Genomic DNA, 56,293 nt, shown 5'->3' with positions numbered 1-56,293 from the left:
CTATGCGGGATAAAATGAGAAGGTCGAAAGAGAGACTGCGGTGAGAGAAAGAGGTGAAGAAGGAGGTAAAGAAGGGTGGAAGCTAGAGTGAGGAAGGAAGGAAAGGAGGTAGGAGAGCAAGAAGAGAACTGCTAGCGAAACGAGGGAGAGAGAAAAAGAAAGAGAGAGAAACTACCATGAGAGAGGATGCGTTCGTTCCGTTATCGACCTGCAGCAGGGCGTGTCTCTCCCTCCGTTCGCCGCCGTCCGATCCGCTCTCCGTTCCCCCTCCTACCCTTTCCTCTTTCTCTCCCCCTCTTTCTCTCCTCTCTCTCTCTCTCTCTCTCTCTCTTCCTCTCTTTCTCTCTTATTCGTCGGTGCACGCGCACGGTGGTAGCGGGATCCAACCTTCCATCGCGCACTGTCCTCGCTCGCGAAGCAGAGCAAGAGAAACGAGTCTCGAAGCACTCGCGCTTCGAGGAGGAAGCTCGAAACATTTTCCGTAGCCCGAGTTTCATCAGAGTCTCTATGTAGTATATAATAGGTATATGGCGATATTATGTGAACGACGACGAGTTCGAGCCTGTTAACGTTATATTCGAGTCTCTTTTTTAGTACTGCTAGGTAGCTCTCTTTTCTCTCTCTCTCTCTCTCCTCTCTTTCTCTCTTTTTCTTTCCTCTCTCTCTCTCTCTCTCTTTTTCTTTTACTTTCTCATTGCGTACACGAGAGCCAACGAGCGTAGTAGTACGGTACGGTACGTACGTACGATCGACCGGCCTCGTTGGGCGGAGACAGGAATGGGTGAGTGGGTGGGTGGTTGGTTGGTTTGCTTGCCTGCCTGCCTGCCTGCCTGCCTGCCTTTTGATGAGGACTCGACAAGAGAAAAAGAGAGAGAAAGAGTGCCGCCCATAACCAGCTTAAAGAAATGACTCACCCCGCGATTTTTGAGTGGCGCTATGCTTAACGGTAACGTACAGTCACCACGCTGTGCCGCATATTACATACCCCTAACAAATGGCCGATTTGCGAGATTTTTAAACGATTGTCATTTCATTACCATTTCATTAAAACTGATCGTTTGAGAAAGACGAGAAAAGAAATGAGAAATTTCTTTGAAATCGAAACTCATCATGGCCTTTTCTCCCTCTCTCTCTCTCTCTCTCTCTCTCTCTCTCTCTCTCTCTCTCTCTCTCAAAGTTGAGCTCTTATCACTGCTCTCTCACAGATCTTTCCGTATTATGCGATATTTGCACACTCCTCGTCCCACCGATAACGGGTTCTCGTATCCTGAGAGAGAAATGCCAAGAATACGGGAACACTGTTCAAACAGGCGTGAACGCAGCGAAGAAGAGAAGGAAGAGAAGGAGGAGGAGGAGGAAGAAGAAGAAAATGCGATAAAGGTTAGGAGAGCCGAGAGCGATTCTTGAGATTTCCTACTCTTGATTTTGGAAAGCTTATTGTTAGATGAATGAACGGAACGTGGACGATCCGATAGGAGAGTCATTTTCTTCTATTTTTTTTTTTGTTCTTTTTCCTTTGTTTTCTCCTTTCTGTCTCTATTGTTTTCTTTTTTCCTCTTTGATCTCGTCGCAAAAAAGAAACAGCAAAGAGAGAGAGAGAGAGAGGAAAAGAGAGAAAAATTTCCGTCGATCTCACGGCTTTCTGTTTTTTCGTCGCGAAGAGAGATCAGCAGCCTCTGATACGGGGCTTAGATGTAAACGCGATGATGAGAAATATTGTCCTTCCGTCCGCTGTGACGTGAGAAGAATCGCTATTGTGTTCTTTCTCTTGAATACTTGAAAGAGAAAAAGAGAAAGAAAAACCAGACAGAGAGAGAGAGAGAAATAGAGACATAGAGAAAGAGAGAGATAAAGAGAAAAAAGAGACAGAGAAAGAAAGAACATAGGCATAGAGAAAGAGAGGAATAGAGAAAAAAGAGACAGAGAGAGAGAAAGAGCAAAGCGGAAGAAAGAAGAAGGAAGAGAAAAAAAGAGGGAAAAGAAGGAAGAGGATTTCATCTAAACGTACGAGTTCGGGTATCCGAAGCTCGATGGTCATAGGGAGGGTTGGGTTCGTTACTTCGTCGAATGCGTCTTCTTTTAGCTTCCTCCTAATTATCGTGCCTGGCATACCAACGGAGGAGAGACTGGCCTTTCTGAGTTGCACGCATCGATGTGCGACACGGGGAACAAGGGCTGGAACAATCGTTGAAAGGGAAAGAGGGGAGAACCAAAGGAATCGATAAGAATGCTCACCCTAAACCGAAATCAAAAAGAACGACGATGTCAAGGATGCTGCGACGTATAAGCATAATCTATGTATCTTAAACAACGCTTCTACATGGGTATTCGTATACATGTATCATATACATACATATGATGCGTCATATGTGCGCGCGCGTATATGTGCTGGTCGAAGCTATAAAAAGGCCCGATAATTACTTTGCTCGAGATTATTTGCCCTTGAATTATGAAGCAAAAAAGCCTGCCGTTTATTATTACAAGCTAGGGTACAAATCGTAATAAAGTAATTAGGAGAAGATGAGAAAAAGGAAAAAAGAAAAAGAGAAAAAAAGGAAAAAGAAAAAAGGTGCTTTAATCTTCCAACGTTTTCACTCCCACTTTTCCCGAGCATTGTTACCCGGTATCCACTTTCTCTTGTTGGAGGTACAAAGCTGATATCGAGATAAAAGAGAATATGCAACAAGCGATTTCTTTGAAACACGACTTTTAAACTAGTCGCATATATCTCATATACATACGTACGTAAATATATATATATATATATATATATATATATATATATATGTATTCTTACGGAGGACGTTTCACAGGATTATAGTAGATATACGTACTTCACATACGAGCTCTTATACTTTAATAGCAAGAGGAATCGTCACAAGCCGTCTATTAAAGATAGGTGTGTGTGCATGTGTGTGTGTTGGGTATGTCGTGTATATTTATCGCGTGGCAAAAAATTAGTGCGAATGACCGCAGATAAGTGCGTTTATTGGACCAGCACACGCCTCAAAAACGTCTTCATTTTCTTCCCTTCGTCCTTCCTCTATTAGTCTCTCTGTCTATCTCTCTCCCTCTCTGTTTTCTTCTCTCCTCTTTCTCTCTCTTCCCCTCTTTCTTCATCTTTCTTATTCCCGGTTAGACCGAGGCATATTAAATTTTTTCGTAAATTAAGGAGAGTAGGAGATACGAAGAGACTAATAAAAGAATAATTTTCTTTTTCTTATGTCCAGACAAGATATGGATAATAGAGACCCTCGGCAAATGTAAAGAACGAGTGGTTATCTCTTTTCCTCGTTAGATTTCTATCTATTTATCTTTCTTTCTCTTTTCTCTCACGCTCTTTCCAATACACGTTCATCCAACGTACGCATGGACATGAATGTGAGAGAAGTTATTAATCCGTAAAAGTGTTCGTGATCTTGGCGCGTCTTCTCTCTCCCTCTCTTTCTTCCTCTCTACTCCCCCCTTCTCTCTCTCTCTCTCTCTCTCTCTCTCTCTCTCTCTGTCTATCTTATGCACGTCGAACGGTGCAGCCGTTCGAGTCCCATGCGTCTTATTATTCTTCTAGGATCGCACGCTCTGATCTATACGATCAAGAAACGCGAGTCAATGCACCGGTACAAGGAGAGAATGCAATGCAAAAGAACGAAAATGTAAGGGTAGATCTTCTAGCTCTGTTACATCCTTCTAGCCGACTAGCTGACCAATTTCAACGAATACGATCGATACCAAACCCGGCCAACCGTTTCAAGTGAAATGATCGAGATAGATAAACCTTTTTGTCATCGTTCGACTAACCGAATGATCATCCTTTCTAGGATCGAATATCTTTTTTTTTTCATAACAAATATATTCGCACAAATTTTGAAATTCGATCATTCGAAAAGTATCAACTCGATATTATCTTGCTTAATATTCGATATATCGACGATTAACCATCGTGACAAAATATGAATACATAACCTTAAGAAGGTAAGCACATTTTTGTTGTTCAATTTATTAATGGGTAAGATATATGCATGTATGCATGTATGTATATACGTATGTATGTACGTATGATGTGTGTATATATATGTATGTATGTTTGTATGTACGTATGATGTATGTATATATGGATGCATGCATGCATGTAGTATGTATGGATGGATGGATGGATGGATGGATGGATGGATGGATGCATGCATGCATGTATGTATGTTGTATGTATGTATGTATGGATGCATGCATGTATGTATCTATGTATACGTAAAACAGTATTTAATCTACGGTTATAGCAAAGAAAAATATTATTTTGTTGAATATTAAACAATAGTCAACTCCTTTCACGATTATTACATATGGATACGTTCAACATTTTTTGTTTTTTGAATTAATCACGTAGAGTGCTTGAACGTCATTGATACTTCGCGTTCACAGTAGGCGGCGCTGATGGTAGGTTATATGAGAGTTCGCCCTACGATGAAACCTCGTACTCTGTCTCTTTCCAATATGATCTAGGGTTCTTTGTAATATACGTTGGTGCGAGATTCTTAAAGTTGATTACTAACGCAATCACGTAAACATAGAACAATGATTAAATTCAAGGATAAGCGTTGATCGATAACAAATGAATTGTAAATTCTAGAAAATTTTCGTTCTTTCAGGTTGTTTATTCGTTCACGATTTGACAGTTCACAGAGGACGTTAAACGGGGTATATCTCATCTTAATATTAGTAAGTTTTGGTTTGACAGTACGCGCGTATTTCGCGGTCATTGACGAATTCGTCCGAATGTAACCGATGATCGACGAAGGTTGCAAGTTTCGTGTGTGTTAAATATTCGTTGGTGTTCGGTTGAGGCACCTCGGCTGGGCAAAATCACGTAAAATGGAAACAGAATTTCGTTGTGAGGTTGAGGTTGATCGTTGAAAAGTGTGAACATGGGAAGGTCCAAGTTTCCGGGGAAGCCGCCGAAAACGGTGACCAGGAAACGGATAAAAGTTCTCGGTCAGCCCGAGACTGTCCAAAACGATTCGGTAACCGTCGCCGAGAACATCTACTACGGACTTTCCCTGTTCAACGAAACATTTGGTGACAACGAGAAGGTAAATTTACAGTTTGATCTTGTTCACGATGTATTGTGAACCTCGTATTATCGTTACCGATCTTAAAATTTATCGTATTTGACACTTACCATCATGTTTGCATCGTGAGCGTCCTATGAAACGCATACGGCGTTTATTTGATTGTCGGAAAAATGCCAAGATTCGACTGTGTAATGAAGGTTAATGTTTTAGAAAGGAGTTACGGCCTCGAAGTGGTAGAGTGTTTGTCGCGTTCACTGATATATTGCTATGGTAGAAAGTGTCAATGACTCTGTAAAAGATTCTTCGTCCATACAGTTCACAAATTGTGTTGCACCTTTAAAGTAACTCACCAAAATTTTTATCTCTGTTACGTTATAATTTTTATGATCTTTTTTTTTTTATATAATATATTTATTCGATGTCAAAATACATTGTTTATCTTAATGTAGTATCTTGTTGTATGTACAGTCGATAACTTTGTTGATTCTGTGCACGACTGTATATCATATTTTACTTTTTCGTTGAAAGTATAATTATTTTTGCAGGAACATCCGCCATTCCATGGTTTTAGCACTAAAGAGGCTAATCTTTCTGTGTCTTATATAAAAACACAGCAACATGGTACCGAAACTACAAATAATAAAGCTCCTTCCGTTAAGGTTAAAAATCATGTTTTACAATCTAGCTCTAATAAAGATATTACAAACGTCAAAAATTCTTCCATGGATATGGAAAATAATATAGAAAAATTGTGCGATACTAATTCTGAATCAAATGAAAATGTTAAAAAAGATCTAACTATATCGGATTGTAAAAGGACTTCAAAAATTAATAGACCTAAAACCCGAAGAAATTGTAATAATATCAAATTTTCAAATTTTATGAAAACTCCAGCATTGAAGTCGGTGAATGCTATCCTAGACCAACACCAACGTACTAGACAACTACGCAATAGTACTGCTAAAAGATTGTTACAAAGAGCAAAATCTAATAGCAGCAATGTACGTAATGCTATAGTACAGTCTGGTGATAAATCCAATACTGTAAGAAAATTTATATTACCTATACGCAGTGCGCATTCGTCGAGAGTTATAAAACCTAATAAACGATTCATAGAAGAATTAGAAGATATTTCTGGTACAGAGCATAATGAAAATGATATTAATGTACATGTTAAAAAAGCTAGATTTGCTGTAAACAAATTAAACAATCAAGAATCAAAGTCAAAAGAGGAAACTATTAATTTATTACATACAAAATTAAAAACCGAAGAGATAAAAAATAAGAGTAAAAAAATAGTTCAGCGTACAGCTTCGAATAACCAAATTACAAGTCAACCAACGAAAAATTCTACAAAATTCTCTGATTCAAGACAAGATGTACAAGTGTCTAAGCCTATAGTAAAAGAAGCGAAGAAAAATAATAACACATCCGCTAAAATAAAACTAACCAACAGCTTGTCTAATGAATCGGATGCTAAGCATGATAGCTCAGAGAATACAAGTGGAACTGTACAAAGCCCTAAGTCAACCATTTCCAGAAACAATAAACAGACATCTGTTCCTACAAAAGTTCTTCCTGATATCAATGTTCCAAATTATGAGTCTTCCAGAGTTCAAACAAGATCAGGAACTCAGTGTGAAGTATTCCACGATGCAAATAGTCCAAATAATACACAAAATAATACAAAATTAACAGAAAATAATAGTACAGAAGAACAATGTTGTCTGAACAAAGATGACAAAACAGTCGAAAGTAATTCAGATAATTTTGATACAGAAAGTACTTTGTCTGAAAGTGGAAGTGATCACAGTAATCACACAGAGGATGAACAATCTGAATGGTCGGGAATAAAATTGAACGGGGGTAAAGTTATTTTAAGAAAAGCAAGATTAAAATTGGATAATAAATGTGTGGGTGGAACAGAAGGCCCATTTTCTGTAACAAGTACTAATACTAATTCTAATGGAAGCACAAACCTAGGTATTTAAAGATCATTATCACATTATTAATAATCTAATTAATAAAGCAATTATCACATTATTTTATATGCTTTTACGTATGGTCTGTTTATTCATTTACAGGGTTGACAGGAACTATAAAATGTGGCGTTTGTGGTGCAGTACGGTTTTATAGATTTGTCAAGCAAGCACGAAAGTTTGGAATTCACAGTTGTGAATCTTGTCGTAAATTTATTAGTAAAATGATTAAACGACAAGCTTGTGCTAAGTCGACAAATAGTCCTCTTCCTTTTCTCCAGTGTCACAAAGGCGATGGATTGTGTCTTGTACCACCCGTTGTTAGAAGTCATCAATGGAATCTCATGCGCTGTGTTTATAAGGCTAGATGTCCGGCTTGTTGGTTAAAAATGTGTCTCAAGTGTTATAATATACCTGCTACGTTGAGATCTGGTTTGAATTCCATGTTGCCACCTATGATGCGAGATCCTTTAAGTACATCAGCATTATTAGGTCAAGATGAAAGCGATTGTCAAGGTCAAAAGTCGCCACCATGCAAAATAAGCTGGCCAGCGGAAGATAGTTTGGAAAAAAACTTATTCAAGTCTGCGATGAGTTGGAAGAATATCGAATTAGGTCAAAAAACTGCTTATCAGTGTACAGGTGGTTTTCTTTATACAAAACTTGAGAAATGTAAGGACATGAATTTTTCAATTAAATAATTAATTACGTTCTTTAAATCCGCTTTATGAAACTTCAAATTTATTTATAAACTTATTAATTGCAGTTGATGCTGTAATGAGTACATCGCCAAATAAAAAAAGAAGAAAGCACAATCGAATTAAAGTACGGAAGAAAATCAAAAATCCCATACTTCCTTCGCCACAGATAAATCACCGTCCACAACCTCTTAGGCAGAAACTCGAATTAAAAGGACCAAGAGTAAAGCATGTTTGTCGAAGCGCAAGCGTTGCTCTTGGACAACCAATAGCAACTTTTCCTTCTTTGGATAGTAAAGAGGAATCGGAAAATAATAGCCATAGTCCAAAAGCAGTTACGAAACAACAAGCTAATGTGGTTGATAAGAAAAGCGATAATTCGAAAGATAAGGAAATTTGCAAGGATAACGATGAGAATAATCATAATACAAATGTTAATACTGTACAACAATCCTATTCGAGAAAGGGAAAGTCACAGCAAAATATGGCCCTGTCTAATCTTTCAATGGTAAGTAGATCTTTAAGTCTACTGTTTAAAAAGCCTTGATGCGTATACTAAAGTGAAATATTTTAAATTACAGATTTCAAAAACTAATCTGGAAACGTCACATACAGTGTCTATAGATTTCTGGGAGCAATATGATCCTACAGAAGTTGGGGCAAAAGGTTTTGCTCTCATTGGTTCAGAATTATTTCACGTTCCTGCCATTTGTTTCCTTTGCGGGAGTGCCGGAAAAGAACCGGTGTGTATGAAAAATTCAAGCGATATATGTTATTTAATGTGTACTATATCGCAATGTTTTTTATGTATTAATTTCTTCCAGCTGATTTACTGTCAATGTTGTTGCGAACCATACCACGCTTTTTGTTTGGAACCCAGTGAATGGAGTATTTGTTCACAACCAAATTGGTGCTGTCCAAGGTGTACGATATGTCAATCCTGCCATTTAAGATTTGGTCCAAAATTATCTTGTATTCGTTGTCGTCAATCATTTCATCACACGTGTCTTTTGAAATCTGGTATCAGTTCTAGACTTTATAATCCAGATAGACCTTATGTGTGTCAAAGTTGCATCAAGTGTAAAAGTTGTGGTAGCGAGGGTGTAAACGTTCACGTAGGCAACTTACCTTTATGTTCTATGTGCTTTAAATTGAGGCAACAAGGAAACTATTGCCCGTTATGTCAAAAATGTTACAATGAAAATGATTTTGATACTAAAGTAAGTATTAGAAGAAATAGTTCGCCGTGCGTAGATCGCTAGTTTGTTAAATTATACACGGTTTCAAATATATTTCCAGATGATGGAGTGTAGTGAATGTTCTTGCTGGGTTCACGCTCGTTGCGAGGGTCTCTCGGATGAAAAATATCAGATTCTTAGTTATCTTCCAGATTCCATCGAATTTACCTGCCAACAATGTTCCGACAATCCAAATTCCGTTTGGAGAAATGCCGTTGAAGCAGAACTTAAAGCTGGGCTCATCGGTGTGATCAAATCGTTGAGTAAGAATCGGAAAGTTTGTGCCGCGTTGAAGTGGAGTCCTAAGAAAGAATGCTTCTGTAAGTCAGTTTCAACTGCAAAGAAAATAGACCTTCCCGAGGAGAAAACCGAGATGAATGGTACAAACGGTAAAGAGATTGCCACGTCGGATGAATCTGATGACTTAACTGGAAGTGGAGAACATAGTTCGGTCTCCAGTTTGAAATCTGATCTATCAAACAAATCCGAATTGGAGGAACAACCAACGGAGGGATCAACGAGAAAAGGCTTGCGTCGTCTTCGACAAAAGTTTCACTTGAAAGAATGTACAGTGAGGGTAAAGAATTGTATCCCTAAAGATGCACTGGATGTCGATAAAAAAGATGCGACTCGTAATCAGGAATCCACCAACGAGAAATTGGGTGAACTTTCAGACTGTCATTGTACGGAACAACAAATTATCGCGAGACCATCGCCCACGCTAATGACCGTTAAACAAAAAGTTAACAATAACGAATATAAATCATTGATTCAATTTCATGCAGATATGGAGCACGTAATTAATCGTACTGATGTCAAAGATTTGATGGACGCATATCACGAAACGTTACAAGAAGTATTCCCATGGTTTGTACCGAAAAATTCTAAAGCTGACCATAAGACTGGCGATGCACCCACTTCGACTATAGATGTCGATGAAAATAACGATTCGTCGATACAGAAATCGGACGATTCCGTTGTAGACACGAATAAAGAAGAAACAATAAAAGGTTCCAAAGTTGTTGCAGCGAAACCATTGAATTCGTATAGCGCTAATCAAGAAGATAGCAGGTCATGTTGTTTGTGTAAGGGATTAGGTGATGGCCAAGAAACGAAGGAAGGTAGACTTCTATATTGTGGACAGAATGAATGGGTCCATGCAAATTGTGCATTATGGTCGAACGAAGTATTTGAAGAAATTGATGGTTCCTTGCAGAATGTTCACAGTGCTATCTCAAGAGGACGTTTAATTCGTTGCAGTGAATGTGGTAAAAAAGGAGCGAGCATAGGATGCTGTGCAAAAAATTGCAACAACACTTTCCATTACCCCTGTGCAAGAAATATCGGTCTTGCTTTTAACGATGACAAAACAGTATTTTGCTTTTTGCATTTAAACAGCTCGACGCATAAACCGCTACATAACGAAGCTGATTTTAGTTTAAAGAGGCCAGTGTACGTCGAACTCGACCGTAAGAAGAAAAAGTATGTGGAACCAAATAAAGTCAAAGTGATGATCGGCTCGTTGATAATCGATTGCTTAGGCACGATAGTACCAGAATTTTCTGATACAGTCGAAAAAATAATACCTTGCGATTATAAGTGTTCACGGCTATACTGGTCCACTGTAAATCCATTTAAAATCGTAAGATATTATATTAGAACGTACGTGCGAGTATTTGTGCCAGAAGTATCGGCTGATTTAGAAAATAACATTACCATTGATCATTCCAAAGAGCAAAGGAAGGAAGATCTGTCAACGGATAAGCATAAAGTTGAATATGTAGTTGTAAAACAAACTTTGGATGCATTATTGGATACGGTATGTAGTAAAGAAGTCGATGAAAATTTAGCTGAGCAAAACAATACGGACTTGTTACCTCCTGAATTGGAAGAAGCTATTTTTGAGGATTTACCCCATGATTTGTTGGATGGAATTTCCATGCAAGATATTTTTCCGAAAATGACGATTGAGGACTTTTTAACTATGGATCTGAAGAACGACGGCACTTTCACGAACGATTTATTTAAGGATGATATGCTATCTTCTGAAGTAGCGGAATCATCCAAACCAGCGGAGAGTAAAATTTCAAAAATGGATCCCTCTTTATTAGAATTAGGAACGCATAACGATCTGTGGGTACATTTAGAAACAAAGACTTCTGTTCAAGATTTTATGGATGATTTATTCAATTCCAAAAGCCAAAAGCGTGGTGGTAGAGAATTGAAACGCTCCAAATCAGAAGTAATATCAAATAATTCACTAATAGTAGGAGGCCCGAGGCATCATCAGAGATCTTGCAGTCTTACTTGGAGTTGCAAGTTGGATAACACTTATGGTCCCAGTATAAAAAGGAGAAAATTACCTAGAAACACGGCAGGAAAATCTACCGAAGCTAGTGTAATGGTACTTGATGCCCAAAATGAACATACGTCTATGATACATGAATTGCGAATTCCTGAGAGTATAATGGTTACCGTGGGCAGAGCAAATACTCCTAATATTATATCTGACTCGGTACGTGAAATAAAGTATTGTATCGAGGATTCGAGTGGCATTAATCGTCACGTCTTGCCTTCGAGAGACGACGGAAAGGAACATAAAAGACTCTTTTGGCACGCAAGACAACAGCCTCGTATATTACAAGTGGATGGCTCTGCCGATCCGAGTAGTGCTAGCGAATGTAGTTCTCCCGAATATAATATAGAGGAAAAAACATCTTTGGAAAGATCCGAACACTTATCCATTCCTCAATTGGATGGTATCAACGATGAATCTTCGTGCGATGATAACGAATGGATCTTGTCTAAGGAAAAAGATTTAAATTTGTTTATACACCCTTCAAATGTACAACATTCACGAAGAATTTTCGGTCTTCTCAGGTCACATTTGTCCCACAATGACACGCGAAAAGAAACTGACAAAGATAATCTCTCTCATATCTCGAAGTCTATACAGCATAAATCGAATTTTTTCAAAGGGAAAGATCTCAAATTAAATTTACAAATTCCACAATTAGACGGAGCAGATGACGTTTCTAGTGACGACGAATGTACGTCTCCTAAACATGCTGAGAATGAAATAGCCAATGTCATTCCACATTATGATCCTCCAATCGATCGCACTGAAAAACCTGTAACTTGTGAAAGATGTCGTTGCACATATAGAACACAAGATAGTTATAATAGACATCTAATTAACTGTGATATTATGATTACGAGCGATAGTGATTCTGAAATTATGGATAATAAATTAGCATCCCCAGATTCCAGATTTTCTCCAAATATTGGATCGGTGTCTCCACAATTCATAACTCTTTCTCCGTCAGAAGGACACACGCTTTCATCGGAATATACTGAAATACAAGCTACATCGCCTATAGAAGCCTCTGTACCATCGCCTCATCCAGGAATCCAAATAGAACCAATTGCTCAAGCAATTATTACGCCACAATTACACACTCGTGCTACTGTAGAAACTGTTCATCAAACAGTATTAACGTCTAACGATATGATCGTGCAGACTCAATATACTAGAACGACAGCGACATTACCAAATGCCACAGTATTACCTCAAGAAAGTACCGTTCAGATAACGGAAATAACAGATCCTCCATCGATCTCCAACGACTCTTGCATTACGCAAACTTTGGTGAATATGCCAATAAGCTCTCCAGATAGTACAAGTTCTCAAAGCGTTCCAAGTCCACAAATATCGCCAACATTTTCATCTACTGGCGTACAAACTGCAACAAATGATGCGGCATTGACGAATATTCAAATATCAAGAGTAACAAAATCAAAATCAGCTCGTCCTGCTAGACCTCGTGCAAAAAATATCAAATCGCATGTTATGAAGAATTCCGTGCAATCGCATAATGGGCCTACTAGACTTCAGCCGATGCAAACTAGTACTCCAGTGATTCAGTTACAACAGACTCAAAGGCCCAATGGTCCAACAGTAATCTTGCAACAAGTTCCTTCGCCAAGTATTATGTCTGCGTATGTTGAAACTCTACAACAGCAGTCTGGACAAAATTTGCAGTACATAACTGCTATCAGTGGTCAACATGAAACTGGATTCAAACCACAATTTATAACAACTAATCAGTTAGTTCCAGGTACATACATACAAACGCCATCTGATAATTTACTAGCATTACAAAATGGAGGAATATCAATATTACCAAGCGTACAAATTGCACAGACCCAACCAACAGTCTTGGGAACTATTATACAACAGCAACCAAGTGCGATACAATGCGGTGTAATATCATCGGAACAGTTGTTATTGAGTTCTACTCCAACATTAGAGATGTTTACAGATTCAACAGGAAGTATGTTTGTTTCTAATCAGCCCATGTATTATGGTTTAGAAACAATAGTGAGTAATACCGTAATGTCTTCGAGTCAGTTCATGACTGGAGCAGTGCCGCAAGTCTTAGCAAGCAGTTATCAGACAACAACGCAAGTTTTTCAGGCTTCTAAACTTATGGAACCTATCGTAGACGTTCAATCTGTTTCTGGAGTACCAACTGTAACGGCAGTTGAAGCAGTACAGAGCATACCAGGTGTACCTAATGTAACGGGCTTGCCTACTGTGCCGAGTGTACCTACAGTACCTGCTGTACCCAGCATACCTAGCGTATCTAGTGTACCTAGCGTGCCTAGTGTACCTAGTGTACCTAGTATACCCACCGTACCCAGTGTACTGAGTGCACCTACTGCACCTAGCGTAGCTACTGTACCTAATATACCTAGTGTACCAAATGTATCAAATGTACAAGCCATGGGGAACGTACCGAGCGTATCGGCGGTAACTGGCGTACCTGGCGGTTATGTCGTGGTCAGTCAACATACACCAGTAGTAGACACGGTCGTAACACCACAAATCAATATTCCCGCTAGCATCGAACAAAATTTTGCCTCGATCGCGTGTAATTCTATATCGCCGTCGCCCTGTAGGACAGTGGTAGAAGCACTTGCAGATCCAGTGCAAATACCAGATGTATGTTCGTCCGAAACTTCTATCACGATTACACCAAGAATAACATCGCCTCCTAAACCCTTACAACAAACAATGCCAACTATTCCAAGAGTTGCAGTACGTCCAAGTCCAGCTTCACATCCAGGCATACAATTGAATTGTGGATCATGGAAGATCACTGAACAAAAAGAAACAACTTCTTTCGACACGGAACAGATTATTAGTAACAGTGTCAGACCATATTTTGATTCGAAGCATGTATCAGAAAATACCAGCATGATAAAGGCTAGCATATCATCTAAAATACTGCCCTTACCTAATCATTGCATAACACAAAGGAATATAATTGTAAATAAATTGAATCATGATGTAAATAATGTGCATAATAGTTATAGCGGTAATGTATCAAATTCTAACGGTATCAATGTAAGCACGAATAGTAATCCAGTTATAACTAGTTGTAATGTTCAAAATAAAATAACAATGACTATGAGCAATGTACCAACGAGCAGGCCCATGAATAGGGTTTTGCCAATGCAGGCTGTTACACCGAAACAAGACCTTGTTAAACCTGTAGAAAAAGAAGAAATCGTTATGGAAGAACCAACTAAACCTATTATAAAATCACCCATTGAGCTAACGAATACAGAATCTAAAAGACAGATCATCGATAGTATCGTTCCAATGAAAAAATCTGAAAGCGAAGTTAACGGTATAACGGAAACACGCAAATTGAATACAGAAGCTATGGAAAAAGTTAAGGACAATCTCAAACTGGAACTCGATAAAGAAAAATTGCACGGTACATCGTTGAAGATCGTATTACAAAAGCAATTGCAAGATGGTTCTTACAAAATTAGGCACAATATGAAAGCAATAACGCAAAATAAAAAATCCCCGCAAGTAACATCAGTGGAGATATTACCGACAAAGCAAGTACCGCAAATAACGTCCTTACAACTTTTACCGATTAAAACGTTTACGTTAAAAACAAATAAGATAGAAGAAAAAGTGAAGAATATAGATAACAAAGTGAACGTATTGAAGAAAAATCCTCCAGTTGCTGTAAAAAAACCTAGAATAATTACAAAGTCTATGAAACTTCCTCAGAAAGAAACTTCAAATCCACAAGCGCAGAAAAGTTGTTCGAAAGGGCCAAGTCTAATGTATGAAATCAAATCTCAAGATGGGTTTACGCATACTGCATCTTCGATGTCCGAAGTGTGGGATATGGTTTTCCAAGCTGTGCAAAATGCTCGAAAGGCTCACAATTTGCCTCCTTTACCGCATAATCCTCTTTCTGAAAATCTTGGACTAGAAAATAATGCGACAGTATATCTAGTCGAGCAGTTACCAGGTGTCAATAGATGCACTAAATATAAACCCAAATTTCATAACTTGACACCAACAATATCCAGTGAAACGGAGAATGATCTTCTAGCAGCATGTGATAATGGTGCAGCTCGTGCAGAGCCATTTAAGGCTAGGAAAGTGCATGATATGTTTAGTTGGTTGGCATCGAGGCATAGACAGCAACCAAAAATGATTGCTATCTCAGAAGCAGAATCAAGGTAATGTTTACAAGTTTGCTCAATTTTATTTATGTCAAATTCTTCATAACTCCGTATAATATATGTACAAATTTTTTAAATGTTATGTTTTGTTTATATTTATAGACGGGTAACGAGCACGAATTTACCAATGGCCATGCGCTTTAGGATACTTAAAGAAACATCGAAAGAATCTGTTGGAGTGTACCATTCGCACATACATGGAAGAGGTCTTTTCTGTTTAAGAGATATCGAAGCTGGAGAAATGGTCATTGAGTATGCAGGAGAGGTAAATGAATACAAATGTATATAACATGCTATATATATATATATATGTATGTATGTATGTATGTGTGTATGTATATGTATTGATTTTTTCATATAAATCATGCATATTCAAAGTGATTCATGAATATGAAAATAATTCACTCAGGTAATTCGTGCATCTTTGACGGACAAGCGAGAAAAATACTATGACAGTAAAAATATCGGATGTTACATGTTCAAAATCGACGATCATCTAGTTGTTGATGCCACAATGAAAGGAAATGCAGCGAGATTCATCAATCACTCATGCGAGGTATATATTTTTATCTCATTCTTATGAAGCAAGTCATCTACGTAAACAGAAATGCATGGTTTAATTTAATTAGAAATTTTAACTTGCATGCTCTGAAGTAATAGAGTAGAGAAAGAGAGAGAGAGAGAGAGAGACATACATACATTTCCAAATTTATATTGCAGCCAAATTGTTATTCAAGAGTGGTAGACATCCTAGGTAAAAAACATATTTTAATCTTTGCACTTCGACGCATCGTTCAAGGAGAGGAGTTAACGTACGACTACAAATTTCCATTTGAGGATATCAAGATACCATGTACCTGTGGTTCTCGCAGGTGTCGCAAGTACCTCAACTGAGACTGCGTATAAAAATTTCGCAAACATCCATGAGACAGATAGAAAGAGAGAAAGATAAAGATAAAAAGAGAAAGAAAGAGAAATATGTGCTATAATTACGGGCGCTTTGAATATAGGATTCATTTTATTGAAGGTTATTCATTTGAACGTCAAACTATTTTCAGAGATAGCAGCTTTTTATTACTACAAAGAGAAAGTAGATACGCGCTAAGAGATTGATTAGAGAGCCAGCTACAGAGCGTGAAAAATGGCGTTTATGACAATGTTACTTTAGACAGCTACGTTTGGTAGTTGATTTAAGGACTATACTTATAGCAATAAATGATTCAACGTGTCCCGCTTTCATACCTAAAGGGTCTTGCGTGTTGGAAAACGCTTGAGACTCTTGAAAGTGTTATATTATTCACGCCTGTGCTTTTCTGCACGATTTAGGCTTTACATTGTCTATTATTGAGGCTTAAGTGTACAAGTTGTCGTACACTTTACACTAAATGTAAGTCTTCTTTATCATCATTTTATCGTCTTACGTGTGTTTTTATTACACAGATTTCTAAATGTGATTATACCGATTATTCAAGTATGTAACATTTTTCGATTTTCCTCTAGAATGAATCGGACCAAGCTAAAAAGATAGTATATCATCGATGTACTGTTTGTAGGAGATGCACCATACATTTTTTAACAGCACGACGTACATGACAATTCGAACTTGTTTCCCGAATCAAGAAAGAGATGCGATTAATATATTCGTGTATTATACAGTAACTGCGAGAAGAGGATTGAGGGTAATTTAACAAAGAATTTTAAAGTAACTGTTTTTTAACAACTGACAAATAATCGCTACAAATTGAAATTTAAATGCATATTAAAATAGCGTGAGCGACGTTAACTTTTTCTTTTTTGCTTTGTTTTTAATTTTGTTTAACTTTTTTTTTTTCTTTTGTAAATTTCAATTTAGTGTACAGTGTATGATTAACTTTATGACCTCCCGTGTCTGTTGTAGGGCCGGATTTCAAATATTCTCTTGTAAATTATGTAATTGTAGAGTAGATATCATCTTGATGTAAGTAAAAAAAAAAAGAATCACAAGCCGTTTTAAATGAAATTAGGATCGTAATTATTAAGGAGAGAGAGATACAGAATGGCAAGATAAGACAGTCCCTACCGCGGGGTACTGTTTGGAGATGTACCTACTTTGGCAGACATTGATAATTGATACTTTTAAGTCTTTCTAGTAGTCGAAGAAAGACACGATGATGGAATCTCGTTTTACGAGCTATATTACAGTTTAAATTGCTTCTTTATCATAAGAAAAAAAAAAAAAAAAAACTATTATCTTACGCGCAATATCATTTCGATGTCTTTTCTGCAGAGTTTGAAATAACGCATCTACATGTGTTGTGCTTCCACCTTTTCAACGATATACATATATATTATAAATCCTATTGGTTTATTTTGTGATATATCGATGAACGCAAAGTTAAGATAAATAAGCAGGTAGAAGCAACTTTATTTTACAGAAGCTTAATAGAAGTATTATGATATTTCTAGTATATTTTATAGTAACTTCTGATAGGAAAGTGATTTTACTCACTCAATCAAAGCTTATCCGAACATACAACACAACACACATACACATATATATATATATATATACACATTATACATACATATAATAATTATGTTCGCAATGTATGTACACGATCACGGTGGTTCTTTAATAAGCATTTCTAGAGTACGTCTAGCAAATGTTTCTGCAATGTTTTCCCATAATGGGAAAAAAAGAAGGAGAAAAGAAAGAAAGGAGAAGAAAAAGAGAAAAAATGATAAATGTGTAGTGTCCTTCATGGGAACGTATTTCATATTTTACGGACACTCCATAGAATCACTTCTTATATCGCGAAACGCAATTTTGCCTTACCTTTAACGTACCTACGCTTTAACCCGGTGATACATTTAGATACGTCCCAATTACTCGGATTCAAGCTTTGAGAATCGCAAATGCATTATTATAATGCATCCATTGTGCGTAAAAGAAAGTATTTTAGTGTGCGATCAATCAATTTCTGCCGAGGTGTGGTAGTCCCTTATATTTGGTGCTCTCATGGACACCGTTAAGTGCACTTTTTCATGAAAAAAATGGCCTAGAGTAAGAGATATAGTAGGATGCAGTGGAAGTGTTTGATAATAAATAATAAGAAATGCGTTATATGATGAATACCGATCGCGAATTATTTAATGAAGTAATATAAAGGATAAATGAAACGGCAGGAGCATTATTTCAATCGAACGAATAATGCCAGCCGCGTTAACATTCTAATCGGCCTGGTTTGGTACAAAATGTGTATGCTGAGTTGTAAAAAGTTGATGAAAACAAGGTAAAAATGGGAACTTGTTCTGGTCACGAGAAATTGCCATTTCTTTTTTATTATTTTTTTTCTTTTTTTTTTTTTCTTTTTTTTCTTTTTATTTTATTTTGTTTTAGATATTCTGAATCTTTTTTAATATTGTAATTACCGATAATTAAATAATTATTATTGGGAGATGACGAATATTGTTAATATAATGATAATTAATTTTAATCTGTAAAGAAAAGGTAATACGCCATAAGGAAGGTACATTACTTGAAAATATAATAGCAATGTTAGATATTTTATTGATATTTATTGATTACGCGCTGGAGTGGTTCTAAGGGGGGTGGGGCGGGGAGATTAACGGGAGACGGGTGGGAGGGGCGGGAGGGAGGGAAGGAAGAAAGAAAGAAAAAAAGAAAGAAAGAAAGAAAGAAAGAAAGAGCGAAAAAGTAATAATAACGAAAATATGCAAAATAAATTAATGTCGTGAGATTTTCGAAACGGTGCACATGATGGACTAGGAACTAGCATTCAACGGATTTGCGGATCAATCATTTTACAGGACAAGGAAGATGCGTTTCTCGTTCGAGTAAAGCCTCATTAATCGTTTCTTAAAAATCGTAACCAAAATTAATATATGCGGTATTTTGAAGTACGAAAGCGCAGAGAATTTATAAATAAATAAAGCGTACTTCAAAATTCCTCCTTTTGTGCGTCGCTCTACCCACGGTGATCGTTATAAAATGGACTATGTACTGTCTGGTTATATGGCTACGCATAGATATATAGTCATGTACGAAACATGCTGTATTTTCCAATTATTTTTTTATTTACAATATTTCGTAAGATATATATGCTCCGAAAAGGAAATGAAAACAAAGTAGTTTTAACGGTTGTGCGTCTTTGAATATGAAAAAGAAACAACAACAAGAAGAAAAAAAAAAAGAAACATCATTTTCCTTTACCCCCCGGTGAATTCGATTTATTTACATACATATCTTTTTTTCACAACACACATACTCTGTAACTTTTTAAACTGCTCCTATGTATTTTCTAATCTGTTAGCAGAGTATAGACGTGCTTCTTTAGTAGTATTACACTTATGCTCTCGTTATTATCATTACTATTAATTAATTACCATTACTTATAATTCTATGGATAAAAAGCATAATACATCACCGAGTCACCGATCCTTAGGCACACAAAATGTCGTTCTATTTTTTTATTATTTTATTATTTTTTTCTTTTTTCCTATACCTATTCGGGCGGGCGGCAAATTTGAAATATATACTGTTCGAATTGTATCGAAGAAAAATATGCAAAATTGTGATTGTAAATTTATTGCGTATTATTATTACTCGACGTTGCCGACTTTTGCCCATTTTTGTACTTTTATTTATTTATATTTTATTTCATTTTTTTCCTGCTTTCCTTCTTTAAATAAATTCGGGAAACGTCACATCGAGCTCTCTTTTACAAATAGGAGCTTTCTCTCTTCGCATCTTTTCTGTTAAATATACCTCTGAGGAGTATTTAAGAGACTAAGGAATTCAAATCGAAATATAAAACGCTTCTTGTAAAAAAGAAAAACTATATAATTATTCTAACGTTTAAACGAAATGTAGAGATTTGAACGTCGTACTTGTTTAAGAGAGAGAGAGGGAGAGAGAGAGAGAGAGAGAGAGAGAGAGAGTGAGAGTGAGTAAATAGAGAGAGCGAGAGAGTGAGTAAATAGAGAGAGAGCGAGAGAGTGAGTAGAGAGAGAGAGAGAGAGAGAGAGAGAGAACAGAATAATATTAAGAACGAACTGAAGGTGGAACGAAAGGAAAATTGAAAAAAAAAAAAATTGTCTGTGATTATCAGTCATAATAATCTTTAGGTCAACATATTTTTTAGAGGATATTTTTTAGGAAATTACAAAATTTATAATATACCCCTATTATTGATACGATATTCGATCAGACATGCTACGCATAACTATTAAAGTGAAAATTGAAACTGTAAAAGTTGCTAACTGTTTAATAGAGTTATGGACTAGTTGAGATATCGATGGCTGTTGTAAAATATTCAGTGTTTGGACAAATAATTATTGAAAACTATTTATAGCTACTAATTATCGAGGTATAATGATACTATTATTATATCGCATGTTGTGTAGTAGCATTTTTATCCCTTCATGCGTTTATCATACATTTATTATTCACGAAGAAATATATTAAGGAATCGCAGAAAAAAAAAAAGGAAAGGGAGAACAAAATCGATCACGTCGTATGTAGACTCGCGCAAAATCGATATTCGCAAAAAAGGAGAAGAAAAAAGTAAAGTAAAAAAAAAAAAGCGAAAAAGAAAAAAAACAAAACGAGATACAAATTCAAACGAAGAGAGCCTATGGGAAAGCGAGGCACACGTGACATATCCTTCATCTGCGTATTATAAATCTCTTTTATTATTATTATTATTATTATTATTATTATTATTATTATTATTATTATTATTATTATTATTACGATTATGATTATGATTATTATTATGACTATTATTATTATAAATCCATCTACTCGCCGCAGAAAAGAAAGAAAGAAAAAAAAAATGAAATAAAAATAAAACTAAACTTATGAAATAATCGTAAATAATCTCTACATTTTAACCAGGAACGCTATGCGCGCAAAATGCGCGCATAACGCTCATAGCCGCTTTTGTCACGACACACATACACACCGCGCTCGCGCTAGCGCGCGCACGCACACGTCAAAAGAAGAAGAAGAAGAACATACAGACACGTTTTGTAAAAACTAAATGTTTTGTTAGTATTATATCATAAGAAATTAAGGAAATAAAAGCGCAAAACTTGAAATCTCCTACCGTTTTCTATCCGCGTGTATCAAACAACGATAATAATAGTAATAATAATAGTTATAAAGAAGAAAGAAAAAAATCACCCGGTGACGTAAACACAAATAAGTTAGAATACGCGCGCGTGTTAAAAAGAGAGAGAAAGAAAGAGAGAGGGATGATGCGTCTTTTTTCCCCTCTCCCTCTCTCTCTCTCTCTCTTTCTCTCTGTCTCTCTCTTTCTCACTATCTATCCATCTATCTTTCTCTTTTTCTATTCTTTTTTTGTTCTTTTAGTTTTGTTCCAGAGAACGACGCGCCTAACGTAACCTCCGATGCGTTTCTTTTTTATCTTGCGAGAAATCAGTGCGCCCGCGCCGTGCTCCTTTTTTTCCATTTCTTTTACAAAGAAACAGAGAGAAAGAGAGAGAGAGAGAGAGGCGAAGGAGAATGGACGATGCGCGAAAGAGAAGCGCCGGTGAGGAGAGAGAAGGGTAAAGAAGGGCGGCTGCAAAGTACGTATGTATGTATATATATGTTGTGTATATACATATATATATATCTTGCTTTTAAATATCGCCACCGTCGCCGTGCGCAATTAGTTTAACGTGCAAAGCGTCGATCTTATCTCTTTTGTTCGTTCCCACGAGTGTGAGTGGCTCGTACGCGAACGATGAGCCGACGACGCACGTGTACCTCGCCTATATGCCGCTTCTCTTCTTTTTCATTTTCTTCTTTTTTTCTATATACGCGTGAGAATTTTTATGCAATTTGAATACGTATTCGGTTTCCATATGTGTTATATATCCTATGTATATAGATACGAATGTGTGTACCGAGTGTCGATGATTCACCTCTCATCGTTTTCCTCCTCTTCCTCCTCTTCCTCCTTCTCTTTACCACCTTCGTGATTAGAACGAAAAACCTCGTTTCTTCGAAAGTCGAGTTTCTACGCTTGCTTAACAGGAAACGCGTCTATTACGACGAGCAAGAGTATTCAATAGTTATACGTATGTGTACGTCCATGTGTTCATGTGCGTGCGTGCGTGCGTGCGTGCGTGTGTGTGTGTGTATGCGCGCGTGCTGCTGGTGCTCCAGTATGTATACAAGTAGCGAAAAGCGCGCTTCTTCAACTTTCAAACGAACCGACCAATTTCGCGCGCACCCATTCTCTCTCTCTCTCTCTCTCTCTCTCTCTCTCTCACTCTTTCTGTTCGATGTCAGGTTGCAGCTGCCCATTAGAAAGGACGTAATAATGTTTTTGTGAGAAATTCGACAATAGTATTGCCAACGATAGAATGTTTAGAAAACGATTAATACGTATATAACGCAAGAAATCAACGCAATGTAAGCGTAATCGATCGCATTCGAGTTCTCCGATCGTTACTCGGAAAATCCACTTTCTGAAGCATTTCTTTAACCGTTCAAGATCGACACCTGCTGAATCAATAATCGAGATGCCGTTCGACGAGAAGCAAAGAAAAACCATTACCCTTTAAGAGAATCGATTTAAAACAATGTACGGTGCGATGACCTCTAGGAATTTTCTAATCGAAGAATAATCTTTCGAAATGTCATAATAAGTATCCGATTTTGAAAGTCTCGAATATGCAAAAATGCGTGTTCGATATATCGAATACGTCACGAAATATCGAATAATGTTAATCTTCAGAAATTTCCAAGGAAATGAGGAGTATCGAATGAGATAAATCGTTGGAGAGCGAACGAGACCCGTGCTCGCCTATACAATATTCATTTCATTAAGAGAGTAATGGAAGAGCTCGTAGAAGGGCTACAAGTGTCATTCAAGTGCGGTGGAGGCTGTGCGTGATCGGTACTCTTCTTTCATCGCGCGACGATATTCTCAGCGATTAGCGCGCCATCGATCTCGCGGTAACGAATGCGAACGATGAGAAGAAAGAAAGAGAAAAAGAGGAGGAGAAACAGAGAGAGAGAGAGAGACGCATTAAGATCGCGATTTCAATGCGCTACTCCGTAACTCTCTGACGTTCCACGTCGAGCAACCTTTCCTATTCTCTCTCTTTTCCAGTGTACGGAGGCGTGTTCGTTATCCCCACTAGTTTGTCCTTCCACCCTTTCCTCGTTGCTTGGTGTCCCCTCCTATCTTGCCCGGAGACAAGCATTCCAGGAACCATGGACTCTACACCGCTTTTCTCTTTCGTCTTGTTCCTATGAAGCGCCTGACGAAGGTTTAAAGCACTCTTCCTCTTCTTTCCTTCTTTTCCTCGGAGCTTCTCTCGCTTCTCATCATCGTCGACGTGACGACGTCGTCGTCGTCGTGGTCGTGGTCGTGGTCGTCGTCGGAACGCTCTTCTCCCCAGCAACGAGACTTTTCCTCTCCTCTCTCTCTCTCTCTCTCTTTCTCTATTACCCCTATATTTCTCCTTCTTTCGACTGACGTACACGTATCCCACTCCGTATTTCTCACATAGCCGGTGAACGACGAGGTGTTAGTCACTTCAAGGACGTTGCTGTAATTGGGATAGGTCGGATAGACGCGTCGGTTGGGGAGGAGGGAGGGTTGCACTGGCGGAGAGGTAAGGTACGTCGAGAGAGAAAAAGAAAGACAGAGAGAGCGAGAGAGGGAGAGAGAGAGAGAGAGAGAGAGAAAGAGAGAGAGAGAGAGAGAGAGTGGGAAAGAAAGAGAAGAGGAAAAGAGAGGGAGAGAAAAAGCAAGAGAAAAAGAAAGGCTGTGTGCGTTTCTGTAAATGGCGGCTGGCCGGGCGTCGCGCGTCACAGCTGTTTCTGTCTCTCTTCTTGGTGTCTTTCTCTCGGTCAACCGCGCGCGCGTTAGTCGCAGACGAGCGAGCAAGGTCTCCAGTAGTGCCGAGGAGCGTGGAGATAGTACGCGCGCGCGCGGTGACAGAGAGGCTACGGGAGCTGCCGCCGGTACATTTTTCGGTCAAGTGCTCTCTTTATTGTGTATATGTGTTCTGTGTATGCGTGTACGTGTGTGGGAGAAGAAAGAAAGAAAGGGAGGAGAGAGAGAGAGAGAGAAAGAGAAAAAATCTACGCACGCACGTGCCCTATCATCTCTCTCTTTTCGTTTATTCTTCGTAGTGTTTAGTGCCAATCGTCGATCTTTCTCTCTGCAGAGAATCTCGAGTATCGAGCAACATGGAGGAAGGTGCGGTGGTTCTCCGATAGTGCTCTCAGCGATAGACTAGAGGAGTGAGCGGTGCGACAGCAGCGCCACAGGAGAAGAAGGATCGTCGTGTTAGTCTCTTTCTGTTTGTCCCTCTTTCTCTCTCTCTCTCTCTCTCTCTCTCTCTCTCTCTATTTCTTTCTTTTCTTCCTTTCTCTCTCTCTCTCTCTCTTTCTCTCTCCGTCTCTCTATCTCTCTCTAGCTTCTATCCTCCTATGTCCCGCTTTCTTCTCTACGCCCGCACGCACTTGCTTTTTCGTTCTCGCCTTTGTTCGATGCGAAGCATATCCGCCACTACCGCTACCACTACCGCCACCGCCACCGTTGCCACCCCCGTCACAACCACCACCGTCGCCACGTACACGAGCAAACCACAGGTAAAGAACGATTAATCGAATGTTGTTGCCACGCTCGATCCGTGATACAAGCAAAAGAAGAAATGATTGAACGATTAGCGCTAACGAAGGAAGAGGTCGACACGATCTTAGGATCGACAGATTTTTTGAGAAAGAGAAAAAGTACGTGAACTCGCTAATGCACTGTCCACGGTTCTATTCGAACTTATACTTCCCTTACTTCTTCGTTCCTAATCTTTCCCATATCTCGCTTCTTCTTTCATATAAAAGCAATATAGGAAAGGAATGAATGAGGTTAGAAACTTATCCAACTATTCAGCAAAGGTATAAGAACGAATACAATTAAATGCCAAGTGATATTAGATCGAGACTCGATCGAGATAAAACCAGGTTGGTTATTATGTACACGCGAGAAATAGAGATCCATTTTATCACTATTCTGTCGTGTCCCGGAAATAGGTACCAACGTCGAGAGAAGGGTAGGGAATCGAACGAGTTGCCAAGTACGATGTGTCTTTTCAATAATTCTCGACTCCTGGTAACGACTCCGTATCAGCATTGATCGACACAGTTCTGTTTAAATCTGGCGCGCTTATGTATCCTCGCTCCGATATTTCGTTACCTATCTCTCTACGATTACGTTTTCATAACGAAAGAGAATCACAGCAGAGTTCGCGCGCGTAATTTGAATTTATATCGCATATACTTTTGGGGCAATTCCACGGTGAGTAAGTACGAACACGTTCTTCTTATAAGAACGATCGGATCTATAAGAAAATATTATTTATTTTATTGTGAAGGAAAAACAATGCTGAAAAAAACGACAAAATGTTTACCATCAACCATAATATATTTGGTTTTATGGTAATTGCCTTTTATAGATATTATGAAACACGAATTGAATTATTTTTCGTTTACTACGATAAAACATTTTTTATCAATTTCCCAATACAACACAATATTTTCTTCGAATATATATATATATATATATATATATATATATATATATATATATATATACTTAACAGTTCGTATCTCTTTACAATCCCTTTTTTTCTTAAATCATAAAATTAAAAAATCAAAAGCAGACCGAAGCAACGACTTATCGGTCATTTTGTATCCATATACAAAAAAAAAATAGAATATCAATAAAATTATCGTTATAATCCTTCGCAACGAAAATAAAAAGCAAAAAATTGCGCGCAGACTCGCACCGTGTCGATCCCGTGTGTATCAGGATAATCCGTAAGACGGCCCTGATGATAAAGACCGAACTACGAAGCAGGCCCGGCGACGAGTAACGTCGAGCCTGTGTCTTTAGCCGTACACTTCGAATTAGATGTTCGTCGCAACGTTAAGAAACGGAATGTTCTCTCTCTTGTTTTTTTTTTTCGTAGTGTAACTATGAGAATTAAAAAAGTGAAACAGAGTGCAAAAATGAAGGCACATTGTGCGCCGCGTCATCGTCAGAGATATTTCGTACGTCGGCATACTCGCTCGCTAGCGGCCGCGTGTCTGCTCTCTACGCGATGCTCGTCGCGTATACGCGCGCCCGACTGGATCGCTGGCGTAGTGAGCTGGGGATAGGGTTTCGGGGAGGGAGGAACGTAGCGACGAGGAGGAGAACGTAGATGCGCGCGCGTGATCGCTCGGTTGTAAGAGCTGCCGGAGTGTAAAGCGGTTCAGTTGAGCAACCGAGAAGTCCGAGACTGTACGTGATCGTCGTCGTGCGGGGTGGCAAGAAAGGAGGAAGGAATGAATGGGAGGGGGAGAGTGTGAACGAGGCGTCGCGCAGCGACGACGACGACGACGGCGACGACGACGACGACGACGAGGACGACGAGGACGAGGACGGTAACGGTGACGGGTGCGAGCACATATAATAGCTATGTATAAAAAAAGAAAGATGTCAATAATTCGTAGATGGAACATTTGTGATTCTCGTTCGCGTACGCAGCGTATCGGTTAAATTGAATTCGCAAAGTGTAGAATCGTACGAGCGAACGTCTCCCTCTATTCTCGCTTCCGATCGTGTCCTACACCGGTTGTATGTATAATATATGTGCTACTATCGGGAAACTATTCCATTCTTCTTTCGCAGTGTGTGTGATCTAACAAAAGAAGGAAAGTCGTGTCCGGTCTCTCGAGGGTAAAGAAGAAGTACGGAGAGTCCGAGAGAGCTTCTCTGCGAAGCCGATAATTGCCTCGGAATTTACCAGTTCTGGGCATCGCGTTCTCGGTGTATGTGTGTGTATGTTTGTACACGTACGTGTTTAACCCTGCCATTTGTGTGCTCTCGTTCACCGTATTCCTCTACTCTCCTCTTCTGATCTTTTGTTCGAGACATCGATGGTTAGTGACCGAATGAAACAGAATGGCCGAAACTGGCGCCTAGGAAGGAGAACGTCGCCGTAGTGACAGATTACGGCGACGGTGACGGCGACGAGGACGAAGACGGTGGCAGCGGGTGGTGGTGACCACAGGCAGGACCCTGTATCCAAGAGAGCCTCGCATTCTGCGTGAACTCGCTCTCTCGGTGCTTTGCACATAGGTGTGTGTGCGTGTGTGTTGCGCGCGCGATGTGTATGCGCGTATATGCATGCTATTCTTTCGTGACTCGCTCGCGCGCATAGAGAGTAAGAGACGTACGTACGATACGTTACGCGTGTGCGCGCGTGTAAACGTGCACGTGCGCACGAGCTTTTATAATGTGTCAGTGACTCCCGTGTCCGTGGTAAAAGCAAGCGAAGTAATTCGTCCTTGCTACGAGTATCCACTACCTCTACTCTAGGAGTCAGTATACGCCGCCTATAGCTTCTATTTATACGACGACCATACGCGTCTCGCACTTTCCTCGTCGCTCACCTCTCTCTTTCCCTCCACCTTCTTGCTTCTTGCTTCCCTCATCCCTCCCCTGATCGCACTCTCAACCTTTCGCTCCCACCTTCTCCTCTTACATTGACTCTCGTCCCACCAGTTTCCCCCTTTCGCGTTGGTATCCCCTCTTCGTCGCGAACAGCAGTGTCGCTCTTGTCTCTTACTCTTTCTTTCTTTCTCTTTCTTTCTCTCTATCGTGCCCACGCGCGCGTGCGCGCGCGCGCGTGCTCTCTTTCTCCGGCGCACACATACACACAACACACAGAGAAAACTTGTAGCGATATTCACCACGAGCGTGTCCGGCCGGCGGCAGCGGCAACCCACCGACCGAACGGATCCGATTCTCCGTTCGGCTTGACTCGCAACAGAAAAGAGATGGCCGGTGAACGGTGAATCGTGTCACGCGTCCACCCTTGTACTCGTGCATACTAGCGTATGCGCGGAATGTGCCACCGGGAACACAATGGGTTTATTGTGTTAGTGAATAATAATAGTAACGCTGTGCGCCGCGTCAGTCGTTGCTGCCGCCAACGACGCGACTACACACTACTATTACTATACTATTCTACTACTACTCTATTACTACACTACTACTCTACTACTACTACTACTACTACTACTACTACTACTACTCTCCTACTACTACTACTACTACTACTACTACTACTACTCTCCTACTACTACTACTACTACTACTACTCTCCTACTACTACTACTACTACTCTCCTACTACTACTACTACTACTACTACACTACTACTACTACTACTACTACTACTACTACTACTCTCCTCCTACTACTACTACTACTACTACTACTACTACTACTACTACTCTACTACTACTACTCTACTACTACTACTACTACTACTACTACTACTACTACACTATTCTACATTACTACACTACTCTACTATACTACTACATACTATTACTACACCACTTTACTATGCTACATTACTACTACTATTCTAGTGTTAGTACTACTGCATTACTATACTATATTGCCACTAGACAACTGTCAGTACTACTACTATTCGCAAACCAGTAGGAGACAAGTAATATTACGACGACAATGATGGTCACGACGAAAAAAGGGATGCCAAGGAGAGAACGATGATGAGCAAAGCAGTGCGCGCGCGCATGACTTTACTACCAGTAAAGACGCGATGTGCACTTTAATATATAAATGGACGGGAACGTGCTGCAGGTTGTGTTGTGTTGTTTCATTGGGATTTGATCGGTGCGAATTCTTGCCTTTGCATTTCCGACTATCATTCTCTACAACGACGAATAAAATCGAAGCTGTGCTCTCTCGTATCGCACGTTGCATAGTTTCCTGTCTTTCTCCCTTTCGTTTCACGCGCCTACACAGAAGGACACGCACGCGCGCACCACACACCGTAACTATCTTCCTTTTTCGCTCTTGTCTCCTCTTTCTCCCTCCCTTCTTCTCTCTCTCTCTCTCTATCTCTCTCTTTTCTCTCCCCTTCTCTTTTCTTAGCCGTCTGATTTCTCTCCATTTTATCGTCTCTCCCTTCCTTATGTCGCATTCATCGTACACCTCGTGCTTCCTTCGAGAGTAGAGTTCTAGAGACCCTTGACCGTGCGAAATTTGATGCTGTCGTTGTCGTCGCTCGGTTGGCTACGTTGAATGTCCCTTCGTAATTTCTTGTTTTCAGTTGACAGGTATTAGTATCGTAATAAACGTTTAAATAAATTTCTTTCTCTGTTTCTCTTTCCTCTCTATTCTCTCTATTCTCTTTCTTCATTTCGACCTCGTCTTGCAAGCAAATGAAAGTCATGTCGATGTCTTCAGCGAGACGATATCATCAACTATTTTCAACGCCTGATTAGACTACTACGTCCATGTTGTCTCGTCCTACGATAGATCGCTTCGTAATATAAATTTTAATAATTTTTAGTAATTTTTCAACGCGCGTGTAACGTACGTATGTACGAACGATATCTCTGTCCCTTTTTCTCTTATCTTCGAGATTCCCCACTTTTCTTCGAATAAATCGATGCTCCTGGACCAAATTTAAACTCCGTCATACTTTAATTAGGATATTTAATGGAATAACTAAAATCTCCCTTTTTCTCCCGATTGGATTGGTCAAGTGGGAAAGTCTATTCTTAATGTCTTCTTTGCTGCATCGTCATCGTGTCGTCAGTGTCGTTGTGTCGTCATTCTGTCGTTGTTATCGTCATTATTGTTGTTTTTGTCGTCATTATCGTCGTTTTTTTTTTTTTTTAAATAATTTTTGTCGTCTCGTTTCGTTAACTAACGAAATATGCGCGTCGATCGTTTCCCTTATTTCAAAAGAATTACCACAAATAGAGAGAGCATATATATACATGTATATACACCATATACATATATGTATGTATTTAGTGTTTCGCGATAGCGAGAAGTGTACGGAATTGACTGACCCGCGATAGTCTGCGATACAGTCGATAAATAGTGATAGACGGACGATAAACTTGTATCAATTTATGAACTTCCTTTCCTTCCTCCCAACCTATCGGACGGACAGAGAAATATCCTCGTTCCCTTTGGTTTTATACTTTGTGTCTACGAAAGAAAGAGAAAGAAAAAAGAGAAAGAACTCGCAGGGTGAACTGTCTGACGGACGACCAACCAATTGGAAATCGCTTGTTTAAAAATGTCCACGGTCGATAGATTTTTGAAACTATTTTACCATCTCGCATAACTTGTAGCGAGGTCCACAAGGTGGCTGTAGTACACATTTCACGAGACATTCTTTCTTCGCTCGTAGAATTTGAAAACATTTTTTTTTAAATACATCAAAAGATGATCACGTGTTATGCGAGATTAATCCTGTGTATATATACACATACACACATATTTACGTTCGTACATACGATCTGGCGAGGTAGCAGCGAAGTTTTAAATCGATCGTCGTTGTCGTGGGACGATAAGGAGGCGTTCCTTGACGCGTTTTAACTTGTCTGAACGTGTCTTAACGCGTCGTTTCATGCATGTTCTCTCTCTACTTCGGCGCGATCTACGAATATTTCTCAGTTGGGTTCGTTGATCCGCTTCACCGTGTTTGTGATTCGCATCGCGCTATCTCTCTCTTTCTCTCTCATTTTTCTTATTGTCTCACCGTCTATGTCTGCCTCCCCTCTCTCATCCCTTCGCCTTCCCCCTCCCCCGCTCCAGTTCCGTCCATCTTACGATTCCTCCTCATAAACGACCGTGGCAACCAACGTTCTTTGCGCATCCGCAACCGTATTGGGTGATAATAACGCATCCGATAAAGTCAACGCGGTGGTGGCAGGTTTACGAGGGAGAGAAAAGAACGCACTATCTCCCTCGATGATTTTTGTACGAAGCAGCGCAATCACGTTGTGTAACTTTTGTGTTTAATCTAATGCGCGCGTGTTACATCGGGTAATACTACACGGGTATAATAGCTTTCGGATCGACGAAGGATTTTAATTGCATTGGATTTTTAAATATGGCGCCACTCGATCTTTTTTTGATTATGTTTCTGTTCTTCCATTTTTGTTCTCTCTCTCTCTCTCTCTCTCCCTCCCTTCATCGTTGCTCTCTTACCTTTTTAAACTATATTCTACATAGTAATTATTTTATTGTTGCTCTGTATTCATTATGCATTAACTTTTCAATTAACTTTTAAATTAATTGAAATCAATGGCCCGTTACTATCTTTTCTCTTGTTTCAATTTAATGTCGGTTAAGAAACATTCATTCGTGGAAATATAATCAAAAAACTTTTTTTTACGTGCAACGTTCGATAAACACGAAAAAACCGGAAGAATTTTTTCAAAGATCAACGTGACGATCATCATGTTTCTCTCTCTCTCTCTCTCTCTTCGATCGAGTCTTTATCAATTTTCCATAAGCGTTCTTCGAATCAGGTGCTTTCTTTTTCCCAAACAGCACATTTAAAGGTATTCGTAATCAATTTGTTCATTAAGCCGGCAGAATTACGAACCTACTTGCGTAATCGACGCATTTAACAATCGGTTAGATCGAAACTCGCGTTCAGTTTGCTTACCTAACGATAAGAGACATGAGCATTAGAAATCCAGGCTCCGATAGTATGCGATATATGTGTTCGTTCGTTTTTCATTGAAAAGATTTGTGGTATTTTATTTACACGTGTAATTATTTACATCCCCCCCGGAGAAGGAATTTGAGTCAGTTTGTTATTTCAATCTCTATACTAAATGAATGATTCAACCAATATTTGTAATATGTAAGCATTGTAAGCGATGCATTCATATGTGCATATTCTTACGTGCTGTCTAGCAGACACTCTTTCTTTCTCTCTCTCTCTCTCTCTCTCTCTGCTTCTTTACGTACAAACTAAGCTGACTGAACTGTGTCGTAACCGGTGTCGCGATTATAAACGTGCTTATGCCTTTATACACACTTTATACCACGAGTTAAACTTGAGAATCGAATGTGAAGTACGGTTTTTGCTTTAACAAACTGTTGCACACGATCTATGAACTTTACTCAAAATAAAACATGGCGTGCGTGCATAATTACAAAGAGCCACGTTCTTCTCGTGTCTCGGATAAATTTCAACCGTCGTCGTAATTTTTTCGTGGTTTTTTGTTTTCTTTCTTCTCTCTCTCCCTCTCTTTCTCTCTCTCTCTCTCTCTCTTTTCTTTTTTAAATAGACTATGTCATACCCGAATATAATTTAGCTCGAATTTCTTTCGGAATAGGAAAAAAATGAAAAAGACAGGCAACTCATCTCTCTTTTCATTCTTCGTGCTTCAATTTTGACCCTCTGTTGCCTTTACAGACTAACTCGACGACCTCTGCGACACCGTAATAAATATTGAATTCATGTACACAAGCGTGTTCTATACTCCCACGATTGACGTATACGCACGCACACGTACACACTCATATATATAAATATATATCTGTGTTCGTGTGGGTAAAGTATCTTTCGAGTTTTAATACGAACTGGTACTTGCGTGCGCGCGCACGTGTGCTAACCCGATGGACGTACTCTTTCACTTGCACATTATATGTGCATATGTACATACATATATACATCTACCTATTATATATGTCTATCTACATAGTATCTACATAGCTTACGTGTATCGTACTATATTCATCATCGTGTCGTCTTATAGTACGCATCGCGTGTAAAGAATGGACGTAACTTCTTCGCTTACTTCGCGATGTGAATCGCGAACGATGAAGTTATATCGGAGAATTTTCAACGAATTCCTTTCACTATACCCAACTTTCATTCATTGTTCTAACAAGTCGCATTACAATTTCCATATAAATATATCTTTATGTTAAGAATAAGAATATTTTATATAATTCTTTATACGTTCAGAATCATCCTTTGTCTCCTTAGCCAACAAAATAAAGGAGATCGGAAATAAAAACATTATTATATACATATATATGTTTTTTTTTGTATTAAAATATAGTCCTTGGTGACCTTTTTAACGATACGAAAGATTCAACGTAGATACTTTTCAATTTTTTTTTTCTTTACCTTTGAAGGTCAACGTTTGAAGAGAAACGGTTTAAGATATACATACATCGTACATTGTATTTGTGTTGTATCGTGGTTTGAAAAGTTTTGAAATTTTACGAAAAGTCACGAAGGACTACATTTTGATACAAATGCCGGTAAACCGATAAAGCGTTTCTACTTTCTGATCTTATCCTCGTAAAAATAAATTAAATCTCACTGATAAGAACGATTGATAAATACTAAGAATAGTAGTGTTACCTACACACATACGTACATGCATATTACACACTTAGAGAGAGGCAAATTTTATTGCAAAATATAATTGATCATAGTCACAAAGAAATGAAATGGGAATAAGTATACGAATACTCGGATGATATTGCTCCAACTTACAAATCCATTATACAAAATTAAAATAAGTGTGAATAATCTTAGTTTTCATTGTTTTTCTCTTCTTTGTTCAAATTTTCTCTTCTCGATTAAAGTCCATTTTCCTTAGATCACTCGATCTTGAATAACGTTTCCTAGTCTAGTCTTCGGCGATGAACATGCCCTAAATATTAATCGGATGTGCTTGTTTCTAAGCGGCCCCTATCCTCCTCTTCCCGAAGATTCACCTACCAATTATACACCGCTGGCCTCTCTCGAATGTTACACGAGATGACGAGGAAGAGAGAGGAGAGCGTGTGCGCGCGAGAGAAAGAGAGAGAGAGAGAGAAAGCGAGAGGAAAGCATCGAAGCTAGTGCGTGTGCGCATACGATGCAACTCAATGTCCTCCCTACGCGCGCAGTTTCATGCGCACTTGCCTCGTACGAGTATATGACGTCACACGACACAATGGGGCATATATAACGCGTGCCTCTCAAACGCGTCAGTCCGTTGATCTGTTGCGAAAAGAACGATATCGGCCCTTTTCTTTCTAGAGTTTTCTCGGAAAAACTAATCGGTCGAGATTTTAGAAAAGGATATATCGAACGACAAAGAGATCTCCGCAAAAAAAAATTTTTTTTGCGGTTAAAAAAAAAAAATAAAAGGAGGAGATTCAAACTACTCGACGATTTATTTTATCTTCTTTAATTTTTTATTTTTGTTTTCTTTTTCCTCTTTTTTTTCCTTTTTTTTTTTTGAAAAAAGATACCAGATAACAAAGTTACGTTTTTCTCTTATCATAGTAGAATCCACTTGTTAATTCTCTACTCCAGTAGTTTGTCATTCCGCATATAAATACACGTGGGCACGTGCCGGTCGAGCATGCATTCCCCAACCTGCAATAGACGGGTACGACAAGTATATTAATATAACTTTAAAGGGCAGTGTCATATCGTCACAATTCCACGCATCAGCCTGGAAATTTAATCGATAATTTCTTTAAACTCGGTTTTAAATATCCAACCTGGAAATTCTCTCTTTTTTTTTATTATTATTATTATTAGTATTATTATTTCTTTTTCTTTTTATTCGTCTTTTTACTTATGCTACGATGTGTGTAAATACGCCAGTCAGACAATATCGAGTTAAGAAATCGATGTGCCCAATGCGATCCGTCTAAAGATAGAATTTGTTAGATGGAAAACAAGAGAGAGACAAACAGAGAGAGGGGGCGGCGGAGAGAGAGAGGGAGAGGGAGAGAAACAAAACGTGGACGAGTACCAGTGATGGAAGTAAGAGAATGAGAAGGAGGAGAGGAAAAAGGTGCCTTTGAAGCGACGACGATCGCAGATGAAATCAATCGCGGTGAGGGTTGGCGAGAAACGGCGAAACCATGCGGAACGGCGTCAAGCGGTGAAGGTATCTCAAACATGGGGTGCTACGCCTTTTATAAACGGATGAATGAACGAAGATGCTCACAATCGTTTTAAAGTATGACCCACGCCCTTCTACCTGCTGATATCTATAACACGCATATTTCTCTCTCTCTCTCTCTCTCTCTCTCTCTCTCTCTCTCTCTCCCTCTAACGCGTAGTAGTTGAGAAACTTAGATTTATGTTTCTACTCGAGGACAGATATATACTTTGCTGGAAAAGTACTTCTCTATTGTCGTCGAGCGTTTTCTTATTCGTCCAAAGAAAACTATGTTTAAACAGTTGAAGTAAAATGGCGATTTTCGTAGAATGGTGAAGGAACAAACTAGAGAACAGGTATCAGTTTAAAAGTAATCGAAACCAAGTTAAAGGATCTGCTACGGAGACCTATCGAAAGAACAATGTATTCGCTGATGTAGGCGACCAAAGAATGATCCTCTCTTTCACCCTCCCTATTTTTCCTTCTTTCTTTGCATTTGTGAAAAAAGATACGGTATGCAGCTTTCCCCTTAGAATCTATCCGTCACTCTCCCATTCCATTTACGAACTTACCGAATTTCTTACCTGAACGACTGGCTGGCTTCTTACCTAAACTCGCTAAAAAGGTATATTACACCGGTGTCGGTTTGCGGAGGGTAGTCGAATTCCTAGAACTAACGACACCTGTATACGATGCTAATTTCGAACGTTTCTTCTCCAATGTACCTGAAACATTCCACTTGCCTCTCTATCTTTATCTCTTTCTCTTCTTCTCTTATGCATTCAATTTGTTGAAAAACTAACCAGTTTTATTGATAATCGGATCGAAGAGGTCAATATACCGCGCTACGATCAACGATGATTATTAATAGCGCAATTCGTGTCAAAAAATCGACCTCGTGTCGATCGTTGTCTTATTTATGGAATGACATTTGCTTGTCCAAGAAGAGATTGATAATAATTCCAAATAAAAACATCGATTTCAGAGAAGTTCTTTATTGTCGTCGATTAAATTCCGCGCTCTCGCCAGAGATGATGTAAAGTAAAAGAGGTTACTTAAAAATATTTTGTCAAAATATTATAACGAACATTCTCGATCCATATGTATTCATTTGTCTCCGTTCTGATCGAGATGGTGCTGCCTCCTTTTTCCACCGTATTCTTTAATTCGATCAACGATTTCATTTTGCTGGATTCTCGGAGGACATTTAATTAACGGAGAAGACCCGTATTTTGAGAATATCAAATGACCTCGACGTGCAACGCGATACGTAATGCCGATATACCGAGGCAAAAAATGTCGTTTGTATTATAACGATGGAATGCGCGATTGAATTTTGCTTCGAGTTGATTATTTAAATCCTTGTACAATGTTAGGTAGGTAGGTAGGTAGGTAGATAGATAGATAGATAGATAGGTAGGCGATAGATTCGAAGCGTCCATTCATAAAAACAAAAAGAAACAGAAATAGAAACAAGAAGAGACATTTCCGTATCTCCTTTTCCTCTCGCTTCAGAGATCTGTGTGTTAAGTTGTGAACGAAGTGCGCGAGTCGCACGTGCTTCGTGTTGCCAAGCGTGTAAGTGGGTAAGGAAAGAAAAAGAAAGAAAGAAAGAAAGAAAGAAAGAAAGAGAGAAAGAGAGAGAGAAAGAGAGAAAGAAAGAAAGAACGAAAGAAACGACAGCGTTCTTCGTTGAGAGAGAAAAAATACAAAGGTACGATTGGTCGCGCGAAAATGCGACCACGTAGGAAATTCAAAAGCGAAAGATCACGACGAATGATGGCGAAGAAAGGAAACAAACGAACGACGAATGTCGCTCGACGAACGTAGCCAACTTCTTCTACTTCGAATAATTTTACTTCTGTTACACGCGTAACGAGCCGACGAATGGTTCTTCTGTGTTATATATTGCGTGTGTTACGCTACATACCTGTAAGAAGTCTCCTACTTCGTCCGACGGAAGAAGATAGAGAAAGAGAGGGAAGGAGGGTGAGAGACGGGGCGGGAGGGAGAATGAGCGTGGAAGGGTGGGAGAGAGTGAAAGAGAGGGGCGCGAAAGCGAAGAAGGACGCGATACAATGGTGAAGAATCTCGGGGAGGGTAGGACGATGGGTAAGGCGAGCCGAGCCAAGCGATTCGAGACGCGGCACGGCACGGGACAAGGGAGGGCAAAGGCAAGGCAAACACCGTGAGTCAGAGCCAAAGTAGGAAGTTAGCCAGGTTAGTGCATTCCCCTCTTAATCCTTTCGGCACATCGGTCAACTACGAGTCGTCTCTTCTACTTTTTCTTAGCGTCAAAATCGTTTCCTCTTTCTCTCTCTCTCTCTCTCTTTCTCTCTCGTATACACACACACACACAGACACATTCATTTATCTATAAGCCACGTCTCGTTCGAATTCAATTCGTCGTCGTCGTCGTCGTCGTCGTCGTCGTCGTCGTCGTCGTCCTCCTCCTCGTCCTCCTCCTCGTCGTTGTCGTCATTGTCGTCGTCGTCGTCGTTCATTATGACATTGGGATGCTGGTAGGTAGGAATTTCTAGTACCCGTAACCACTTCGTTTTCCGTTTTCATCGCCGCGTGTATCTCCTCCGTTGTTGATTCGCGTTTCGATCTCTCTCACCTCTGGAATCAAGAGTCTACATTCTCTTGTAAACGAGCGGAGATCGAGCTGCGAGATGAAAGCGATACCATCTCTACTTACTTACATGCATTCGCGTTCCGAACGATCCCTACGGTCGGTCCACGCACGTCGTCCTTTCTTGCGACATGTATATGTACGTATAAACATACATATATACGTACATCGTACATACTCGTGCATACGTTCATGTATGTATCGATACGTACCTCTAAATCCGTATCGAATCACGATCTTCGTTTCTTCTCTTTCTTTTTCTATTTCTCTCTCTCTCTCTCTCTCTCTCCCCCCACTCTCTCTCTTTTTAATATCGTTATTCGTTTTTCTTTTTATATACAAAGCTCGCATTTCCAAAATTACGTTCGCGTGGTGTAAATAAGACGCAGAGAAAAGTATTTAAATTTTGTAATATACTGATAATATATGTGATTTGATCATGAATAGGTTATGTTCACGATGCGCCAATAAAATAGTATACTCCTAGCGTTCTCTACTACGAGCGTGAATCGTGCGTGGGTGTTGTACTCACTGCCGTCGGCCGTGCGAAACGACCTGCTCTCTTTTTCTTCGAAAGTGTATTTCTCAAATCCACAATGTGCGATAAGCACCCACGTTCCATTTCGTTGCCAATAGACGAAACTAAATGAAAAACGAACGTAAACTTTGTGAACTCCTTTATTTTATGGAATCTCGCGGTTAATTGTAAACTTTCCCATGTAAAAACTGAATCTCTGACGAGATTACGTTAAGAGAGGAAGATGAAAGTGACCGACCGATTGTTTAATATCCGGGCTATCGATGATGCAAATTATAACATGAATTTAAAAAGAAAAATACTTTAACGATTTTAATGCGTTGATCTAGTCGAAGGTAAAATTTCATATTAATCGGAAAATGCTTCTTTATGATAAATATTTTGATCAGTCGAATGTTTCGTTAAATTATAATAAGTCGTTCCTGTTTTAAATGCGTATAGTATGAATGTTTTCCACTCTAAATCGTATATAATCGTTGACACTTTAAATAGATACGTATAAAAATTTTACAGAGGAAGAAGCGTATTTTTCCATTTCCGATAACAACAAGATGAAGATTACATACATACAGTTGTTAAAACTTACTATAATTTTATTATATCGAGAAGTAATTTCTGAAAAGTAAAATCTTAAATCTTTGCGTATACTGCTTGGAATAAGATGGGCCCAATCGCCGAAAATATTTTACTACTTGGCTGTCTCTGTCCTGCTCGCAATGTAAATGAGTGCTGGCGGTCCCAGTCTCGCGCAACACTTCGGCTGTTCTCGACACTACCGATCACACCCGAATGATGCACATGCAAGCGTGATTCGTACTACTGTCAGCTTGCTGCTTCTTTGTCCCCGAGTTGTCTGACACATCATAAGATATCATCAAATTCTGGTTATACTAGTGTATATTCTCGATTGTTAAGTCCGTTTCTATTGAACTTATAACCAAATATTGTTAAATACAACTATAAACATCAAAGTTCTTTTTTTATTCTACTATTTACAAAAGCTTATAAGAAAGTTTAGAACCTTGAATAAGACCAATTTTGTTTTTTAATTTTGAACAAATTTCCGGTTGTGCGAATAAGAATACTTTATTTCTTAGAAATGAAGTAGATAACTTTAGTGATCCGATGTTGAAATAAAATATATTAAGATCTTCGTATCAACTCTTCGATAATTCTAATTGTTGTATACTTTCTTGTATCTAGGACATTTTGTTAGAGGTTCGAAACAGTTCAAGAAGATACAAGTGTTTATCTAAGAAAAGATCTTTTGGAGGAGGATGCTTGGCAGTTGGGGTTGGGAAGAAGTATTGGAGTTGGGAGAGGGAACAACACCCCTGTTACAAAACTGTCAGAGAAGAGAAAGTCCAGATTCGACACATCCTGTTCCAGATAGTCGGGTGCTGAGGTATGCTCCCAGCCGATGTCACCCCCCCGCCAGCGTCAATTCGTCACAGTACAGCTTGCAGCCTCCTCTCGACTGTACAGACTGTAAGTGCCATACGCATGTTTACGGAATATTAAATCTTTATTGAAACCTACATGTTGGATATATAAATTCTTATCTATTAACTATTATTTGAAATTTTTAGAGCAGCGTGAGGTGGCAAAAATGCTGACTGCTCATTCTGAGATGCATGAAAAAAGAGGTCCCCTAGGAGGTGGACAATATGGAGCAGGCGGGGGTGGTGGCACTTCGATTGAAGAAAAATGTATTCAAGAACAACCACCCCCGCCTCCTGCTCCTCCACAACGGGATCCATCGGATCCAACAATTAGCGCTAAAAAACTTCCAAAGAAACGAAAATTTGATCCATCGGAACTCGAAGAAATGGATAAATGTAGTAATGTAACAAGCAATGTTAATAATATGATAAATACGCGTGCCCCGAACGTATCTATTGCTTGTTTAGTTCAACATTCAAGTTTGACTAATCGACAGTCTCCGCAACAACAAGAAGCAGACTGTTATCAAGTAAGTCCAAACTCTCGGTTTTACTTAGATCGAATTTAAATGATATGTGCTTAATTTATGATTTTTTATTAGATGTCAACACCATCGGTGGTAGTTTTACCTCCTCAGAGTACAGCTGTAGATTATTCTCTGAGAGAAGAACCTATGCGTGCTCGTCCTCGACCTGCTACGGTTGCTATTGATCTCAGTGAGTGGCGTGACCACAGAGTGTTAGCTTTAAGGGATTCATGTTATTATCCAGGTGTTATTCGTAATGTGATTCATGGAGAGATTCTCATAGAATTTGATGGAGAAAGGAAGTTAGTGCGTTATGGTGATGTTCTAGGTGCGGGAAGGTATGATGTGATAGGGGATGCTAGCCCGTCTATAGGGCAAGTGACTTTAGATGCGAAAGTTTGCATTAGATGTCCAACAGCAAATAGTCACATAGACGCATTAACTAAAGTGTTTGTGAAAGGGACAGTGTGCAAGATATTAACAAAGCCTAATCGTTTTGTTGTTAAAATACCAAGAGAAGACGATCAGAGTGATAGTTATGTAGTGAAACGTGCAGATCTGCGTTTGGTGCAACCTCCTTGGTGGGATGAACTAGAAGAGGGACTGGAAGACATTGACTCTAACAGAGTTGAAGCAGTTGGTAATGTTGCTTTCGCCTTAATATCTCGGTCTGTAGTCACAATGAAAATATTATAATATCTACTTTCTTTTTTCAACTTAAACTCAGATCATGGATATAGAAATTCTGTGGAAGCTTCAACAGCAGTGTCAATTTTGCAACTCCATCATACTCCTCACCATGCATCTCATATATCTACGCATAATGATACAACTGGTTATTATAGAACAACTGGTACTAGTCCTCTTATGACATTAGGGACTCCTGCACATTCTGCTAGTACAGCATTAAGTAATGGAAGCCGACCGTACGATGAACTTGAGAGTGAAGATGATTTGGATAGGGAAAATATTACATTTCCTTCAGATGCAGGTAATACAATTTTATAAACGTATTTCCTACAACGTTTCATAATTGTGAAATACATGCGATGAAACATATTAATAATGAATAATTAAAATATTGGACTAATTATAGACAACCATATCCAACTTTTAGATGCAAAATTATCAGGAAGCAGTAAACGAAGCAGTATGCAAAGCAGAGGAAGTACCAGCAGTTTAGTCGAGCAACGCAGTATAACACCGCGTTCTCAGGCAGCCACACCCAGGTAATTATCTATCTATTCTAAGTAAAAATTACAATAACATTTATAACATTGGAAGAACAGATTTAAATATTTAATGTTGATCAAATAGATCTCAGGCGGCTACGCCACATAAGTATAAAAAGGGTGATGTAGTGTCTATGCCCAACGGAATTACGAAAAAATTCAATGGGAAGCAATGGCGTAGACTTTGCGGTAAAGAAGGATGTTTTAAAGAAAGTCAAAGGAGAGGATTCTGTTCCCGACATCTCAGTCTGAAAGGATCTTGTCTTAGAGGGCCGACAAATGCGTTTCCTGGGTAATGATTATGATATATTTTGTGACACTTTGATTGTAACATCTCGATAAAAAATGATTGATTCTTCTCACATAGAGTTTTAGTTACACGAATTTTACTTTACAGTGGAAAAATTGACGGAGAAGAAACATCAAGAGGTTCTGATACTTCTCCAAACTATGGAGATAGAAGAATCGCAGGGCGCTTTGATCAGGATGAGACTGAAGCTGCTAACATGCTTGGTAAGATAAGTGATCATCATTGGTTTTATTATCAGGAAAGAAACGCAATCATTTTTATAAGTTTTTCTTTATTTCTATTTTAGTGTCTTTAGGAAGCTCTAGATCAGCCACACCAGCCTTTTCATCGCCAACGGGTCAATCTTCCATATCACCGTGTATAAATCAGTCTCCAGTACCACCGTTAGGCCTTAACCAAAATAATGTATTTATGCCTATTTCGAGTCCTGCACATCACGCAGCTCCCTTAATCTCGCCTAGCGCAAAATGGAAACATTCTCCTACGCAATCGAATTTTTTGGTTCAATATCAGCAGCAAGTAATTAAACCTGAACCAAATCGAATGGTTAGACCAAGTCGACCAGCTCCTACTGCTCCTGTCCCTGCAAGTATAGGGACGAGTGTAATAAGAATCTCTCCAGTGGGTCGTGGAATGCCCGGGCAAAATTTAACTTTGTCGTGGTCAGAACAAAGCCCACCACCAAGACATCCATCAGTCGTAACGTCTATAGCTCAACAACAACAAGGAATTATATTGCAGCATGCATTGACATCGAGCAACAATTTTTCTAATCATTCTGAAGTTCCTGAACAGAATACACAACTTCTGAAACCATCGCACTCACCTCATATGTCTTTATCTGCTCCGCCACCGCAAAATTTGACTCTTCTACATAAGCCACAAGAACAACCAGTTGATTATGCACAGACAGCACAGCCACAAAATCAGCCAATTTATGTGATGCAACATCAGCACGAAAAGAAGTACCTTGTTATAAAAAATAATATAGATATCTCTACGGCAGGACATATAGGTATTCAAGATGATAAATATAGACAAGGTTTAATGAATCATTTGGCACAGCTTCCAGCATCGTTACAAAATCAATGTCAATCATCGCAGACTCCTGCTGTGTCCGTCCATATCGATAAACTCTCCGTTTTACAACAAGTAAGTTCAAGTTGGTTTTTTAATGCTTTTTGTGTGTTGCTGAATTAATAACCACAATTGTTGTATAATATATAAGTGTATATTATTCAGAAGAGATATTGCGCGCGCTTATATAAAGGGTGCATATATTATTTCACATTTTTAAAAGATGTAGAGAAACACGAACACTCAGTTCGAATATTCTTACTTTTCTAATTTTAGTATATAAAAACTTAAAAAAAAAAATAATAATAATAATAAACAAAATGTATTTATTCTCGAATTTATATATTTATTGTAAACATTGTTATGTTAGACTAATAAGATTGGGATACATACATCCGCGCATATGGATGTACAAAGGAATTCAGCACCATCCACGAACGTTGTAATGTCAGCCGCAACAGAAGTTACTAATCCATCAACTCCTACCAGTGTCTTCCAGCATGTAATCGTTCAGCCTGGACATCTAATACAGATCCCGAAAGCTCAACCTCCTAGAGAAGAAAATTCAAAAAATAATGGAGTCCTATGTAAGTTTACATTGTATAAATCATGCATTGCGCTTGTTCTCTGTGTCATCTGGTATTGATCTGATACATGGATATAGGAATCCAAAAGCTTAATTGAGAAAGATATTTTATTGGGTACAATTGTGAACGCAATATAACTTTTGTCTAGTGAATTGGAAAGAAAGTAATGTTCTCTATAATATTAATTATTCACATTTTAATCTTTTCTTTATTTTATCATCTTTCTATTTTGTTATTCCTATTTTTATATATTATTTTATAATTAAAGTTCTTTTATTTTATCATACAAGTAAAAAACATAAAACAAAGATAGTTACGAAATATTAACGAATCAAGACATGCTAACTGTAGTTCTAAATGCTGAGGACATACCTTCTGTACAATTTCACAAGTAAAATTTATCTGTTACATTCATTTAATTTTATTAAACTTACAAAACACTATAGTACCCAATATATGTACAATAATATTTTATTGTAATAAATAACTTGATATAACAGAAGTTATACAATGTAAGCAAGACAATACCTCTAAACTAAATGTAACTTAAATACTTGCATCCAGTTAAACACACATGCGTTATCCAATTAAAATAATTACCAGATTATGACAAAGCAACATTACTTTCTTTCCAATCTAATCTCATCAACTCATTATCACAATTCTGGATTCATGTCATCACAATATTAGTGATGTTTACTAAACCGTAAGGTTTCACAGATGGCAGCCATGATGTTCCTTCCGCATACCAGCCCCATCCCCCATCATTACTGAATAATGCAGTGCGCAACTGGAAAAAAGGTTTGAGTTCTCACTGCCAAATGAAAGATAATGGTTCTTCTTGTAAATTTGTTGTAAATTGGAGCTTATTAATGGTATATGATAAAATATGGCATGTATATAAATATATAAATAAATATACATATATATATATGTATGTATATATATATGTATATATATATATGTATGTATGTATGTATAATATATATACACACACACATATATATATACACACACAAATCAAATTTTATCAAATGTAAATATCAAAGTTCGATTATATTTGTGCATCGAAATACGATTATTGCATGAATTAAATTGGAATAATCAGTCATACAATAATTGTTTGTGTACATATATTTTCCACATTAATTATTTTATTTTTACCTTTAATTGTTCTAAGCATCCTGATACACGTACACTATATTATTATACATAATTATTAAAATTCTATTTCTTTGTAGATTATTACCCCTTTTAAAGTATACAATTTACATTTGATTTTAATATCGACTTATTAATAAGTTAAAATAATTTTATGCAAAATCAAAATAGTAGTGTTTGCATATAGATTTTATGCAATATACCATACTCAATTTTACAACAAATGTAACCAGTTAATTGAATTATTGCTTCTCTTTTAACTGCATTTCACATAATATTTCATCCAGCCAAGAATATCTATGTGCTTAAAATCACTTTAATGTTGGGGAAGGGTGTTTAACTAATTATTGCAAGATTAATCTATGATTTATTGGTGGACTAATGCTTTGTAATAATAATAATGCTAATATTATTAGGATTGCAGGAATACTATTATTTTTGATATTTTTTAATATCATATCAAATAAAGCTATTTTAATAGTGAAAATGAAGGAATAAAGATGTAAAATTACAAAATAACATATCCTATGAAAAAATGTTTCTTCGCATTGTCTTTAAAACTATCCAGATCATTTTATTTCTGTATCGTTAAATTTATTTTTTGTTGACGAAACAAATGACAAATTAATCCAAATTTCGATTATTTGTGCCCAAGAAAATAAATTAACTGTAGTGACAAGTGAATGTCAATTTACTGATTTAATTCATAATTTAATTTTATTCCACATTCACTAACTTGTGTTATTTTTTTGACAATATAGCAGCAATCCTGTGTATTCAATAATTAGTTACTGCAGTAATTTGCATCAAGTGCTATTGCCTAATTTATTATTAGTTATATACATTTTTATTAAGTTATTTATTTCGTTATAGCTTTCTCCTGGCAAACAACAGTTTTGGATCAATCAGAGGTGAGTCCTCCACCATCTGCTCTCAGTCCACCATTGAGTGCACCACCGATTCCAATAAGTATCAATACATCCGGCGAGGATGGCTCAGCACCAGGTGCAGATCAAATTACTCCTGCCGAAGAAGAAGATGATGATGTTTTTGAAGCAGAACCGACAACACCTGCAGAGATTGAAACTAATGCTAATAAAAGACGTAGTCAATCCCTTAGTGCTTTGCATTCCAAGGAGCCACAGAGTCCACTAAAAGTAAGAATTATGTATTAATAAATCAAAACTTGCTCTTTGTATAGCCTTCCCTTTGTACAGAATAAAAACTGTAAGAAATTGTGATCTTACAGACAAAGGATAGAATACGTCGACCGATGAACGCATTTATGATATTTTCGAAACGACATCGCGCAGTTGTGCACCAAAGACATCCGAATCAAGATAATCGCACTGTTTCTAAGATTTTGGGGGAATGGTGGTATGCTCTGGGTCCTGAAGAGAAACAGAAGTATCATGATCTTGCGTCTGAAGTTAAGGAGGCACATTTCAAGGCACATCCAGATTGGAAATGGTGTAGCAAGGATAGAAGAAAATCGTCCACAACGAGCTTTAAGGGTAGCGATTCTAGAGGAAAATTAAATAGTACTGGAGAAGAAACGGATATGGGGCCACCGACGGAAGATGTACCTTTAACGCCAAGAGGAACAGACGAGGTGTCTGTTCCGGTTACAACAGTATACACAGAGACTCCTACTATTGAGGTAATGTTCTTATTTTTAATCATGTGAATTCAAATAATTATAAAAAAAAAAATAATAATATAACTGATACATGTATATGTATTTTTTTGTTATTATGTTTTACAAATACGATTTTCGTTTTTCGTGTAGATTATTAATCAGACACATGCACCACATCGTATTTTGGACATACCTTTACAAATTGACACTACCGAACCTGAATCGAAACAAGACGAAGATGCTAATGGATCGGATGATGACCAAATGGTTATTTGCGAAGATCCTCAACCAGAGATAGATTTGAAATGTAAAGATAAATTGACTGATAGTGACAATGATGCACAAGAGGAAGATATAGACAAGAAATCTTTTAATCAATCGCAATTTTCACCTGTTAGTGGGCAAAAAAGAGATGGAGTGAATGTCAAACAGGAGATAACTTGTAGACCTAAACCTATAAAAGGTATATCTTTTATTGTTTCAAAGATTGATTATATCATAATATTGAAATCTTAATTCTAATATTGAATTTTTATTTCTGTAGCACGAATACCGTCAACAAGTATAGAAACCACAACCAAGTATCACCATACTTCCATTGATAAAGGTGGCACAGTTTCAGTTTTATCAAGCACTTATCCTTACCATAGTCCGATAAATCCAACAGGAGTATCAGGATTTCAACCTACGGGTGGTGCGTTTATAACCATGCCAGTGTCACCGAAAGTTATAAAACCGGAACCAGTGAAAACTGAACAACAATATAGCACTCAATATAGCATGAGTAGTCTTGTGGCGAACATTCATACTGACAATGGAAGAAACGTACCTAAATTTACAGCTGCTCCTGTGCTACATTCGGTAAGTATTTTATCGTGTAAACAAATTTTTATCTATATCATTGATCTAGTTGTATGAATATAAGAATAGTAAAAATATATTAAACTATAATATAGTGGTTATGCTTATACACCATATACAGTGTAGCACTTCCTTGACACAAATTTGCAACAACTGATTATGTCGAGTTTAATATCAAATATGTAAATATATATGTATATATGTATATGTATATCTGTGTATATATATATATACATATATATATATATGTATGTATGTATGTATGTATGTATATACACACACATATTTATGTACTGCAATAGAATTGTAAGTATTGTTAATATTACAACGTATTATTATATCACACTTCCTTTATGAGCTACTATATACAATACTAACAGATTGGAACGAAACCTATGATGGCTCTGTTGAAACAACAGCAGCCGTTGCAGTCTTTAGCCACTACCGCTCATCCCCTTACTTCTGCTGTCCCTTCTCAACCACCGTTCACTCTTACATTGCTTGATAACAATTTGGTGGCTATTTCCAAACCACAGCAGGGACCGCAGTACCTGGGCCCTACGACACCGCATCCCCGGATGTATTGCGGCTTCAATATACCTATTTCTGGTAAGTACATAATTTGATAACCATTTTATAACAAGTTTGACATTTTATCAAAAGAGAAAAAATTTGCACGTGCGCACACAGACATATACACATTTCTTTTTTGATTTATGCATTTTTTCTAAATTTTAGATGCTGGAAGCCGCAATATATCTTCGCAGAATTTGATCTCCGGTACCAAGGTTGAAGCACAAAGTGTTATCGTGAGCAAGCATTATCCAGTTTCTACAAATTCTACAACATCGCCTTATAGAGGAATCAGTCATTCTATCGCACGTTTAGCAGAATCTGACAAAAATGATACCCAAATAGTATCGAATCATGCTCAATTTTATGGTAAACATTATAATACAGATAGCTGTAATTTATTCATCATATTAAAACATTCGAATGTTTGTTAATTCTTTTATTTAAACATATGATATATTCCTGTTATGTTATGTTTTAGGGAGCAATATAAAAAGTGAGCAAGATAGGAAAGACGCAGGCAACGTTCTTCTAACATCTTCAAACGATAAACTCAAACAACCACTTACACCGCATACACCGCATACGCCTCATAGCAGTCACATTAATAGTGAACATTCATCAAATAAATCATATTCTGTAGATGAAGATCCAAATAACGATGTAGGATCGAATAAAGGTCCTTTTATGCTAGCACCGACACCAGCTCAACTTGGAAGAGCACCGTTGCAAAGAAGACAATTAATGGGTAAGATAGAAATATAAATTACTTATCATTAATATAAATGTAAATATAAATTTTATAAAATAATCAAAGGGAATACTATGCAATATTTATTATATTTATATACAGCAATGCCCTCCACAACAAACACAGGAGAACATGGGCTTTCGATGTCTCAACAACGTTCTGACCAAAGTCGACCACAGGGAAACAGTTCTCAATCTTCCGAATCTATGCAACAACAAAATATGTCGGAGTCTCGTACATCTCCATCCCCTTCAACTAAAAAAGGCTCCTTCTTTAAAAAGAATGTCGAAGATGGTATGGATAGGTATGTATTCAAAGCTTAATAAATTATACTTCATTATGTTATTCTCTATCGAACTGGTATTAAAATATATAACTATCTACAAACACTTACAAATGTATTTCAATTTGACTTTGATATTAAACTATGTTTAGGGTTCTTGAACAAGTAAATTTTCAAGAAAAATTTTCGTCGTTACCAGAATTTAAGCCGGAAGATATACAGAGCCCAAGTGCAATCACTATAAATACTCCAGGTTCTTCTGGTCATAGCACTGTTACTTCTGGATTACACTCATCAAACTTACAAGCTTCGATGCAAGGTTATCGGAAGAAATCTCAAGGACCTCATAGAAGTAATTGTGAGTGTTTTTATATTTGTATGTACGTTGAACTTTGTATGTTTCGTCGATTTACAAGTAAAACTTGTCAATTTTCTTTTCTTTAGTAAATGAAGATGATATTGATTCTGACGCGTCAGTGTCCGCTACGCCAAAATCAACTTCGAGTGTCAAATTGACGGGAACTACGTTCTTTGGTCCAGATTTTAATATCGACGCATATAGACTTAATACAGATATAGCAGGGGAAGTAGAAGATACTTCCCCGCGGACTCCAAAAACGCCTGTAGGAGGTGTAGGAAATGCAGTAGGGATTGGTAGAAATGAAAACGAACGTGGTCATAGGAGAATGTTGGAACAACGGAGACATCTTGTGATGCAATTATTTCGGGAACATGGATATTTCCCTTCAACACATGCTACCTCTACGTTTCAAGCAAAACATTCTGATATATTTCCTAACAAAACGAGTTTACAATTGAAAATTAGAGAGGTCAGACAAAAATTAAAAGCTAATTCAACTCCGATGAGCGCTAACAGTTTAGTTAGCCCGCTGCCTGTTTCTGAATCCTCGCCTAATGTGACTGGTAACTATATCGATTTGAATAGAACCATACAATATTTTTAAGATCGGTTTAAGATCTTTGGAGTTAAAATGTTTTGTTTTAGGACCATTGACTGCTCCTCCTACGTCGATGGGAGCTCCACATTCACTGCCTGTAAGCAGTAGTGGTAGCTAGCGCCCACGTGCCAACTGTGATACTGTGCATCCCATTACTCCACAACACGAGTATATCATTATACTTTGAAGATGAAAGCGATGGCTTGGTAAAATCGCTATTATGCCATTTCTTCGGAATATGTAAAATACAGCAAGGCTTTAGTGCAATTTGAACCTTTGTGTAATCTGGTGCAAATAAGATGTAGATGAGAACATGATGAAAGGCGACAAGGCGTGTTAATATGCAAGCATCGGTAATATTTTTATGTTGTATATAATATTGAACTACTATCGACCGCTTTTTAAAGTCATATCAGTTAACTTATTATATTAACGTTTTCACACATATTCCTTTTTATCGAATACGAAATACCGAATCACAAATATTTGTACGACAAATGAATTACAATAGATCATTGATTACAATACACTTACGACTAAATTAGATATTAAAGATTTGATTATTATCACAAATTTGATGTATCTCTTACTGTTACGTAAGAAGATAATCAGTTTGTTTGTAATCATAATTTAAAGTACTTTTTAATCCTCCTTACTTAATTTTTGTAACAAAAAAAAAAAAAAAGAAAAAGAAAAGAATGAAATTCTTCCCGAATACATTGCCAATCAGCAAAATTATTTTAGTAATTCTAAATAATTTTAATAGTCTGCAATAAAAAATGCTTGCAGAACTTATGAACGTTAATAAGCACGCACGCTTTGTTAAGAAAAACTACTCGCTCTTTTTACTACCCTATTATTTCTATATTTTTGAGGATTGTAAATTATATGGGTCAATGAACATCTGTAAATATTATTAGTAAAGTACGCAAATCTCTCGATGCGTAACGTTACACATATCTATTATATTATCCAATTGTAAAATTGTATCCAATTGTAAAATTTACTATAAACCATGATGTATAGATAAGGTATTGTAAAAATTGGTTCTCAATTCGGCCGTTTAATTATTATTCCCTAAATAGTTAATCACTCTGATAATAATTGATTGGCAATGTGCGAATAAAAGAAAGTAATAATAGCTCCACATTCCAAATGCGCAGACTTGATTTTATGAAGCAGTCAGTAATAAGTAGATTTAATAGTTATTTTATTAAATCATTACATTTTAATATAATTTCTCTGTGCAATTTTGAATATTTAATAAACGTTCGTATATTAACACGCCTTTTACTAAATCATGAAAGGCCTAAGCCATTGTTAAATATTGTTAAAGCTGCTATAATGAGATCCAGTACAGAGAGAGAATTGTAATTGAAGAGTATTAGGATAATGAAACATTATAATATGGAATCAGAGTTTATATACTTTAGTTATACTTTATATATGATAAAGTTGGAAAAGAGAGAAAGCTATAGATTCAAAAACTGCGATAAACGTTGCACAAAATTTACCTGATGCAGACAGCAGATGTGTTTATTTTACTTGTAAATACTATAGCATGACTCGTGATAGGAAGCATCCAGAGAGTTTAAAATGTCTATAATGCTGAATCTTAATATTTTGAGATAGTAGCAGGTCTTTGGTGATTTATAGGACATAAAATAGGAGGTAAAAACCGTGCCATCGTATGGCGACAAGCGGGAGAAAGCATACGGTATAATTCCCTTGTTAGTTAAAAGTTAATGATAAGATGACACTTGATATAGGTAATATGTAATGTTTCCCATATTCTTGAAAGTACTTATTTACCGTTTTTAGAGCTTTGCTGAAATTCAACGCACTCATATATATATGATATATATATTTTATCGGTCTTTTAAAATGATCTTTATTTTTATTTTTTTTTTTTTTTCTTTTTTTTTTTGTTCTCTTTTTTTCACCATCTTAGATATAAGTGGTTTTATTCTGGCTATTGTACTTCTTCAACCTTTTCCTTTTTGGCCATGACAGGTGTTTTATTTCTATTTTGATTTGTAGCTTTGAATCCATTCAATTTATTAATAATACGTTGCGATGAAATAAGTCATGAATATAAAATCTGTGTTATACAGAAGTATAATATATTTAATATTCTACAGATACCAAAATTTCAAGTTTAATGAATCTTATAGAAATCTATTATTATCTTTAATGCTTCAATTTACTTTAAATTTAGTAATTGTTTTAACAGAAGCATTATTTCTTAACAGTTTTAGCAAATTTGTTACCTTACATTAATACCACATATAATAGTTAATTTATTTTAATATCATTTTATAATTTTTAAACTTTCTCTTTTACGTTATCCGAGTATGATATATCTCTGTTTCAGTGCGTTGAATTTTAACAAAGATTGTTGAATTGGGCTGTAATATAATTAGAGATATGTTTATAAAGCGCACTTTATAAAAGAATTAAAGTCTTGCGCAACAGTACGCATATTGTAGTTAAGATAGGATGACTATCTATTCTACGTATTTTGTAAATAAAAAAACGCATAATACACACATATATATGCGTATATATTTATATACATATATGTAAGTATATCTATGTGTGTATACTATATTAATAATATACATATATATGACAATATAAATATGTGTATTATTAATGTACATATATATATTATATATATATTATAAAATATTTAGGGTATAAATAAAATAATAGGCTAGAGCATTATAATTTGCAAAGTAATAGTTATTATAAACATATGAGCAAGAACAGGCTAGATTAGTTACGAATACGGGCCTTCGTATATCATGGATTTGCATTCGTGATGGTTTCCTCATTCTTTCCCAATAAATACAAAAATATATGTGTATTCATCTATGGCTCTGCATGTACGGGTATATGTATAGATACATATACGCATGCATGGACATACACATATTGATTTATTCATTTTCTCATCACTTTTTGAATTATTACTTCTATGAGGCAATTAACGCACTAGTGGCAAGTAATAATATATGAAAGAGGATGCTTAACACCTATAATGATCTTTTATATAGGATCTCAGTTTGCAATTGTGATTTTTAGCTTCTTTATATATTTGTTTTATTAAAACTGAGATATCTTTATTATGATTCAATTTAACAATAATCTAATTAATGTGGCTATGTGTATGTAAAATATATTTCTTTGCTCTTATACGTATCAAATCATTAAAAGTATGCATTAAAAACTTTAATTAATTATAAATATGTTATTTTATCAATTAAAATATCTCTGTATTGCAATATTTTTATTATACTTTTAATTGCATTGGTATTGATATTTAAATGAATTGTCAGATTAATTTTTTGTTCATTGTAATGTAAACATTGCGTTTGAAGAAAGAAAGAATAAACAGGCAGAATATAAGAAGATATAAAGGGAATTTTAATAATTCTCAAGTTATACTATAATCAGTATTTTTCTTTGCAATGCACGGTGTCTTTCTTAAAATTGTCTGTCATACCTAGCCATACTAAACACGTAAGATATATTTTAATATTTTGGTATAATTAGTTAATAAGCATGTATCGCATACTAAGATATAATTAACAACAGGTTTTTATTAGGGATGAAGCATCCTCTATACTTGCCACGCTTAAAGAAATTAAAAAAAAAAATACTATATTTTGTACTTGTGTAAACTAGTGAACTACTTTCCAGTATTGATAAGATTTTTGAGCATGCTTTGGTATTTTCTTCCCCCTTTCTTCGGTTAAAAGAGGTGATGAAATATGTTCTACGATTTAGCAGCCATAAATGAGACTGTGATCTAGAAAAACAGAAGTAAAGTAAAATGGCGGCTATTCTATTGGCAATTTCTTCACCACATCTTTCCCTTCAATTACCTTCCTCTAATTTCTTCCTATATGTATGAAAAAAAAATTATGCACTCAAATAAATCATCCTCTGCACTTTTTTTATTAATTGCGTTAATGTATTTTACTATATATGCTCTTAGTTACTATTGTCCATTATTATAATCATTACTCTGTTATATCTTGTTTAATTTTGAAATATTTTTAAAACTGTTATGTGATTATATATCAGACAAAAACGATGTTATGAAAATATAAGCATACAAAACAGTAATAAATGTAACAGTATACAAATACAATGCCACAAAAAAATCATGTGACGAATCTATACACACACGTACGCATATGGTAAATTCTAACAAAAAAGGAAATATAGTTACATATAATTAGTACATTTATGCATGTGTATATATATATATATGTATATATGTACGTGAGTACTGTCTTTCTCTCTATATATCTATCCATCTCTCTTTCCCTCTATATATATGTGTGTCTATATAATATATAATAAATATATATTATATATACACACATACGTATAGAGAGGATATTAGGTGTGTATATATATATATACACTTATATATACCTAATTCTTTTCTTTTTATTTAGAAAACATGATACATACCAAGAAATGAAAGATATACGGAATGTGTCTAGAGATAAATCTTGCATGATTAAATACCAACACAACTATAATAAACAGAGAGAAACATATCAAAATTTGTTTCCATTTTTGTTTTGTTAAATATTAAATCTTAGTTTTGCTATTGCAATGATATAAAGTAACAAGTTTAATAAAGTCACTTAAAGCAAAAAAAAAAAAAATTAAACTACAGAAGAAAAGTTTGACTTGCTTGTCTATCCCGTGCTTGAATTTTTTTCTTTGTTGATTTAATCAAGCAATCATAAAATTAACTACATAGTAATAAACATCGTGTATATAAATATTGTACGTATTTCTTAATAGATTGCAATACTTGTTGTCCAAAAGTACTACATAAAAGTAATCTCATGAACGTTTTAAGTAACTTTATTAAATTAGTTATTATTTGCACTATTGTATCAACTAAAACACAACATTGTATTTGAAAAATTCGAACTGATCTTTACATAAAAAAAAGCGAAATGAAAAATTATATTTTTTATCCTTTTTAAATTCTACTTTAAAAAAATATATTTCTTTATTTCAATCATAGTACGATGTCCACTTCATGCAACAATTATCTAAACCATTCTGTATATATATTGTGTATAAAACACACACACGCAGATATATATATATATGTGACTGTTAATCCATAAGTGTGAATCATATACTTTCTAAGGAAAGAAAAGAAAATTTCTACTTTTTAAAAACTAGATTTTATTTTTTAGAAAATACATATACATATACATTTCTGGCACACAGTATACACGCATGCGCGCGCGCGTATGTAACATACACAAACACATTCAATGTGTACTATGCATTTTCTAAAAAATTTGGCTGAAAAATTACACCTGCATTAATTTAATAAAATAAATCGTCTGCATTTTAATTATTGAAGAAAAACTGTACATACATAAAAGATAACTCTATCTAAAAATCTAAATCAATTTAATGATATTAAAATTATCCAAATTTCGAAAGGAAGTATTACAATTATATCAGACTATAAGAAATAATATTCATAAATCCTTGTTCTGCAATTAAAGTATATATGTATATATACACATATATTATACATTACATATATATAGTACATATATATATATATATTTATATATATATTATATATTACATATATGTATATACACACATATATATATATATATTACTATTCATATTTACATACTCTCTTATTATTAGTATATTATTTCTATTATTTAATTTAATTTTTTTAATTTGAAGTTAATCATTTTTATTGGATTGATTCATTGATAAGTATCATTATAAATAAAGAATTTATTACAATAAAACGATACTTATTTATGAATCAATCTGATACATCTATCCTTGATGTTGATTAGAAATACATATATTAATCGTTTAAAGTTATTAACGATTAGTAATGAAACTTTTAACGAAGTTGCTATTTAAGAATGTGAAATGAAATCTCTCACGACTTATTCGCACATACACACACGAATATACGCATACACATAGATACATTTAAAAAAATCCCTCATTAATATCCTCATATGTATCTACGATGTATATATGTGCAACAAACGTGTGAAAAAAGATTGATTGTCGGACCAATTTAATTAAAAATACGATCATCTTTTGTTTTTGTTTTTGTCGACCAATTCGAAGTGTAAAATTTTTTCTAAGGAATACCATAAGGTATTTGTGTCAAAGGATAATTATTGAATGTAAGAATAATTATCAAATGACGTGCACAAAAATTTTGGCTATAAGATGTTTCGTATTGTTGTGTAGAGCACTGCGATATATACGATTGAAGAAAGAAGAAAAGAACGAAAGAAGATGGCGAAGATGAAGATGAAAATGAAGATTATGATGATGATGATGATGATGATGATGATGATGATGATGATGATGATGA

At 36.8% G+C, this 56,293-nt stretch overlaps 2 protein-coding genes and 3 long non-coding RNA genes across 18 annotated transcripts; 3 read left to right on the top strand and 2 right to left on the bottom strand.

Annotated features, from left to right (window-relative positions):
* Positions 1–4,628: 4,628 nt before the first annotated feature.
* On the bottom strand, positions 4,629–5,416 carry LOC122635059. The gene is made up of 2 exons (XR_006328556.1): positions 5,174–5,416; positions 4,629–5,051 (listed from the first exon to the last, which is right to left on the bottom strand). It is a non-coding gene; the product is annotated as an uncharacterized LOC122635059 (long non-coding RNA).
* Positions 4,920–18,400, top strand: LOC122635049 (histone-lysine N-methyltransferase trithorax). Of its 3 annotated transcripts, XR_006328552.1 has the most exons (11): positions 4,920–5,084; positions 5,612–7,049; positions 7,151–7,717; positions 7,812–8,251; positions 8,325–8,486; positions 8,568–8,963; positions 9,043–15,536; positions 15,642–15,804; positions 15,949–16,095; positions 16,260–16,926; positions 17,040–18,400. XR_006328552.1 is itself a non-coding variant. In XM_043824793.1 (10 exons), exons 1-10 carry the CDS (start codon positions 4,920–4,922, stop codon positions 16,431–16,433), a joined length of 10,146 nt encoding a protein of 3,381 aa, XP_043680728.1. In that variant the 3' UTR covers positions 16,434–18,400. The 3 variants fall into 3 exon arrangements, 1 of the variants encoding a protein (XP_043680728.1); XR_006328553.1 differs by lacking the exon at positions 8,568–8,963; XM_043824793.1 differs by having other exon boundaries at positions 16,260–18,400.
* A 774-nt stretch (positions 18,401–19,174) lies between these two features.
* LOC122635057 lies at positions 19,175–21,641 on the top strand. Its single transcript, XR_006328554.1, has 2 exons — positions 19,175–20,479; positions 20,543–21,641. It is a non-coding gene; the product is annotated as an uncharacterized LOC122635057 (long non-coding RNA).
* A 1,080-nt stretch (positions 21,642–22,721) lies between these two features.
* On the top strand, positions 22,722–51,766 carry LOC122635050 (protein capicua homolog). 12 transcript variants are annotated; one of them, XM_043824799.1, is made up of 23 exons: positions 22,722–24,181; positions 24,735–24,855; positions 39,683–39,967; positions 40,069–40,451; positions 40,524–41,088; positions 41,176–41,439; positions 41,566–41,677; positions 41,766–41,972; positions 42,078–42,193; positions 42,277–43,142; positions 43,438–43,654; positions 44,366–44,455; positions 45,689–45,972; positions 46,065–46,475; positions 46,605–46,917; positions 46,999–47,315; positions 47,696–47,924; positions 48,054–48,257; positions 48,370–48,636; positions 48,742–48,943; positions 49,075–49,280; positions 49,367–49,846; positions 49,929–51,766. In XM_043824799.1, the coding sequence occupies exons 4-23, from the start codon at positions 40,089–40,091 to the stop codon at positions 49,997–49,999; spliced, it is 5,784 nt and encodes a 1,927-aa protein (XP_043680734.1). In that variant the 5' UTR covers positions 22,722–24,181; positions 24,735–24,855; positions 39,683–39,967; positions 40,069–40,088; the 3' UTR covers positions 50,000–51,766. The 12 variants fall into 12 exon arrangements, with proteins under 12 accessions (XP_043680734.1, XP_043680729.1, XP_043680736.1 ...); XM_043824794.1 differs by having other exon boundaries at positions 24,735–25,161; XM_043824801.1 differs by lacking the exon at positions 22,722–24,181 and adding an exon at positions 24,266–24,540.
* On the bottom strand, positions 34,658–38,226 carry LOC122635058. Its single transcript, XR_006328555.1, has 2 exons — positions 37,850–38,226; positions 34,658–34,789 (listed from the first exon to the last, which is right to left on the bottom strand). It is a non-coding gene; the product is annotated as an uncharacterized LOC122635058 (long non-coding RNA).
* Positions 51,767–56,293: the final 4,527 nt, after the last annotated feature.

This window comes from Vespula pensylvanica, chromosome 17, assembly GCF_014466175.1.
Source record: "Vespula pensylvanica isolate Volc-1 chromosome 17, ASM1446617v1, whole genome shotgun sequence".
Lineage (NCBI taxonomy): Eukaryota > Metazoa > Arthropoda > Insecta > Hymenoptera > Vespidae > Vespula > Vespula pensylvanica.
This window is presented reverse-complemented; position numbering and strand designations above follow the sequence as displayed.

Coding starts and splice junctions, on each gene's coding strand:
- LOC122635050 (XM_043824799.1), top strand. CDS start 40,089: ATGCTGACTGCTCATTCTGAGATGCATGAAAAAAGAGGTCCCCTAGGA. Junction 41,089..41,175: donor TAACAGAGTTGAAGCAGTTG/GTAATGTTGCTT, acceptor ACTTAAACTCAG/ATCATGGATATAGAAATTCT. Junction 43,655..44,365: donor AAAAAATAATGGAGTCCTAT/GTAAGTTTACAT, acceptor CTAAACCGTAAG/GTTTCACAGATGGCAGCCAT.
- LOC122635049 (XM_043824793.1), top strand. CDS start 4,920: ATGGGAAGGTCCAAGTTTCCGGGGAAGCCGCCGAAAACGGTGACCAGG. Junction 5,085..5,611: donor CATTTGGTGACAACGAGAAG/GTAAATTTACAG, acceptor TTATTTTTGCAG/GAACATCCGCCATTCCATGG. Junction 7,050..7,150: donor TAATGGAAGCACAAACCTAG/GTATTTAAAGAT, acceptor ATTCATTTACAG/GGTTGACAGGAACTATAAAA.